At 33.9% G+C, this 72,089-nt stretch overlaps 1 protein-coding gene across 1 annotated transcript; it reads left to right on the plus strand.

Annotated features, from left to right (window-relative positions):
- Positions 1 to 22,994: 22,994 nt before the first annotated feature.
- LOC129216463 (uncharacterized) lies at positions 22,995 to 42,521 on the plus strand. The gene is made up of 2 exons (XM_054850677.1): positions 22,995 to 23,285; positions 40,526 to 42,521. The coding sequence occupies exons 1-2, from the start codon at positions 22,995 to 22,997 to the stop codon at positions 42,188 to 42,190; spliced, it is 1,956 nt and encodes a 651-aa protein (XP_054706652.1). The 3' UTR covers positions 42,191 to 42,521.
- Positions 42,522 to 72,089: the final 29,568 nt, after the last annotated feature.

Genomic DNA, 72,089 nt, shown 5'->3' on the forward strand with positions numbered 1-72,089 from the left:
CGAAATTTAGAGATGGAATGACAAAGTTCCTAATGCTTTTGCCTTTAGAAAGAAACTCTCTGGCTTTTAACACACTTTTAAACGCTAGTTCTCTTATGTGCCTAATTTCATCAAACACCATTGCCATTAATTAGATTGTCAGGTAAGTATCGACAGGTTTGAATTGTTCTGTAAACATGAATGGCACCGTCTGTGAAATTTTTGCGGTTCTTTATTTCAAACCAGACCGACATGTAACATCGCAAAATAAAAAGTCACTATGTGTTTTAACTCACCTGATAGGATCGATACACTTACGTACAGTCTAAGAACTCTATTTACACAAGTGAGCCATCTGGAATGTGAGAGTGGGCCGGGGTCACGATTTGACAAATCATTTGGTCCAAAGTTCCAATTTTTCCTATGCCATGTTTCCTCTGAAGATAGAGAAATCTTTGTTCAGAGATCAGTATTTTTTCAGATTTTTCACACGTACATTTCATGTAAATTGGACATTCACAAATGTCTAGGGTCTTTTTACAAGTGCAAATAACATTCTTTACGCACTTACAGGCAGAGACGTCAAAGAGTTTCCTTCTTCACTTTTAAATTTATCAATCCTTTCTTTAAACTTTAGTTTATCCTCGTCTCGGTTGAAAGATCTCATGAAATTGAGATATTTTTTGTAGAAGATATCAATGAGCTGAGCAAATCTTTTCAGGGAAACTGTAGGAATCGAAGTCTTATCAAAGATACATTTAACTTTTAGTTCTTAACAATGGAAAAACTCATTTTCGTGTTATTGACTTTTCTAGGTAACTCAAATCTCTCTTGAAAGCAACTTTGAAGTACATTTTCATAAGTAAGGAGCTTATTTGTTGGCAAATCTCTCGGGTGGCCAAATATAGGGCACTCAAGGGACTTTCTCGTAATTCTTTTCTGCAAAGATGGATTCATGTTTGAAACACGTTTAACAGAGCAAATAGACATCACACGCACATTAGAAACATTGAGAAATACTGATGCCAGCACGACTGCTTTATTCATTTAAGTAAGATACCTATAGACACAAACCAACGGAAAAGTTCATAAATTCAAGATCGTGAGGCGCTAATGGAGCGTATTAGATGCATACACTGTACTGAGCGGCATAAGCAAATATGAGTCACGCGGGATTAAAGGGCCATGTGAACAATTTCAAGACAGGCTAGTACTAAAATATCACATTTATTTTATAAACAAACGTACTTTCATTAGTATTTCATACCGAACTTATGAGGATCGTTAAACTAAAAGAAAAAAAAAGCTGAAAAAGGGCTTAAAGTTTACATTTTTTTAAATATGTAGGTTCGTTGCGCGATCGGAAGATATTGTTTTATTTCAAAAAGATTTTTTTTTTTTTTTTGCTTTGAAGTCTTCACTAAACGTAACTTCTCCGTTCTGTAGCCTGAAAAAGTACATTGAACCAAAAATGTTAAAAATTCGGAAAAAAACCTGAAATTCTCAACTTCTTCGATTTTTTAGGCTTGTTTCTGGATCAGAAGGTATTATTCGATTTCAATTTGTTTTTTTTATTTCTGAAGGCTTTACCAATCATAACATTTCCGTCTCAGAGCCTTAAAAAGAAACATTAAAACAAAATTTTTGAAAAATCACTAAGAAAACACGAAATTTTCCATTTTTTCGAATATTCAGGCTCGTTGCGGGATCGGAAGATATTATCCGATTTTAAAAATTTTTGTTTTGTTTTGTAAGTCTTCACCTATCGCAACTTTTCCGCACTATTACGATTCGAAAGTAAAAACTTTGTTTTTTTCGATCCACCCTAATATTCATTCGTCCTAGATTTTGTTTTTTCAGGTCATTTTTTTTCTTTTATTTTCTATTTTGCTAAAAGTCTCAGAACCGAGCTTTGAGAAACTACGATAAAATAAAATTAGTATCGGAACTGGAAAATAGGAAAACAAAAGCTAAAGCAAGGGCTAAAATTCTGGGCGGGAGGGCACGATCCCTGCCTGGGAGAGCGGGCGATACTCCCGTTTGCGAATGATTCAGAAAAAATTCTGTTTAATTAGTTGACTTCGTGGAAATTAGAATCCGTTTTCAAAAACTGAAAGTAATAGGATCACAAGAAGTTTAAAAGAGGTGGGTAGCAAATCCCGCCTCTCCCCTTGTTGGGTATGTCTTATTGCACATGATCGACAGGGTGAACTGAGAAGTTACAGAACGATACAAACGCTATTCGGTCGGTTAAAATAAAATACATCAAGGCCCTTTCTTTTTATATAACTACGAAAATACCGCGGCACACCGGGTTACTTGTCGCGGCACACCGGTTGCGAAGCCCTGGTATAGATAATGGGGCACTTGTGAGCACAACATCTGGAGGAGAAGTAAGCTGTTCTATCTGCATTTCCATAACATTAATATGCTGTATGACCAAAAATATTGGGACACTTTGAAAAATTCATATTTTTATGGATTTCCAGACAGATAAAAGAGCAATTGTTCTGTGATTTTTTTTTCACTTAAAAGCTATACTCCAGCTGTTATTTTCCAAACAAAATTAAATCTACTATTCATTTAGAGGACCAGCAACAAATTGAGAAAACAAAAATAGGTTTTTGACCATCCTTCATTGCAAATAGCTGGGAATAAGCTATAAATATCAGAAATAAGATAAAGAACTATCCAAAATTTAATTTTATAATTTCGTGAAATTATCTGTTATGCCCACAGAAATGTAAGCATTTCTTTAAAAAATACAAATTTTATTTGAAATTTTTTGGCTCATAACGCGCAGAGTTTTCTGTCAAACGTCACTAAATTACTTGACGGTATACAAGAAAAACCTTATAATAAAATTTAAAATGAAAACATCAAAAACTAAAGAAATATGAACGTTTAAAGCAATTAATTTTTCAATGCGCATGCGCGAAAAATAGAAACTTATAACCATCGTAATCCAAAGCTCAGACAGATTCTGCAACTTACGAAAAAATTCCATCTTGATATCTTTAAAATTTAAAAAGTTATCAGCGATCTAATGAGCCAAATTTCAATAATACTTGGATAGGCGCCGAATCGTGAGGGATCGTTAAATAAATCTTATAAACGAAAAGTGTATTTATTTAATAAATGGATTTTCACATTTTTAAATTGATTTAAATAAGAAACGCGAGTAATAAGAAAATCATACATAAAAAGGTACTTGGTAATTTAAAGCAGGTGCAACACTACAGGGGGCGAGGGGGCGATCCGCTACAAGGGACATCTATGAGGGGAATGACACTCAAAGTGGATTCTAAGAGTTTATAGAGAAAATATGAATACTTCAATTCTGAAAACTCCCTCCAATGTATCCTAAATTGTGTTTAATCTATCGAATTTCAACGAGAACATAGCACATTATTATGGGGAGGAGGCGGTTACGTATGCGTCTAAAGCAAATTTTACATAAAATACATTCGAAATTTCTAGTTTTCGTTTGATTTCAAATTTCATCGCACCGAAAAAATAAAAATGAGTTGCTTCCGAAGATTATACGATTTTCATGTTTGCATAAAACATTTGAATTTTTTTGTTTGTTTTCTCGGGGGAGGGCACCGCAAATTATCGTCCCGGATCACACCCGTGCTAGGAACGACATTTTCCAAAGTAACAACAATTGAAAACAGCGCTATGATTTTAAAAAAGTGCTATTTATCAATTCAATTATTGTCCGTTTTTCACGAGAAGGAACTTCGCCACACCTCCTTGAACGCAGAGTTCCATTTTAAGCGGTGGTGATCGGTGTGCAATCCACACACTTCTAAAGAAGACGACCAGGCAGATTTAACTTGGGCATGCATTTTAATGTGCAAAAACGTCTTAGTGTCCTTTACATCACTTGCTTGTTGTCATTTTAGTTATTCTTACACGTTATAAAACTGCTTCTTTTACAACAAAATGCTATGATCCAAATATATTTTCTGCCGAAAACAGCGAAATAGAATAATCGGATACCACATGAAGAGGGAGGAGTCAAGTGCCTTCTTGTGAAAAACGGACAATACCTGAATTTGATTGCATTGAAAATAACAAAAACTGAGCAAATATCGGAATAACTATTAAAGGAAATCCTACTTACTAAATTACTTCCCTTTGTCTTGCTTTGATGCTTTGATTGACCTTAAAAAAGGCTTTTTAGTTACAGCAACAGATCTAAGGCCAACATCGATGAAGACTAAAAAATAGTACTAATCTTTATCTTTACTAATAATAAAGCTGAAAGTCTTTTTTTCGAAAATTCGATGTGGTTCTTTTTCTATTCCAATTTTAAGAACAAAATTATCATAAGATGGACGAGTAAATTACGAAATTATCATAACGTGGAACCGTAACACGGGCACTAGCCAATTGGCAAGATACGAAATTATCATAACGTGGAACCGTAACATGGGTACAAGCCAACTAGCGAGAAAATTCACCATACATTATTTGTAAATATACAGGCGAACCAAAACACCTTTTAATTTTTCTATTACGGGCAAAGCCATGCGGGTACCACTAGTGAGTAAATAAATAAATAAAATGCACACGTATCAATTTACGTTAGCTCGTAAAAGTATATAGCTAAGTGGAAATAAATATTTCTTAGTCTCAGACAAACGTGACATTTTCAACCTCGACTAAAGTAAGATTCGCATAAGACGAAAATCTTTTCCCTTAGCGAATACATTTTTGACCCTGTTAGGAAATGAAATAATTAAACTTGAATACAAGAAACTTTCTTGTATAAAATATGAGAAAACACATTCCCACTTCCGAAAATATAACAAAAACTAAATTTGAACTTTCAAGGAAGCTGATTCGCTTTTTACGTTTTTCATTTATAGGCACATTTAATTCGAATACCGTTTATAAAATTTTGCTACATCACAATGGAGGTTCGAAACAGAACTTCATTCGAATAATAGGTGTTCTGTCAGGTTGTACTCCCTCCTATATTATTTTTAAAAGCTACGCAATGGGCAATGTGTGAGTCCCAAATAAACAAAACAGAAAATATCCACGTGACTCTGTGCTCATATAATAAAAGTTAATGCGAAAATTTTCACCTTTCAAAGAACGTTTTTGATCTTAATATAATAAGAAGTAGTCACTATATCAACAATATCATGTCAATGCATTAATTGTAGAAGAATCAATAAAAATTAATTTTCATGACAGCCTTCATTTTTGAAATGTGTTAACAGAATATATTTATTTAAGTTTGTACTGTGTGTTAAAAATAAGAAATACATTAGTATTGGGTCTTTTTCAATTGAGGCTCTAGTTAAGAAAAAGTATGATGTTACCATCACAAAACCTAACCATTTCTCATGTAACTGCTGACCTTTCATGATCTTATTAATTATTTAACAGGGATATTACATGCAATTGACTGTTTTTTGCCCTTTACATTAACATTTTTTATGAAGAACAAATGAGGTCAAGAAAAGGTATGAGATCTAAGTTAGACCGTTCCTTATCCTTTAAAAAAAAATAATCATCGAAATAGATTCAATCTGTGGGACACGGATCTGGCAAAAAAAGAAAAAAACATACATACGGTATGAATTGATAACCGCCTCCTTTTTTAATTTGATTAATAAATCACACAGGTTTTAGTAGAAGTCATGTAACAAGAGTTAAATATAAAATTCGAATTACATTAAATGAATCACGTTTTAGGAATTAAAATCAAGAAGTTTATAAGAGAGTAAAGAAATTTATATCCTTCATAAACTTCTTGTATGTATCTTTGAAACATTACGAAAAAAAAAACAGATTCAAAAGTCCGTTATTGAGAAACAAAACTAAACTCTGCCCGCATAAAATAAGTATCGAGTTAAACAAATTCTTTTAAGAATACTGAATTCTGTTCTGTTTCTCCTCCCAGTCCTTGTTTCCTTTTTCTATTTTTGGTTTCCGCAAAAATGTGAATTTCGCGATGTACTTTTCTTTTCATTCTTTGATCAATTTCTCTGCTCAAGATATCAGGTTCATCCGGGTTTGTAAAATTCGAACTTTTCTTCTGAAAAAAACATGGACAAAATTTTACAAAAAAAGTTAAATTCAAATGGAAGTTATTTCATGTTTCAAGAGTACACATAAAATTGAATAAAAAGCATATGATTTTATACCAACTAATAATACAAATGCATCATTTACAGGCGTATTTTCTTTTTTTTTCAATATTTTGGTTCGAAGCAATAGCTCTTTTTGGGAAAATTTCTCAAATCAATTCTGTAAAGATATTAAGTTGATTTTCTGATGCACATAAGGGTTTAATTTGTACGGGAGCTCACTGGAGCTCACCGGAGCTCACAGCTCCTCCACTTCTTTTCAAGCGCAAGCAAATGTTTACAAGCTAGATCGAATTCATGCTATTTGCGCATGAAAATTAATTTTGAGGACCTTAGGCTCCTTCATTTCTTTTGTTAGAAATTTAGCTTTAACTTAATTTCTAACAAAACAAATTAAGATAAAGCTTTACTTCTCAATATAATTTACACCTATATTGCAAAGTAAACGCCGTAAGAAAGGAAAACGTGCAACAAAAAGTTGGAATCGATTTAAGATAAACACACCGGTAGTGGCCAGTGCTTCACTACTCAAATTTGAAAAAATAGGATTTCAGGGTCTCGCAATAGATTCCAAAATGCATAAAAAGTGCAAGAGATATTACTTCCTGCAAGTTTGATTCCATTGAAAAACTTGGAATCCTATGTTTTCAATTATAAAGCTTGAAGTGGCCACAACTGAAGCACTCTGAAGCAATCTGAAACACTGGCCACTACCAGGATGTTAACCTTATTTAGCATTAATTTATTTTTAGCAACTTAGTCCTTACAAAATGAATTAATGAACTTAAAAAATGCTGTATAACTACTATTTTGTTAACTACAAGAAGTTGAGATGTGTTATTCCACTCTCTTTCCTTCCCATTAAAAATAAATTTTACATTGTACTAGCAAGGCTTGTGAACCATTTAATGCAATTTTTTTTACGGTTAGGAGTCTACTTCAAACGTTCTCTATCTTATCTAGCTTATGAATGTATAAAATTTTGAATGCATTGATTTTAAGTTACATTTCTGTTTAAAAACAGAAATTAAATTGATGTGATTATAAACAATATTCATGTTAACCCTAAATAGTAAAGAATAATCAAATTAAAGAATTAATCGAATAATAATTTGACGATCAATGCTGCTTTCGTGTTCTACTGTTCCAAAAAGACACGTGTTCACTTCTATGCGGTGCCATAAAAGTAGTTTATTTAGTTAAATTTATTTCAAAAGTACCTACATTCTGTAACCACTGAACAGAGTCATTACAATTTCAAAACATGTTAAAACCATCCTTTAATAAAACCATTATCATCGTTTTATACCATCGTGTTTTTGGAGATAATATGTTAATTGAAACATACAGCTATATTATCCTTATATATTATTTCTTTATCCTTTTATATTATTTTTTGTTTTATTTTCACCTGTGACTATGCTACTCTTATAGATATGATATTTCCATTTAAAATTAGTGCACTGTTCCACGTAAGTTCAATTTTGCAAATTTTACGCCGTAACAAACAGTTATTTTTTATGTAGTAAAATTTGATAACTTAATTTTGTAACGTGCTGAAATTTAACCTGCGATTTTTGGAATGGAAAACATATCTTACCATTTGGCAACTGAGAAATATCTTACCAAATGAACTTTAATTGCTTTTTACTTCTAAACCTGAATAAAGTTTTTTTTATTCATTTTTCATAGCCATATTTTCCAACTTTTAGTTGATTTAGTTATTTTTTCTTTAAAAAATATTGCTGACCTAATGAAACATTTCCAATGTACGTATGTCGTGCAGAGAGATCACTTTTAGCTTTTTAAATGAACGAGTTAAATGAACGGATCAAAAGAATGAACGGTCCTCTGATGAACGGATCGTTAAAAAGTACGACATTGCCCACCTCTAGTTGCAATCATTGCTTTGTGGAACGAATAGGTGATAAAAGAAAGTAAAACAACGTAAATGTTCGCAAATTTGCAGAATTGACATAGAAGTGTTTCGGGGTACAAAGAACATTTTTTCAATGCAAAAGAAGTGATCTAATGGATGCAAATGCATCCGACAAAATCAGCGAGACGGAACAAAAGGCAGTTTAAAAAGTAAAAATAGTAGTATATTCGAATAACAATTGAAAAAATAACAAACCATTAAAGAACCAATAGGAATGCAAATCAAATTGTAATTTGCTGTTTTGTTCTTATCAAGTTTTCTATCCAAAGTTTAGTAATTTTTAAATATTAATTTTTTAGTAATAATAACAGATAGGTGGAACTAAAAGCATAGGAAATATTTCACCATTTCACTTTGCCCCGCTACGAGTATTTCACTTTGCCCCATGTTCCCCTACTTAAAAAGTGAATCTTGGTGATGAGCTGTAAAATTTTGCTGGACTTTTTCTACACAGAGCTGTAAAAAAATTTATGTTAAGATATCTTCTTTTTGCTCTTAATTTGTTTGTTAAGAAAATCTTTCCATGTTAAAAATTATGGCACCAATAAAGATATTTTAAATCTAACAATATAACATCCTTCTTTGTATACATTATTTATTTATTTATTTATTTATTTATTATTTGTTTAGTTATTTTTCTTTATTTCTGTTCATAAAAAAAATTTTGCCTGAGAATCGTTTGATAGAGCATAGTTTAATTTATGTTTTGACATTGCCCTGTGTCCAAAATGTTTTTCGAGAAAAGGTAAGCAAGAAAAAAATTAACAGTGGGAAATGTAACAATAAAGTCGTGTCAAAGCACTTTAAAGTTATGTCATATTTGTCCTTCATTTGCAAGTAGATATTTTCTGGCTTGTTTTTAATTCTTATAAGAACAGTTTTTACTTCGTAATAATTTAAATGTTTAAATATCTCAGTAAAAAACACAAATTTATGGGATTTAATGTCTGAATTAGCACATGTAAGGAATTATATGTTGAGAACGGGTAATCCTCTATAGTTTACTTAATTGAGATACATGTTTGGACAAGAGATATGAAGTGCTACACTTAAAAGTAAGAGCATAGTATACTATCTATATTCTGAACACTCATGGGACCAAAAAAAAAAAAAAAGTCTTCAGATTATGGGGGTGTTCACTATAGAGGGAGAAGGAATTAATGCATATGAGGCTGTGAGAAACAAAGGGATGTAAGTGGACATTCTCAAGTTTTAAAAGTAAAACGCATTTAAAGATAACATCCTAGGTAGGCTTTCATTGAATTTTTTTTCTAAATCATGCTGTATAACAGCACCTAACAGGGCATTTAGTACTTTTTCTTGCCCCAAGACCGGGTAGAGGTTCACCTACCATTTGTACTGGTTATCTTCAAATTTTTGATTTTGCCTCTTTCATCCTTTGCTTCTCACTGCCTCAAATGTAACTGTTTGTGCCTGTTTTTTTTTCCTTGGCTTAATTCCAAAGATGCATTTATCACATAGAAATTTTGCGAATACATAAATTTATTAGCATTTTACTTATTCAGTAATGCCGTACAACTTTTAAAACAGCAGGAGCATGCATTTTTAAGTAGCGATTAAATACTTTTGGCTGAAACTTTGAATATCCACAGAAATGCTTATTAAGGCAACTTTTAACAAGAAGTATGATTTTTTCAGACCTTTTAATATATATATATATATATATATATATATATATATATATATATATATATATATATATATATATATATATGAGACTGTGAGAAGCAAAGGGATGTAAGTGGACATTTTCAAGTTTTAGTAAAACGCGCTTAAAGATAACATCCTAGGTAGGCTTTCATTGAAAAGTTTTTCTTAATCATGCTGTAAAACAGCACCTACCAGGGCAACTAGTACTATTTCCTGTCCCAAGACAGGATAGAGGTTCACCTACCATTTGTACTGGATATCTTCAAATTTTTGATTTTGCCTCTTACATTCTTTGCTTCTCGCTGCTTCAAATGTAATTGTTGTGTACGTGGGTTTTTTTTTTTTTTTGGAGGGGGGGGGGGGAGGGGTAATTCCAAAGATGCATTTATTATATAGAAATTTCGCGAACATACATAAATTTATCTACCAAGAGAGTATTGCAAGGCAGAATTTTTAATTTACGAAGTCTCCTATGGAAAACCTAGTAAAGACCAATAAAGTATCTTTTAAATCAAATTATAATAGGAATTAATTCATGGTTGTAAAAAGAATTTTTTTAAACGGAATTTTACTTATTCTTTTCAGTGTGTTTACTTAGCTAGATTTACGATAGAATGCTGGTTATAAAATTTATATCGTTGAGGAGGGAATAATAAAGTCTTACCCATAAAATATAGCAGAGGAAGATTTTAATCTCGAGAGAGTATGATGATTTATGAAGGGAAAATATTAACATTTAATTTTTAAGAGAGGAAAATAACCCATAAAAAAGAGAGCAGCAACAAAACGAAATTTATAAGATAAATAATAGCTTATGTAAGAGGTAGCAGTGACGCCGATTAATAATGCGAATAAGGGTTTTTGTTTATTTTTATTGCTAGAACTGAAGTCATTATTTTTTTTAATTCTTTTTTTTCCCTTATTTTTTTATTTTTTAAGACTTCAATTCATTAAAGCGATGTTAAGAATCTAAGCAGATGCTTCAGATCAGCAATTAACATGTATATAAATAAAAAAAGAAAGTATTCTTTGAAACAGATAGATTAGTTTTAATTGTTGTGCGTCATCCCCACCCCCGGACAACAAGCGAAAGCTTTATTCTTGCTGCAGCCCATCATTCGAGTGTATTGTGTATTCCTTATCCCTTTCAGACGTGGCATCCGGTATACCGGACATGAACTTTAAACAGCTGCTAATCATTTATTAATTGAATAAATTACTCGGATTTTTTCGTAGTTGACTCTTTACAGTCTGCTAATTATTATCAGTACAAGAATTTTTCATTTTGGGACTGACAACATAAAGAAATAGGGGTTGGGAGAATGGGACTGCCTCATTTTCTGGGACTGACTGCAGCGCATCATTCGAGTGTATTGTGTATTCCTTATATAAACGATCGTGTTTAGACCAAGAGAGTGAGCACGCGTCTAAATGAACCATATCAAACTATTGATACGTTGTTAGTAACATTTTTATATGCCAGCAGTCCCCGATTATGCCAAAGTGGTGGCCATCTCCAAGTAAAATTAAGTACCTTTCTCAGTATAAAACCTGCACATTTTTAAAGAAGTTGTTTGAAAAAAAAAAGCGCAGAAATAAATTTTAAAAATGTGAATTTTTGGCATCTTGATTTCAAATAATGTTTTTCCGCAATCACGAGTGTATGTGTATGTGGATAAGCGGGCGTGTATGTGCAGGCGTGTGTCTGTGTAAGCGTGCATGTATAGGCGTATGCAGGTGCGTGCACAGGGGGACGAAGGGACATTTGTTGGCCCGGGCCCGAGCCTGAAGGGGGCCCAACATTTTTGAATCGAGGAGTGAAGTGTAAGGTAAACAATATGGAGCCCCTCCATATGGCTTGTAATAGTCATTTGTGACGGGCCCCAAAATTTCTGTTCACGTCCCTGGGCGTGTATGTACGCTGTGTAGGTGTATGTGTAAGTTTGTTTGTGTGGGAAATGTGTGTGTATGTGTGAGTAGGCGTATTTATGGCGCATATGTGCGTGTGTGTGTGTAGTCGCATGTAAGTTTATGTGTGTAGGGCATAGACGCCACCGCACAGGAGGGGTTCCGCTCGCGGAGGCCGGTAGACAAGAGTTCGCAGAGTTAAGTTTTATGCTTAAGCTAAGCTTTCAATGAACGCAAACGATTTGTAACCATATTGACGAAAATTTTTGCTCTTAATAAATCCTAAAACAACGAGCTAAACTTATTCTGGTTGTCATGGTAATCTGAAAAATCAGAGTAACATATTCTTTGCTCAAGTGAGGATAATAAGCAATTCGTGATTAGTCAATAAATTTACCCTATTTTGGTTCTCTTAAAATTGTGCCCCCCCCCCCTCCAACACACACAGGATCACAGACCCACAGGACAGTGCGTGAAACAGGCCCAGGAAGACAGTCATCAGTTACTTTGGTAGCACGTGTGCGACATTGTCTTGATCTTGATCTACGTCCTGTTTCGTGGAATCAGTCCAACACTCCTAGCTATTCGAAAAGTCGTTTACCTCCTTTATGTTCGTCCGGTTTCGATCTCCCGATTTTTCAGCAAATCATGTTTTCGTGTATGGCCGTCATGTAGAATTAAGACTCCATGATGCCGATGAGTCACGTTGATGGGCCAATTTTTAAAATACCCCCTCCCCCTTTAAAAGAAATTTCTAAACAGTTCATATTATAAATGAGATAGAAGCTACAGCGAGATCGCTATCAAAGATCTCTGAACGTCTTCCTTTCCCCTGGCTTTTGAAATCAAAAACGCAAGTTTGGAAACAAAGTTTCCTACGTTTCCTGTAACCTTACAAATCTATCGTTTTAAGCTATTTTTTAACCGTTAACAAAATTATTTCTAGCCAGAATAAGGGCGTAACTGTCAGTTACGTGAAAAATAAGTCATGAACTCTTAGAGTAGGCCTGCTATACGGTTTGCCCTCAAACTTTTTCTGTGCTTCCCTGTTAGCTATGTATCGCACATAGAAGTGTATTTGTCGACGAATTGATAATTTTGACGAATGAATAATTTTGCTCAATTAGACAACCTTCAATACATAAATTTATAAGAACCTCTAAAAAAAACTCTTACTCTTCAATTTCCTATTTTAACTGCTAACTTTTATAAATGTCAGAATGGTAAGAAAATATATACAGTTGACTTCAGATTTTACAAACTTCTTGGTCCCACGAAAAATGTTCGTAAAAAAGAGAGCATGTACATAAAACCGAAGCGCATTAAAAACTATGAGCTACTTATGCACAGATATTTCATTTTTCAACAATTTCTATTCAATACTTATAGATATTTTATTCTTGATTTTGTGAAAATTAGAAAAAGTGTCTAGACACAGAAATTTAGTTCGGAAAATCAAGGTTTGCTAACCACTTTTAAGTTAATTTATTTTTTTATAAAAAGAAACGCAAAGACGGAGGAAGATGAAATTACAATTTAAATGAAAGGGATCATCTAGATGTTCTAAACCTGAAACTGGAATTCTTCGGAAAGAGCTACTTTGACCTATCTTCGAGTTCGTAAAAAAAAAGAAATTTTTTCATTCATAAAAAGAGTAAAATTAAATTGTTTAAATGAAACGCTATTCTAGACATTCTCAAAAGCGTGAATGTTCGTAAAATCTAGCGTCAACTGTACCTCCTAAGGATGTAAGATAGAGCACTTTTAGAGTTCTAACTATTTTTTTCATTATTCTTGTTATTTGCAAATTGTTTAAGGTTTAAAGAAAAGGTAATAAAGAAATTTTGACTCAAATATTTCAAACTATTCATTTTCTTTCTTAAACTATATGTTAGTTAAGAAGTGCAAATTTGTTTATTATATATTTATGTTATTCTAATGCCCTTGCTGCTCCCTGTAATTCATGTTATAACAGTACTTAATAAATGAATAATAAATACATTTTTCAATTATTTATAGCAATTATGATGAGAAATACGTTTTGAAAATGTAAATGAATCCAGCATGAATAATTTTAAATAAGCTCAAGGGACATAATAAAGTGGAATAAAACAGAAATCTCGATTTTTTTTTTATTATTTACTACAAATATGTGAAACATGTTTTTCAGGCAAAGCAAAGTGAGAATTATTGAGAGAATTTCCTCAAAACAACAATTAACATAATTAAAATATTTTACTCTGCGTCCCTTAGATCTTAGAAAATTCAAAAATGTACATATTTTCAGTCATTTTCTGTTCTCAATCTTCTATTGCGACTATAGAAATGGACAGCTACCATAGTACTTTCTTAAAAGACTAAAATTTGATTAAATTTCCCTCGGTTGTATGAATAGACAGCCACTTTATGTTTTTAAAGATATAGCAGCTTCCTCTACTCAAATTTATAAGATTGCTTTTAACATTTGTGCGCGAACTCAAACTTTCACCTCTATTTTCATTTTTAACATTTCTCTGAATAATTTCATCCATTTTGATATTGCTTCAAAAGGATTCAGCCTTTTCAATTTTAAATTTTTGGAAACATGATTGGCAGCATTCTATTGAATTTACCACTCTTATCTATGTATGTAGCATTGTCTGGAGGAGTTTTGATTGATAAAAGATCTACAAAGTATTGGTAATGTCTTACTCTAATAAATAAAACTAGTCGACCCGTGCGGAACTCCGAACTGTGATTCGAATCGTTTCATGTGGCTTTCCACTCTTTAAAAATTTCAAAAAAAGAACATTATGAAGAAGTAAACGGAAAAAAGTAAACGCACAAAAAAAGGCATGTAATTTGAAGACATCAGTAACAAAACCTCGTTAAATACAATGTTGGTAGTAATACTGTGACCATCGCTCCATTTTTTTTTTTTTTTGTACGTATTTTCAATGCAAACATAAATATTATCAAAAGTTTATATTCGTGAAAAAGAAGTAATTTTGCATGTGAAATAATGGGTTGTGGCAAATACAATCCTGCCTATGTGAGCCTCTGACTGAAAGTATATCACTAAATTATTAATTTATTATTGGCACGGATTCGGACTGACGCCATTCTGATTATTCGCACGACACTCCAACCAACCGAGCAAACGTGTCTTCATTCTCGAATGCAATTCATAGAACAATGCGTAATAAAAAGCAGCAAAAAAGCCTTTTGCCAAAAAAATAAAAAAAAGAAGACCATGCGTCTATTTTTTGTAATTTGCCAGCATGATACGGTTTAAAATTATTCGTAAAACATGGAATTTGATTAAGGAATGACGAAGATCACGCGTAATGATTGAAACAAACATTCTTGAAAAATAATAAATTAGATTGAAAATAAGTGTTTTTTGTTTTTGAAAATCAATTTTGCATAGCTTTAACCGTTACGGCTTGACCGCCAGCACATGTTTTTCTATTTCATTTCACACTTAAAATTCAAAACCAAAACCAGTTGAACTGAGTCCGTTTTTAGGTGTAATTTTACGAAATTAGGCAAAATGCTATTGCTTTTTTTCCTTTTTTTTTCGCCGAAAGCAGAGGAGAAAAATTATTTCTTACTTATGAAGTTGATAGTAATTTTAATGTTTTGCTTCGTATTCGAATAAATTGTTAAAGGTTTACTGGGTGAAACGCGTAATTTCAATTTGGGGTAGTATTTTTTTATTTATACAAAAGGTCGAACACTGTTATTAAAAAAATCTACATTTCAGCATACAATGAAAAAGATTTTCTGCACAAAAAGTACTCCCTTGAGGTCTGAATTTTTAAATCTAATAATTTTTTTTATGCTTACATTATGCTTAGTTATCTGAACGGAGTCAAAGCTCTTAAAAAATGAAACAACACCCTTCGATTTATAGTCAACTTATCCGAATAATAACTGTAGCGGAGTTAAGGCTTAACTGTAGCCTGTTAAAGAAGTCGAAACGCCAAGGAGCATTTCCGTTGCATTTATTTATTGCCTTAAGTGTATTATCTGTTGTATGTTATGAGTGCATATAATGCGTAATATTAATCTAATTCGCTATAATGGCGGGCAGCCCGGGCGGGCCCGAAAATCAGCTAGTTTATAGCCGAACGCTCTACTGAAAAAAACTTATCAATTTAACCGAACAACTAAGTCCAGTGCTTTTAAGCTTTATTTGAAAACAAAACAAAACAAAAAAAAAAAAAAAAAAACGACACAAAAAAAAAAAAAAAAAAAAAAAAAGGAAAATTGTAATAGAATTTCGCTTTAAAAATTATGCATAAGAACTACAGGCTGCAGGCTGAATAAGGTTTTGCAACAGCAAGGGGCGTTTCCGAAAAATTGATTTTTAAACCGTAGTTCTTTTTTTCGTCAAAAGCTGGTCCAATAAGCTTTTAAAATGAGGGGACAATTTCTTGAAAAAATAAGAAAGATCCCGCGTACCGAAAGAAAAATAATTCACAGAAATAATATATAAGATACGATACTGAAGAAAAGTATTTTTATTTTTGAATATTTATACAATTTGTTATCGCAGGCTGCTTGAACCATTATGGCTTAGATGGCAGCACGTGTTCATCATTCAACCGAACGGTTAAAATAAAGAGTCAGTTAAACCAAGTTCGTTTTTAGCCTACTTTCCCAGTAAAAGTAAGAAAAAGAAGAAAAAAGCATGAAAGAAGGCTTAATGCATCTTTAAAATATCGCGAAAAACAAAAAAAGTCAAAACTAATTAAAATAATTAAATAAATATCGAAAAATTAGAAATTGGAAAGTAGGGTATTGAGATGGGAAAAAATGTCTGTCGGTCTGTCTGTCGGTCTGTGTCTGCCCCACCCTAATAACTTTTGAATGAATAGTCCGATTCGAACAAACTTTTTTTTGTTCGAAAGGTCTCGGCGAGGACACCTCATTCCCATATTTATCTTTTTGATTTGAACTATTTTTTGTTCAATTTTGAACAGTTCACAAAAACCTAACATTAGCGCCTACGGGGAAATTCAAGGCAATTCCGAACTGTGAGGCGAATTTGCTTCAAACAAACTTTATAGGAAAAAACTTTTAATGAAGAACTTGTATATAAAATATCTTTTTGATTTGAACAATTTTCCGTTCAATTTTGAACAGTTAAAATCCCTTAACATTAACGCCTACGAAGAAACTGAAAGTCAATGTAGATTCCGTACTTGAAAGCGGATTTTTTCAAACAAATTGTGTAGGAAATAGCTCTTGACTCCAAACTCCAGACTCTGCCTTCAAGAATTTAGGGGCACCTGACTCCAAATCTGACTCCTGTGCCCGACAATTAATCGGACTCCGACTTCGACTCTGACTTCGTAGCTTTGGCAACAATTTATACACGGGGGACAAATGACCGACTCCGATTCTTGGATATTCGTCTCCGACTCCTTTATCCCAAAATGAGATTGACTCCGACTCCGACTCCGCAGCTATGGTTTTAACTGTGAAATAATTATTGTTGATATGACTTGCTTTTATTTTCACGTTAAAGTTTTAATTTAGATATTCAGTTTTCGGCGAATTAACTCGAAGTCATTTATGTTTCTACATAAAGATATGCGCAGACGATTTTTTTTTCTTTTTTTTTTTTTGACAATGAAAAGTATTTCCTAAAGTTGAGATTTTATTGTTTTTATTTATTTTGGTAAGTGCATTAGTTCACTTAAAAAAATTTTTTTGGCAACAGGGGAAAAAGAACGTTTTTTTTTCTTTTGATATGATGTACTTATTTTAATGAGATTATTAATTTTAATTATTATTTTTTCGTTCTGAAAGCTGTTAAAGAATTTTTTTTAATGGAAAAAAAGTTATTAGCTGCTTTGTTTGAAAGGTGCGGCTATTTTAGTTGTTAGTTTTTTCTTTTTTTTCTTTTTTTTTATTTTAATTTTTACTTATTTATTTACTTATTTTTACGCATCTAATTTTACGCATCTTTTTAGATGAGTGAGGAATATTTTATTCGTAGACAGTAGCTTAAAATATTTTAAAAATATGTTTGAAACAATTTGCGATTTTAGCTATTTTTGAGAATATTGACAGGTACTAGAAAGTAGTATGGGTATACGGGAAAGTAGGCTCGTATAGTGCTAGACGGAACTTCTTGTTGAATGTAGCTTTTCGAATGTAGTAAAAATGTGACTGGCTATTTTTTTTTTTTTTTGCCGAAATAAGAAAATAATAATAATAATAATAATAATAATAATAATTTACCCATCAAGCCGTTAGTAGTTTTAATGTTTTACTTCGTATTCTAATAAATATTCATAGGTAAAGTAAATGAAAAGCGTAATTTCAATTTGGGTAAGGAATTTTGTATTTGTGCAAAGGTCAAAAACTGTCATTAGAAGAATCTACATTTCAGTACATGATTTTTTTTTTTTTTTTTTCTGAACAAAAAGTTGTTCCATTTTAGTCCGAAATCTTAAACCTGATACGTATATTTTCGCTTACATCATGCTTTAGTTTTCTGATCGGGGTCAAAACTTTAAAAAAAAGCAACAACATTCAATTAAAAATCAATTTAGCTGCAGGTTGCATCAACTTTTCGCACCAGCAAGGAGCGTTTCCATCACATTTATTTTATTACATCTCTAGTTTTATTTATTGTTTTTAAGTGTTCTGTAATGAGGGTTATTTGTCTAATTTTTTGCTGCAGATCATCCGGGCCGAACCCGAACACTCGTTCATCTGGTTACCATTCAAACGCTCTGCCGATCAAGCTACTCAGCTCTGTCGGTCACATTGCAAGTTAAACTTATAAATTTAACCGAAAACCTCAGTCCGGTGATTTAAAACAGGTTTTTTGAGGACAGAAAAAAATTTTTAGACCGTGGGTCTATTTTTCGTCATTAGCCTGCACGATAAACTTTAAAATGAGGTGTAAATCAAAGAAATCGATCAGTAATTGAGGAAGATCTCGCGTAGGAACGAAAAACAGGCTACAGAAATAATATACAAGGGTATTCATTAAAAAAAAAACCTTCAGATTTAAATATAGTTTCCTTTATTTTATGTTAATACACTTCTACGTACACACATTTTGTAGTTCTGAGAAGATTTAGTGGATTAGCACTTCCTATTTCCTATTCAGAGTCACAACTGACTACAACTGTATTTATGTCGAGGACTGCATACTAAGTGCCTTGCCTCCATTATTTTATATACCGATAGATGGCAGCACCATCACCGGATCGAACAGTTAATGAGAATTTAGAACTAGTCCAGGAGCTAATAGCTACCTAGTGCTAGCACCCCCAGAGGTATCGTTTGACTTGGAGGACATTGAGACCACGAGCATATTTAACATCGCCCAGTCCCCTTTAATGACGACGGTGGGTCTTCGACCATCGAGGTTCGAACCCAGGACCCTCCGGCCCCGAATCCGACACTCTACCGATCGGGCTACCACGGCCGATTAGCACTTCGTGCTCCGAATTTACATTTTGAAGGAGGGAGGGTTTGCCATAACAGTCGTATTATGGATATAAACTATCATTTAAAAGTGAGGCAGTGAGATGCAAAGGGATGTAAATTAACTTTTTAAGGTTTTGAGTAAAACGCGTTTAAAGTTAAGATTCTAGGTAGGTTTTCATCGAATTTTTTTATAAATCATGCTGTATAGCAGCACCCATTAGAGCTACTAGTACCATCTCTTGTCCCCAAGCAGAGGAGAAGTTCCTCTATTATTTGTAGCAGTTAACCCAATAATTTTAATTTTGCTATTTACATCCTTTCGTTTCTCACTGTCTCAGTTGGCAAAATGTGTAAAAATCAAGGGTTCTGTATAGTTGATTTTCAGCACCCCTCGTGGCGCCACTGGGAGTTTCTTAATTCATAGATGCCAAGATGCCATTTTCAGTTTTCCTACCACCATGTTAGTGCCACCTACATGCCGTTAGGAATATTGAACCAACTAGAAAATCGCCCGTCAATATATGACGGGTTAAATTTGCTTCTACATTGGAACGAAGCAATTGCCTGTTTGGTGATATTTTTATAGTTGCTTTTTCAACCTTAACTCCAGTGGATGAGCCCTAAACTCCAGCAGGTAACGTTTATTTTTGACAATTCTTTCATTTCTTCATTCCCCTGAAATGACTCGAGTCTTACCAGTAAAACAGATAAGTCACCGGTTCCACTTCAGCAGTGTCACAACCAAGCATTCCTTGCATGTTAAACAATACCAAAACATGTTATCAAATTATCACGCTGTGGCTGGAGTTTCATTGTTGATGACATTGGGAGCGTTGCTCGATCATTGATTATTATATATATGAGAATGGGGGGGGGGGGGGACTTGATGAGATAGGGATCGCAATAAGAAAAAAATTGCATAAATTCTGAAAAGATTTTTTTTTTTTGTATTTATTAGCGCACTCTTTATAAATACCCCGCACAATTATCTGAATAAGAGGAAAATAATTATTGCGGTAAATAAGGAGTATTATTTCGGTAAATAAGGAGTCTATTACAACAAAAAAAATCGAACATAGCCTTCCTTTTCTATCAAAACATGGATGTGACACGAGATTTAGCTAGCAGTTTTTCGCACTTGATAATTTGTATGTGATAAAAAATTTGTTCCATGCAGTACACATCACGCATTATACCACGAACACACAAAAACAATAACAAAACCGTGACAGGATTGTGACAGAAACATATTGTGTCCTTTGGAAATTTCCATATGGAAATTGTGCGACGAAATCAAGGACTTTTTTTTTGCAAAAGTTATACCTGCAGCGTCCTACTTTTCAATCTTCAACATGCTATGTGGAGGTTATTCAAAAGGTGCATTGTTTTTGTCTCTTTGGCGCTAAAGAAATATCTTTTCTAAAAGTAATGGCAGGACTCAAAAGTGGAGCCTGAAACCAACTCGAGACCCTTCTTAAATACTGCAAACGGAGAATATCATGAACATTAGTGTGCAAAATTAAAATACTTCTACGTTTACTAAATAACAAGAAATCTATAACAGTATTTCAAAGCAAATTACTATTAAGTAATGAGACTTAAGAAATGTATTTAGTACATACATCTTTTATGTTGAAAACTATAGTCATATTTGTATATTTGTAAGGGTCTTGGAAATTAAGTTTCCGTTATTTTTGAAAACAAGTCACAACTAGTAGATTTATGTTTCCCAACTCATGAATGTTTTGTTTGATGAGCTGTACTGTATGTTTTAGGTTGGGACTGAAGTGTTATTTCAGTGATTATTAAAAACTGTTGTTCATAATTGCGACTCGACCAAAAGATCAATCTAGCTGAAAGTGAAAAAAATAAACCTTTTTCCTTTGTATCGATGACAAATGATAATTTCGAGAAAAATCAGCGTCCGTCGGCTTTGAAAAACATCTATTTGACTATCTAGGGCAGATAGAGTACACCTAGACAATGGCAAATCACATAGCAATGCATGGTCGGAAACGCTTTCCTGACGCGATAGTGACGATACAAAGCACAAGAAAGACAGGACACAAATATGAAAAGAAAACATGTTTATCATCCTTAGCGCAGCAAAAACCGAAAAAAAAAAGAACATTAAGAAGCCAACGATTGTCATCAAAGTATGTGTTCGAAATTACTACCACCCCGAGCCGTGATGCGTGCCATCGTCTCCAGCGCATTGAATATCGAACGTTAACGTAAATACTAGGCGTGTTCCGGGCTTCCTGGTGTAACAAAGACCGCGTGTGCGCATGCACCGTCATCTGATGCTTCGGTTTACGTAACGACATCTATCATGTACACCAGACAAAACCAGTATTTTTGCTGTTGTAAAAATAATAAACATGTTTTCTCTTCTTAATCTTCTGTTTTCTGTCCTGTCTTTCTTGAACTTTGTGTCGTCAATATCGCGTCAGGAAAGCGTTTCCGATCATGCATAGCTATGTGATTTCCCATTTTCTATAGGCGCACTCTATATGCATTGAAAGTCTATAAACGCTGTGCTGATACACCCTGTATAAAGGTTTGCTTCGTAGATCATTTGTAAAGGGGAAAATGGCATTTATGTTTGAATTCTATGATTTTGAGCCAGTGATCCAACGCTGCTGGAAAGTAACGCAATTAGTTTACTGCGAAAAACGTTCTCGCGATTTAACGCCTCTGGATTATATTCTTTAACGATATTTTAAGTTACATGTTTACGACACTGATAAATCATAAACAATTGAGCTAGCACTCGACACGCTATTGCCCACATACTGCCGAAGAGGGTGTCAAAGTTGGACCTCCTTTAAGTGCCACCATCATTCAGGTGCGGATGTCAATGGCAAAGCGTATTTTGACGCCCAGTTTCCACCAGATGGAGGCACCTGGGATTTTTCACCAGGATTTTAATTTTACAGTGAACATTCAGAGTCAAACGAATACCCCAAGGAATCTTTTTCATGCCGCACAATCGTACGACATGGGGGATGACGATTTTCTGCATCTCGAAAATCCTCCGACTGATCACCGCGGGTGAAAACCCAGGATCAAGGCGTAAAGGACCAACGCCTTACTCCTAGCCTACCCAGCAGAATTACTGTCATAACGTTGTCTGTGAAATAAAATCAATTTCATGAATAAGAAAAACATTTTCTGTATGTCAATTCAACTTATAGTACCTATACCTGCTCAAATGTTAAAAAATATACTTTGCTTCAGGTAAAATACCAATGTGTTGTATAGTTCTCCAAAATTAAGAAATAATACCCTGATTAAAAATAATCCTGCCATTTAGGTTTACTTTGATCTACATCAAAAATGGGATGCAAAGCCAATTATTTTAATTGAAGTAGTGCAACTCTAAAGGAAGAAAATCAAGTTTCTGAATGTATAAAAAACTTTTCCTTCCAACTTCACAACATCACAAGATTTCTTTCATTGATAATATTGCGTAGAATATTTGAATATAAGAAGAGCCTTTTAAATAACTTTAAAATAAACTTCCGAATAACAGCTTCAGAATTATTAAATAAGGCAATAACTGTGCACAGTATTTTTAACTTTTTTTTTTTTTAATCAAAAGAAGAGTTGAAATCTTCTTCATAATCTTGACATGAGTATCACTGAGACTTTTTTTTTTAACAGTAAAATATACAAAAAATCTTGAACTGGTGCAAATGTTAACCAACACGGTGAAAAGTAACCCTAAAAGAATTCATTTTTGAAAACTTTATTTGAAAGTTCTACAGTTGATTTTTCTTGGAATGAAACTTTTCTCCACCAGGGAAAATATTCTTCCAGAAAGTGCCTTGGGGAATAGTTTTTAACGTAATCTGAGGAAAATTGAAGTATTAATAGTAATCGCACCTAGATTCCCTTATCTGCCCAGAGACAAAAGACGGTGAATTCCGGGAAACTGACCAGCCGAGATGTCGGTCGGAAGCCTTTTTTCGGCGGTGGCCAGCACGGGCTTGTCAATCGGAAAAGGGCGCGCCGAAATGAGAGAAGGCCTCGCGCGAAGCTGGGACGGAGGCACGGAGGTCGCGGCCAAGAAGCGCCGGAACCCGTGGGGCGACAGCTCCTACGCCGACCTCATCACGCAGGCGATCGAGGCGTCCCCCGAACAGAGGCTCACCCTGTCCCAGATCTACGACTGGATCGTCCGGAATGTCCCCTACTTCCGGGACCAGGGAGACACCAGCAGTTCGGCAGGATGGAAGGTGAGTTCTTCCGGAGGTTTTCAATTTTTCACCCTTTGGGGTCCAATTTGATGTTTCTCATTCATGGTAATCTGGTCAGGAAAATTTGTTTTTGTTTTGCATCAATTTATTGTTTTATTGAGTCGCTTCAGCAAGAAGAATCTGAACCCGTTGAACGATGCAGTGTTATCTTACAAATCCAACCATTATTCATGTGCAATAAACTTATTCTTAAATTTAAAAACTCGACGTTGAATTTACTATCGAAAAAAAGTGATGTGAAGTTAAACCTGGAGTGTTCACGGCATATCCCACTAAACACGCAACCCACTCATAGCAATTGCTACTAGCCCCCCCCCCCCCTCGTCTCCCCAAGAACGAGATCGCGTAAAATAAGATGAAAATCTCATAAAATTAAAATCCTAAAAATTTCACTGGCTGAGTTTGCGCCAAGGGGAGTCTGAACTCTTTTCGAAGACAACACTGGTTAAACTCCATGTTGAGCCGTAAAGAACCTCGCTCCTTTTATGGGTTTGCTTTTTAAATTTTGAAAAGGATAAAAACAGTTATTAAAATTATTTTTAGCCATAAAGACACATCATAATTAATCGAAATTCATTGACTACAATTTGCAAAACTGAACACAGGTTGTGTTACAATTCCACCGAGGTAAGGAAGATTTGAAGGGCTGGGAGCAATAACATGGTAGCCCACTCCTCATGCAAAATCAAAAGGTAGAAACTTTGTTAAAAACAGTGCTGTTGGGTTACCGCCTTTTGATATCGCATGAAGTCCTGGGTTACCATGTTATTGCTCCCAGCCCTTCAAATTTGCAGTGATCCCAGGGGCGGCTCTAGAGCCAGACAAACCGGACCTCTGTCCGGGGCGGCAAATTTTTGGAGTGGCATTTTGGTTCGAATGTCTGAAACACATTTCTCATTAGGAAGAAACTTGTACAGAAGTATTTTGCAAACATAATTATTTTTTTGTAGCTTTTGCGAATCCGAATAGTACTTGAACGTTGAGGGTCTTTTTTGTTCTGCTACGCTTATTGTACCTAAAGCCCCTTTGTACCGTAGTTGCTGTTGCCAACGTCAGACGGTCATGTGTCTAGTTGCAAAGCGAGACAGAATGGGTGGGGTCCGATTCCCATCAGAATCCTCCGCTTGATTCTGGGTCCTAGGCCATGTGCTTTTTTACAGCTCTATTGTCCATGCCGCTCTCTTCTTGTCAATTGTTTCGTGTACTGTTCAGGGCCTTAGGGTACTGTATGATTAAACAAAGAGGGGAAAAGCCTATATGAGCAATCTTTTGGCGTTGTTTTGGAAGGGTTGTATTTTTCTTTCGTAGCAATAAAAAAGAGAAAAAGAAACTTGTGCCACTGTCGCCGCCATCCCTTCCATTCTTCCATAACATGGTATTTTCTTTTTGAATTGATTGTGTTCTCCAAAAAATTAACCAGACACACCAGCAGAGAATTTTCAACCAATAAAATGATTTTTGAAAGCCCGCTCTGTATCTTTATAGCCGAAGAACTGAATATGATTTGTTACTATTGCAATTTACCTCAAATATCGTTGCCATCAGCGTCATTAAGCAAAGGAAAAATTTATAGAGAATATAAATATATATTTCACAGGAAATGAATCTTAGTGAAGTAAGTTTTATGTTTTTAAGTAATTATTCGTTTTTGCTTTTTTGTGTTGTATTCATGAGGTTGAATAATATTATAATTATTATACTCGTACGTCCAGAAGCTCCAACTGATATATGGTCCTGCGTACATAAGTTCCACGGATAGAAGGTCCCAATTCTGTACAGCTAGAACATGAGGTCAAGTTGTCGTCTGAACAGGCTGGACATAAGGTCCGGATTTTGAAGTTAGATCTTTGTTTCAAACTAATTTTGTCAAATATTAAATTGATTTAAAATTAATTCAGTAGTTCGACAGGCAATATCTCCCAAAATGTGTGCCTCCCCGGACAGCCATATTTCATGTACAGGGGCGCCGTGAAAAATTACAATAGCAGGAATACCCCCCCCCCCAAAAGCAAGGACGCACCCACCTAAATATCGCGAAGACTCCTCACCAAAAGCAACCCCCCCCCCCCAAAAAAAAGAAAAATACCCTCCAAAACAGCGCCCGGGAAAAATCTAAATCTGCACCATGCCCCCCTCCCCGTTGGGTACCCCTAGCAATAGCGTAAAAAGTAAGAATTATTTACGACGTTTTAATTAATTATACATTTTTGGTGGTCCAGTTTTTGTCATTCTACAGTCTGGACTTGGATCGCGCAGGGCTCGCTCTACCCGCCCCCCCCCCCCCCCCAGAGCTAAGTATAGTATTTTTTCAAAAATATTCCATATTATTAAATAGAAGAAACGAACGCTTTTTGGGAATACGAAGTATAATTTTAACAGGGAAAAAATATAGAATGTTGTGAAAAATTTTAATTTTTTTTAAAAAGAGCCTTAAAATTATTTTGTTCGATGTTTACAGATTATTGCTCAGTTAGTCACGTCCCAAACCTCACATTTCTTTCAACCTTACCTCTTCTTTTTCTTAGACGTTAGACAGTTCAAAAATAAGAAAATCCTTAAAATGCTACGATTCGAAAGCCTTCTCCCTCAGCCAAAATCATCGAAGGACATCTCAAATCTCGTTTCCAAGGATTTAATTTTGCTACATTTCCAGGAGAAGAATTACTCAGCACTTCGCCTTCTAAAAACATGGAAAATCGTTTAAGACTGCGTTTTTGAAGCTACAAGTTTGAAAAATTGCAGACCCCCTAACGTTACCAAATATAGTGTACAATTGTGTTTTTTAAGGTTTCCAATTTGAAAACCTCCGAATACAGGCCTCGCGCCTCATACCCCTCCTTCTAATATCAATCAAATCGTCAAAAAAATGAATTTTTAAAAATGAAAATTTGTTGAGATGCTTAGCACGCAGTCCTCTTTTATTAGAGGGAGAAGATGCTCTCATATGAAATCTGAAAATGAAAAAACTATAATTTAAAAAAAAAATAAGATGAGACCTTTAAACTCTCACCCTAGTCCCTGAATATCGCTTAAAAATCTGCTTTTTAGGACTTCTATTTCAAGTTTTTTGGATGGAGAACGAAAGAGCCCTCCCCCCCCCCCCTTTCTTTAATCATCAAAGTTTGTTGATAACTGCGTTTTGGAACTTCAATATCCAAAAATTGGAATGAGAGGTGATCGATTTCACTCTGTTTTCAAAAAAAAAAAAAGATTGAAGACAGCACTGAAGTTCTATCCCTTACTCTAACGATAACACATATCGCTTCTAATCGCATTTTTAAGACTTCAGTTTCTTAAAATTTCCGCAGAGGGTCCTCTGAAACTTTCCATCGTCTAAAACTGCAATCTTAGGACTACGATTTTAAAATTTTCTCCGGGGGGGGGGGGAGAGCTTCCAGACCCCTCCTAGTGCAGGAAATTTTAAGCATACCCCCCCCCCCCCCTCCTTAAAATATCTTCTTGTTGTGCCACGTCGTACAGTGTAGAAAGCTGTGACCGTGCTTAGGACCGATAAATTGATGGATAGGTGAAGACAACGGCGAACCAACTGCTTTCAATCATAACGATTTTAGGGGGTGCAGGGAGGGGGGGAAAGGTTTTATTTTTGGAAGAATGTTTCATACTAAAAAGATAGAATTACTAAATGGAAGGGAAATTAACTATATTTGTAACGAAAAATAAAAACAAGTAACGTTTGAACCTTTTTTTAAAAAATTATTTTATTTACTGTGGAGAGAGGCGGGCACTTTGCAGATTTGTCCGGGGCGGCAAAACTGCTAGAGCCGGCCCGGAGTGATCCTAAAAGGTGATAACCCAATAGTACTGTTTTTAACAACGTTTCTATCTTTTGATTTTGCATGAAGTGTGGGTTACCATGTTATTGCTTCCAGCTCTACATTTATTAGAACAAACGTAGTATCAACACAGCTACAACGTTGACTTTACTGGAGAAAGAAACATTTCAAGTTTTTACATGAAATACACCGCCAGCTCAGTCATTCCAGCCGAGGACTGCAATTTCGTGCTTATTACCACTCATCAGCCCGGCATAAGAAATGACTGAGCTGGAGGTGGAAAACCTCTTAACCCATTCATGCCGGTTGGTACAAAAATATACCAACCGGGAAAAAAATTATAATATATAGACATAAAATAAATAAATACTAATAAAATTATCACAGTTTATTGTTTTTTTCGAAACCGGCATTAATGGGTTAAGGAAGCCAAGAGTGCCAAACAAACTGGTAGCTAATATAGAATTAGCACTGACCAAACGAGTGACCGAAGCAATGGTTCGGTTCAACTCGAAGCATGAAGGCAAGACAGTGGTAGTTTCAGTATGTTACCACCCTATAGCCAGGACTAAGGCAGAAATACATGAAATACACAGCCAGCTCAGTCGTTTCAGCCGAGGACTACAGTTCCATGCTTATTAGCACTCATCAGCTCGGCATAGGAAATGACTTGCCTTGCCTTCAACATTTGAAGTCAAATTCTAGTTTTATTTGGTGTAACACATTACGATCAATGGTAGAGAATGCGTTTGTAATTCTGTGGTGTAAATATTGTAAATCACGTAGGGTGCACAAACACAAGGTCTTCGGTGTAACCTAAAAAATCGCATGGAGTTTGATCTGGAGATCGCGATGGCCACGAAAAAAGGATGTTGTCGTTGTCAGAGCCTTGTCCAATTCTACGACCACGAAGCTTGTAATTGAGGAAAATAGCGGACGACTGTCAGATAGTGACGTTGGATGGAGTATCCTTTATTGTTGGAAAATGAACGACCATCGATTGTGACATATTGCAGCGAGTGAGATGTGAATTAGACTTTAGACTTGATACTCGTATCTGCCGCGTCACAAAATGTTCAAAAATCGAGCATTTGTGGAAAACAATTTGTAATGTTTCTTTTCTCAAAAAAAAAAAATCAACGCTGTTACTTAATTGGCAACATTTGTTTTAATAAGCCTTTTAAACTCTAGAGGAAATTGGGACGCACCTCGTATGAAGTTTTGAATGTCTTTTTTATAGCCTTGAAAAAAATTTCATTCAAATATTACGCTTATTTCTTATGATTGAATCTTGTGTTTTTTGACAGTTTATGATATAGGGACAGGGAGGCAAAGTGAAATACGGGCCAAAGTGAAATGATGAAATATTTACTCCGCTTTTAGTGCCACCTATCTGATAATAATTTATTTACGTAGTAACACTTGCAGTTTATTCTAGTTAAGATAAAGTTTCCATGGAAAATCAAAGAATATGATAATAAAAGCAATTTCCAAAATTTGAAACACACATTGTAATATTTTTTTGAAAGTCAAAATTGATTTTTGTCATTATTAAATGATAAAGTTCTTGTTATTAACGTTTTAAATATGAATTGAGATCTACTGATTTTCGGTGCAGTATTTATTTGTTTAATATTAGACTTATTTGCGTTTAAAATAATTTGTACAACTATTCAAGTGCACAAAGTGGATGGGACAAAGTGCAATAGTTCGTTTTGCTTGCTTATTCAATACTTTATCAAATCACTTGCATAATTATTTATTACTTATTTCTCATTTGCATTCTTTCATTTAATAATTATCTTATTTATTAATTTATTCACTATTTTATTCACTCATTTATTTTTCACTTTGCTTTATGAAAAAAAGAAGTAAACAATTTCCACCATTTTTGGAGGTACCAAGTTACTGCCAAAAATAATAAACAATGTTTCAGTGCAAGCTTCATTAAAAAATGTATTGTTCCTTCTTTATGAATGCAAATATTAGAACAAAACTCCAATTTGTTCATATTGAAAAATATAACTCATCTTAACCATTTCACTGTGCCCCACATTCTCCTACATTGACCAGCAAACACTACAGAATTCGCCGAAAACCGATTTCCGGTCTTCTGGAATTAGAACGACTTGCGACTTTTTCCTAATTGCACCTGTGACCAGTAGATTTTACGAAACAGTAACATAAAAAGTGCTCAAAAGATTTTGATACCCATTAAGTCATTTTGTATTTATAGTAGGGTACATTCGGTCGGAAGAGCTACCGCATCCGGGATAGAAGCCATACACCTTGTATATTGTAAAATTTCTGATAGAAAGGAGTCAGCATAGATACTGATGAATGAGAATTCTTTAACCAATGTATGGTTTTACTCCCAATTCCACTTTCACCTGTACAACTTTTATTTTGCGTTAAGTGCATTTTTTTTTTTTGTCGAAACTTTTAAAAACCCTTATGCAAAAATAGTTTTAATTGTAGGACCTGTTACGTGATAATGAGGAAAATAAGCCTTCGTGGAACTTTTCTCTCAAATCCAAATGAGATTTACTCTCCCTAATGACATTTTGAAAACAATTTCATTAAAGTTTAGAGTTTTGAAAAAATTTTCACTGATTCCCCATATATTTAATTAGAAAAATAATTACAAAAATACTATTTTTTTTTTAAATTAAAATTTAATTTGTTTTTTCAAAGAAGGGGGTTGCTTTAAATTACTAAAACTTGAAATATTCTTGATCAATTTTCAAATTTTATTTTAAAAAATTATGCGCAAATATCTAAGCTTTGAATTTTATTCGGCGATTTGAAAAAAAATAATTCAATAAAAAATTGAAACTCTTTGAAGAAAAATTTCGAAAAATTCAAAGATACTTTTTTTAAAAAAATCATATTTTTTGCAGAAAACTTTTTTTTCAAATTTGCCGAATACAAATTAAAGTAAACTGCGTGAAAAAGATATGTTCCAAATTTCATTATTTTATCTCTATCAGTTCTTGACTTATAAGAGTTAGAATGCAAAAAATCGGGAAAAATTGCATCATGGAGAAAAATGTGTTTCAAGTTTTAAAGTTAAGTATAATATTAGTTAAATGCATGCAACAAAAATAATTATATCTTTCGTTCTAATTAAGATAGAAACAAGATTCAATCGGTCTTTTAAGCGAAAAAAAAACGGATTTTTTTAAAAAATTGCAAAATTTGATGATTTTTGTGTCCAGGACCCCCTTAACCTAAAATATTTAACAACAGTTACAGGAACGTTACCGACTAGTCCCGAATGTTAATCATACGGCAATGATGCAGTCCAGGGTAAAAAAAAGGTGGGTGATGTTAACAGATACAAACTAATAAATAATCAAAAATACATCTTGAATTCAAATCGGGGGGCACGGCAGTGCCCCTGCCAAGTCGAGCGCGAAACAAACACTGCCGTACCATCCTTTACTGGAACCATTTCGCCGCATTTTCAGGCCCCTATTTGAGAACCTTCTGATGAGACCAGAACACAGAAATTTTATCCAGTAAGCTATAATCACATACTTAAAATCCGAAATTTCAAGTCTGTAGGTCATTTAGTTCCGAAGTTAAGCGAAAGCAAAGTTTCGCATTTATGACACTCTCTCACTCACTCACTCATGATCATCAAAATAGAACTAGTACTTCCCATAAACTCAGAGAGGTGAAATTTGGTACAGAGTTAGGGTTTAATAGCCACATAAAGGGAAAATTATAAAAACTAGGATAATCGAAGATCTGGAGTGACCCTGATTAGAAAACACAAGAGCCCAACCAAACTATTAGAGATCGACATACCGCCTTTACAAAAAATATTCAACATGGTTGGCCGCTTCATTTGATGTCAAAAATCGAAAGTCTGAAGTATCTAATGAAGAACCCTCAGCTGGTCTCAGCTGTATTAGAGATATGGTAATGCCCCCTTCTACTATTTGGTACACAAAAAAATCGACTCTCATTGCAAAAGTCCAGCGTAGTGGGACACATCTTCTAATTTAATTTAGCCTAACGTTAGTCTACTCGAATATTACACAAATTAAATGTTTCTACAAAAAAGTGAAATCCCACCAAAAACATTCTGTAAAAAACTAGCCAAGTCTCAAAGGAGCTGTTTGTTTATCTCTAAAAAGTAATGAAATCTAGACAAAGTCATGACAAGTCGAAGGTTCCTTACTGCGATTTCTTTATTGTTATAGTTAATGTTGTGTGACTTGGCCGTTAAAGGGTACACAAGGGTACAAAACCAGGTGCTCCATGACACGATTGCACCAATCTGTCGCCAGAACCGCTACCCATTGACGATGGAAAATTGCCACTTGGAAAACGTGTAAACAAAATTGACTTGTACCCACTAACGTATAAAGAATGTTTAACGGCCAAGTTACACAACATTAACTATAACAATAAAGAAATCGCAGTAAGGAACCTTCGACTTGTCATGACTTTGTCTAGATTTCATTACTTTTTAGAGATAAACAAACAGCTCCTTTGAGACTTGGCTAGTTTTTTGCAGAATGTTTTTGGTGGGATTTATGTTTTCGGCAATCATGAGCTGCGATAGGACACTACTCATTGGGCTTTGGGCTTCTAGTTTTTACAAATTGCTCCCATCACAATCATAATTGCGAAAAACATAATTTAAATTCAAGATGTCAAACTTCTAATTAATGCCTGAGACTTGATGCTGGATACTGTTTTTGTCTAGAGAGGATGGTGTCAAGTCGAGAGGGTCGGGTATAAATGAAATTAATGACGAGCGGGGGGGGGGGGGATATGTTCGAGGACAAGGAGTCCCCGTCACCTCCCCTCTCCACCGCCCAAGAAGAGCAACCGCGCGGAGGCCGATGAACCTCAAAATGGATAAGACATCAACTACGGTCAAGTAAAAACAATGAGCAATCGTGATTGCTCATAAAACGGAGGGGGAAAAGCTTGTGCTATTTTTTTTTTTAAATTGGAGAATGCAATCACAAAAACAAAATGCAAAAGGCCTATTGCTTTGTAAAAATATCGCTAACAAACATATTCAAACATATATTTATAATTAAAAACATATTTCGGAAAAATGGAGAATTGAGTTACTGAGTTTTGAAGTAAGGAAAATTATGCCATTCTGTCATCCCCCCCCCCCCTCCGGAATAGCTTTTCATTTAAGAGTCCGATTTGAGCGAAATAGATTTTGTTACAAAAATCTTGATTGAATACCTTTTTCCCCCTCTTATTTTAGAACCCTGTTTTTTTTTTTTTTTTGTTTGTTTTTTTCAATTTCTAGCAAATCAAAAAATTATGTATATTGGCGAGGAATAAACATATTAATGGTGTCGCTTTTGTTGCAAATAACTGTTATTATTACTCAAAATTTTTATTTTCGCTATAATGTTTTCAATTTTTGTCTTCCATTTTTTATTTTGGGTCACGATAAAAATTTAGAGCAAAACATAAAGCAAAAGTATTTTAAATTCAAAATATTGCTATAAAATTACATTAATTGTTAGAACTTACTGAAACGGCATGCTTAAAAAGGGAATTAATTATTTTAGGGAGTTTTATCCTAAACAATTTAATCAGGAAATTTTTTTAAATTAGTGCCTGCGAGAAAATATAAAGCAAATATTGATCTCAAGCTTGCAGACGTATTTGTTTCCATCAAAATAGGTTGGATAAAACTCTAGACAGATAAAACTCAAAACCGGACGTTCAAAATTAACAATTCAAAAGAAAGTTAAATAATTGCGCCTACGTGTAAATTTTAAAAATTTAAACTCCAAACTTGAAACAAAGTGTTGGAACAGGTTTTTGACAAAAATCATGTCTCTAAACGAAGGTTCAAAATAAGCAGTTGAAAAATTTAAGATTGAAACTCCTGCGGAAAAACTTAAAGCAAATGTAGGTTTCAAACTTATAGATGGCTTTTCGTCATGCAATTATTGTTGGAAAAGGTTTTGACGAAGAATATGTTTAACATCCAACAATCAAATCAAAATGAACTACAGTGGTGGACATAGTTATAAGATACCTATCGAATTTTACGAATAGTACAACGAAAAATGTTTTTTCGAATTAGTCAAAAACATAAATTTATTCTGTTATCACACGTAATTGATTTACAAAAATGACATTTTAAGAGTTCAATAAAAAATAAATAAAAATACCATGGGCAAAATTAGAAGACACCCTAACATTTTAATTAAAACATCATTTAACCACAAACTTATAGACGGATTTTCTTCATGCAAACATTGTTGGAAAAGGTTTTGACAAAGAATATGTTTAACATCCAACAATCAAATCAAAATGAACTACAGTGGTGGACATAGTTATAAGACACCTATCGAATTTGACGAATAGAAAAAGAAAAGATTCAGAGCTTAAAAATGTTTTTCAAATAAGTCAAAAACGTAAATTTATTCTGTTATTACACGTAATGGTTTTACAGAAATGATATTTTAATAGAGTTCAATAAAAAATAAATTAAAATACCATGGACAGAATTAGAAGACACCCTAAAATTTTAATTAAAACACCTGTTTTTTTTTTGAAAATAATGTGCAATATTCAAATTTTCTGCACGTTGTTATGACGTCAGCTGTTAACTAGAGAAAACGATAAACGAATTACAAACATGTCACGAGGAACAGAGTTAAAAGAAAGTGAAATTCGAGAAATTCAGAGATTAAATGGAACCGGTGCTTGAAATAAGTTATTATTAATATTCTTTATTTTTATTGTGTTCTGAAGTGGTAAATCCATTGTTGGTCATATGAGACAAACAGTTTTAGTTACTCTTCTTGTAGATACACGAAGAAGAAGATTCAAACTTCAAATGATGTTTGTGAAAATAATCGTTTTATGAGCGGCAAAAGCTGGAAAATACTTGAATGGGAAAAAAAAATGTGGGATTGGGATCCCGCGGGATCAATTCCGCTAAATAACTGCGAGATTCGGGATCGGGATCGGAAACCCTAGTTGTAATCAAGAAATTATTTACACTTATTTTATTCCATACTTTTTAGAGAGAAGCAACCTTATAGAAATAGTCTTAATAAAGAAAGAAAGAAAAAAAAAACAGATTATTTCATCGGATCTTTTGGATTCGTGCTTTCTCGCCAGACCTTATTTCAATTAGCCGATCACCCTCAAAAGTTTCCACCTGAACTACGGGCCTTGACTTACTAAATTGTTACGTTCCTTTTACTATTTTATAACTGAGATCGAACAAAACACTATATTTCTATTTTTATTTGAAAGTGATTACTTGAAAATGTTAGGCAACAAAACTGTTTGCTGACAGTTGCTATTAGTTAATTAAAAAGGCAAGCAAACTAGGGGACGGCTACAGAAAGTTCGGTTAGCACTCAAGCTAGCTGATTGCCATAATGGCAGTTATTTTCTGATTAGTAGCTTTTTATGCATGTTCTGCTGCCTAATATTTCAATTGGTAGTCAGTTTTTAAAAAATGCAAGGAGAGTCAGTGAATATGAAAGAAAAAAAGAAGCCCGGAGTTGGAGTCGGCAGACTTTCTAACGACTCTACTCCTTTAGCCCAAAATCAGTCCGACTCCGACTCTTCGACTCCGAATCCGACTCCACAGCTCTGGCCGCGACATTCCTTTATGCCAGGGCCGATTTCTTTAACCAATTCGCCACTGGTACCGTTGGGGAAAATGCGAGCCCTAAAAATAACTCCAGTTCAGAAACTGTTAACTCAAAGTTTTCGTGAATAACATCATATTGGGAATCTTTAAGGATCCCATATTAAGTAATTATTTCGTTTTGTTTCAAATAACTGACACAGTAAAAAGGGAAAAATGCACTAATACTGTATCTTCGGGGAAAATGCGAGTCCTAGAAATAAATTTCACTAAGTATTTGTAAACTTAAAGCTTTTGTAACTATCCTTCTAATGTAAATAATTTAGGGTCTGATATTAAGTTTTTTTTTTTTTTTCGTTCCAAATAACTTACACAATAAAAAGGGGGGAAGTTCACTAATACTGTACCGTCGTTAAAATGCAAGCCCTGAAATTAAGTCCGAGGAAGAATTTGTTAACTCAAAGTTTTCGTGACTAACATCCATCATTAACGATCTGATAGATTTCTTTTTGTTCCTAATAATTGATACAGTAAAAAGGGTAAAAAAGCACTCATACTTTACCGCATGCCTGTCGGGAAAAATGCAAGCATTAAAAGGAAGTTCCACTAAGATTCTGTGGTTTCGACTCGGTGTTTTTGTAATTACCATTCAGTTGTGAATCAACAAGGATCTTATATTTAGTGAGTATTGATTTTTGTCTAAATAACTGGCACAAAAAAAAGAAAGAATTCACTCATAATATATCACATTCTTGTCGTGAAAAATACAAGCCCTAAAAATAAGTTCCTCTAAGAAACTGTTAACTCAAAGTTTTCGTGACTAACATCCTACTGTGAATCATTAAAGATCTGATATTTAGTAATTATTTCTTTTTGTTCCAAATAACTGACACAATAAAAAAAGAAAAAATGCACTAATACTGTACCGTCGGGAAAAATGCGAGCCCTAAAAATAAGTGCCAGCGAACGGAAATCGCTCCCAGTCAATTTCTGTGAAAAAGGAGGCACCCTTCTATATCTTGCGTTCGATTTCCTTTTCCAATCTTTTGATAACGAAGGGAAGGTTTTGAAAATAAAATGTTTACATTTATATGGTTTTTGTGTCTAAGAGATAAAAATAACTTCTTGAACACACGAGAGCAGAAAGTTCTCCCGCTATGCATAATATTTATTTTAAGCTTCCCGAAAAAACTGATTGTACCGTTGCGAAGTTTGAGGTATTGGGGAGAAAATGCGGTGCATTGGAAGATAATTGAATCATGAGAAATAAAAGCGAAGATTTCAGATAAGTCATAGGACTATAGGTATCATGGCTTTTAAGTTTTCATAAAATAATGACGTAAAATATTTTTGCAATGCTCCTTTTTCGTTGAACCATTTTTGTTTAACTTTTTTGGTTTTTTGGTTTTTATCTTTAAAAACTGAATTTCTTTTATCAAATGTTTCATAAAATTAATGTTGAATTGATATGAAAAAAATATTTAATAGTAAAAAAAGTTTAACTGAAAAATGGGCCATTAAAATTAATGCATTTACATTGAGTTATTGCATAATTTCCACGGCTTTTTTTAGAACACGCCTCCCCCTCCCCCAGTAAAAGGAAACTAATTTGATTTTAACTCATATTTATTGCCTCTATTTTTTTCTCCTTGATGTAATTTTTCGAAATCAATGTAATTTTTATTTTCTTTTAAATGTTGCACATGAGATGAAATAGAAATGCTCGGGATTTTAAAGCAAAATAAGAATAACAAACTTTTTTTTTTTTTGGAAGAAAATGTGAAAAAAAGATCAATTTTAATTTAGAGCTGAAAATGTTTGCTTAAGGCAGGGTTTTTCAAAGTTTTTTTCACCTAAGCCCCATTTATTCATATAGAAATTATTCTGCAGTCCCCCCCCCTCCACCCCTTCAATTTTTGTAACAATCTAACTTCAGTAATCCCTTCCTGAAATTAAATTGGAAAACGATACCGTAAATTACATAAAATAGATTTTTTGCAACAAAGCATATTTTTTATTACTACGTTTTAATATAAACTTTGATAGTTTTACTAAATTTCATAACTTTTAAAAAATTATAGAAAAATAGATGCTTAAAGTACAGCATTAGTTAAATGTCAAGATAAAATTAGTGCATCGGGTGGGCTTGCTTTGCGTGGAAAAATTTCTCAAACCGTGGTGTCATGGAATATCTGAATGGACTGTGTGTTCTTTCTTGTAGCAGAAGCTAATGAAATTCATCCAGGGGCTTTATATTATAAAATAGGGCGTATAAAATAGTTAGGCACAACTGATTGGTTTGGATTCCTCTACTTGTCGAGGTTCAACAAACACAGAGTTATTCCTTCTGCTGCAATATTAAATTTTTTATTCTCTAATTTAACAAAAATATATGAAAACAGACAAGTCGGTTCTTTTCAAAAGACCAAAGTCCTTCCTCACCGTGAAAAATTAGAATTTTTCCGTTTTGCATTTAAAAAAAAATAGAAACAAGTCTGTGTGCTTTCAAAACAGAACAACCGTGAAACAAATTTTTAGTTACAACAAGCAAAACTGTTAAACAAAGGAAGCTGATCGGCTGTAAAAAAGATTACTAGTTGGGTCTAATACCAGTCGGCAAAAATAGGTTTTTATTTCAATTTAAGGTTTTAGCACCTTGTTGTTATTTCATCATCAAACCCGTCAAATCATTTTGGGTTTTCAATCACTTTCGACTACTACATTTCTATCACTTTGGATACAGCATGCCTCTACTCGACAAATCTATAAAACACAGTAACGTCTCCTTATATCGCGCTTGTCGGGAGACAAAAGTGCGATAGATCCGAAAACGCGCTACAATGTAGATCACAAAAAGTAAAGATTCAATTATCGTAAAAATTGATGATCTGCACCTACAAAATTATTATTTGATTGTCATATTAATGCGATTTTCTTAATAGAAACAAAAGAAAGTAGGCTCACCAATTTTTCTCTAAAAAATGATTCTGTTATGTTATGGAGGATTACGAATCGGAAAATTGTAGCTTAAACTGCAAGGAATTAAGATTTATAGCCCTTTCAGACGTGGCGTCCAGTATACCGGACATGAACTTGAAACAGCTGCTTATCATTTATTGATTGAATAAATTACTCGATTTTTTTTTCGTAGTTGATTCTTTACAGTCTGCTTATTATTATCTGTGCAAGAACTTTTCATTTTGGGATTGACAATAAAGAAATAGGGGTTGGGAGAATGGGACTGGCTCATTTTCCCAACCACGGATTCTTGTAGCAAAAGCGAGTTTTCTTTTTTATGATTTTTTAAAACATATATAATTTTATATTAATCATTCCAAATGCTTATATTATGTTTTATTATTGTTTAAAGAATATTTTACAAAGAAATTTGTTTGATGTTTCATCGTTTTATTATCTGAAATATGTATTTCAAAAATACACTCTGTCGCAAAAAAAATATAGCACCTAGAAGAATTAGAGCCACAATCATGAAACTTGGCACAAATGCAGTTTGGTAGCCGATATGCAAATGATTAAAATTTCAGCCATAATGAAACAAGGCTAAGCGCGCTATAAGCATGTGAGTTGCACAGGTGGGAGAGTTTAAAAGCATGAGTACTTGTGTTGTAGGGCTACTCAATCGAATCTGTTGACTTCGGTAGACTGTATTGTGACTTAAGATGTCTGTACGACGTAATCGGCGGCAGTACGAACAGCTGACGGAGTTTGATTGGGGCTGTATAATAGGCCTCAAAGAAGCAGGTTGGTCAAACAAGAGTATTGGCCGCCATCTCGGTCGGAGTGACATGGTAGTTGCTCGGTGTTGGCAACAGTGGATCACGGAAGGGAGAGTCTACCGTCGCGGAGGGTCAGGGCGCCCCAGGAACACAAATGAACGCGAGGATCGCGCAATCAGAAGAGTGGCCACGTCGACACCGACAACGTCGCTAGCATCGATTCAACGCCACTTACCTCCTTCCAGGCATCCGGTGTTATAAAGGGAAACCATTAGGAGACGACTGACCGAAGTTAGCTTAAGGAGCCGACGTTCATTAAGACGCTTGCCACTGACCCCACATCACAAGCAGTGTCAACTGGATTTTTGCCGACCTCGGGCAGCTTGGAGTGTAACAGACTGGAGGCGCGTGATCTTCAGATGTGAATCCCGATTCAGTCTCAGTACTGATGATCACCGTACACGTGTGTGGAGGCGCACCGGTCAGAGTTCCGAACCGGCATTTGTTGTCGAGAGGCATACAGCCATTTCATAAGGTGTAACAGTGTGGGGAACGATTTCTTGTGACACACGACCACCTCTAGTTGTTCTCCAAGACACTTTGACAGCTCGCAGATACGTGGACAGCATTTTAACGACGATTGTTCTTCCCATGCTATAAAGTCGCCCAGGTGCCATTTATCAGCAGGACAATGCTCGTCCACATACTGCGCGATTCTGTTAACATTGTCTTCAGAGATATGATGTACTTCCATGGCCTGCCAGGTCACCAGACCTTTCGCCAATAGAGCATGTTTGTGAAGTGCTGGGAAGGCAACTGCAGCCATCCCGGGATACAGGGGAATTAACGACGCAGTTGCAAAGATTATGGCACGATCGTCCGCAGGGGTCATAAATGACCTAATTGATTCGATGCCACGTCGTGTTTCAGCTTGTATAGCTTCCAGAGATGGCTTTACTACTTACTGATTCGTAACCTTTTGCATGCTGTAACTGCTTATTAAAATTATCATTTATTCTGAATTTTTAATCATCTTCTTATCTCCTTGGCATGCACTACATGCCTGCCAAGTTTCGTGAGTGTAGCTCAATTTCTTCTGGGTGCATATATTTTTTTGCGACAGAGTGTATATGTCCGGATTATTGGACGCGTCATAAATCTTTCAATTTCTCACCTATAAACTTGAAATTTTGTCCATAAGATATTCTTTACCATAGTACACTGTCTAGTAAATAAAAAGACTTTTGGTTAAGTATTTCAAAATTCCGTCTGAAAGGGATAGAAAACATACCAGTTTGGTTCATCGTTCATTCTCTTTGAGAGAGAAGAAAATACTCTTTCAGAGAAGTATAACATTTTTTTTTCCTCCTTTGTGAAGCAATATGTTTTTTTTTTCAATATTATTTTTCGGAAGACAAACGGAAAGCACGATGCATCCGAATGAGTGATATAACGAGGACTTTGCTGTATTTAAAGTTTTAGCGTAATGTTTATCTTGTATGATGTCAACTTTTCTGTCAATTGATTTTGCTTCTTTAAATGTATGCGAATTTACTTAAAAGTGTGGGGTTGGGTCTGCTGCTTTGTACAAAGAAACCTGGCAGAAACATTTGTTGGATACTTTTCAGAATTATCTTTCTGATTTTCTCGTTTAAACGTTTCCAATATAATTCCTGGGTTTTTGTATTTTTTTTCTAGATAACCGATCACCTACAGTAATAAAAAGAAATTGTAAAAAATATTCTTTCTTTCAAAAATCATTTAAAACTAATGAACTCTTGAGAACTTTCTATTTTTTTTTTATCGCCATGTTAGGCAGCATAGGTCACATTTTTTAAAAGTTTATTTTCTTAATCAGCAATAAACTTAAGAAATAAGTAATAAACTTTAAAATGTTCATTTACTTATTGCTGGTGTTTTAAGAGAAAGGTTTTTCTGTTGCTGTAGATCGGTTTACATCATTATTGGAAATCATTAATTATTAATTGTTTATGTTTAGAATTTATTGTTTTATCCTTCATGTCTTCATTTAACAATTTGAGATTGAAGCAATAGCTTTAATATACGTTTTTTCTCTTTCAGAATTCTATCAGACATAATCTGTCACTATACACGAAATTTAAAGCTATCAAAAACGAACCAAACAGAAGTTCATGGTGGATTATCAGTGACAATGCAAGCGAATCCAGAACAACGAGACGAAAGAAAAGATCGAAATCGAAAGTGAAGAAAAAGCAAAACTTTTTTGGAAGGCTTCCATCTACCCTCAACGCACCTTCTGATAGAAGAACGGAAATTTCTCCTCCAAAAAATCTATATCCGATCACAAATGTTGACCGCAGCAAACGAAACACAGGTTTCTTCGAGACAACTTGTCACATAGATTTATATAAATCGGACGTTGGAATGCCTATGGAAGAATACAACACTGATAATAGATGGTTTTCCAAAAGCCTTTTCAAAAGTCCACACCATTTAAGTTTCAGTTACGTAACAACAGAAATCGAAGCAAACATGCTACAAGACAATATCTCCGCTGGAGGAAAAGAAACTTTTAATAGATTCGAAATGTCTTCCTTTACGAAAGGGTTGGAAGGGTTTAGTTCTTTTGCCTATAAATTACCGATGCAAACAGTCTCCGAAACTTATAATCAAAATCAATTGGCAGCAGATCATCGGAACTATGGTAGTACACAGGTACAAAGAGGTTCATTGAGAGAACTTATTGACGAGTTAATGAAGGAATTGAACGAAATTACTAACGATGAAAGCCAAAGTTCTTCAACGGAATTCAATGATAATCTATGCACGTTGAAGAGCACAACGAGCTCTGATGTGCGGCCTCCTAACACCCTTCCTCATGCCGACAACGAACTTCTTCACTTTAATTCGGACTTCGTGCAGATGACTACACCCTTCGACGATAATTCTGCTAAAGAATTAGATAGACTGAATTCTAACAATGAATGTTCAACTGAAAAAGCGTATCATGAAGACGTTTATGTTTCTCAAAGTTCAAACTTTGCCTCTACAGAATCGACAAACCTAGCAAGGATGAGACATAATGAACAAGATGATGAAAATGTGGACTATACAAGTGTCTACTTAGAAAAGGGGAATAATGAATGTCTACTGGATGGTCAACAAGAAATGGGTTCTCCTGCATTAAATGTGAACAGTGCTTCCTATTTTTTTAAAATGTGTGGCTTAAGAAGCGTACATGACTACAATGAACGTCAAAGTAACTCAGATGAGTCGAGTTCCGATCCAAACATTTTACAAACAGAAAGGGAATCTTTCTGCAAATATGACTGCAATGTAAATCAATCTAACCCAGATGAGTCAAGTTCCGAATCGTTTACTTTTAAAACAGAAAATACTATAACATCTTTTAAGGCTCTACAATCTGAAAGAGAAAGTAAAACTGATGAGTCTTTCAGAATTCGAAGCATGAAATTTGAAAATGAAACTGACGAATCGCTTCGGAGCCAACATCAAGACCATGAGGATAAAGCTGACATAAGTTTTTTTGAAGTAAGCTCACTTCAACCCGTTAATTTAACGATAAACAGTAATTTAAAACTAGAGTTCAAGAAAGACTGTACCTCTAGCTCCGATGTAGAACATCTCTCGCTCGAATTCATGAACTTAAAGGAAATTGATGATGATTCACTTTCAAACTATCTCGATTGCGTAAGCGGTTTTGAAAATTACGACTCAGATTTTGACGTTTATCTCCAATCATAAATTTTCACTTCAATAGCAAAAAATGGCACTGAGAAGCAAAATATTTCAAAACGTGGTATTTTGCATGATCTGGAACCGTTGTTTGCGGTGGATAATAAAGATCATAACCAATGTTAATCATCCTTCAGCAAGCTTTTATAGTGAGAGAAAAAAAATAAGAAACTAAAAACAAAAATTTCTCTGTTTACAAGTTGTGTTTGATTGGACTGTTTTAAAAATTGTTTTGTATCTATTGTGATAAAAAGCTTATTCAGAAAACTTTGATGTATAACAGGTGTTAATTTTTGGATAAAATATGTTTCTGAACTGTATTAGGAATGAATAGCATTGAAAAATAATTTCCACACTTTCTTCACAAGTAATTTTGTTTATTCTAATAAATCAAGAGGAACAACTTTGTTAAATTTTTAGAAATTGATACACATAATTTGCTTTTAAAATGTTCTAATTTTGTAATGCTTTTACTTTGTAATTTTCAATCTTTTCTTGTAAAGTACAACACATAAACTTTGAGTTAATGAAAAGAAAATCTTTTCGCTTAACTATATCTTTTAATCCCCATCAGAATTGGACAATAGCTTCAAAAAATCCCATTTAAAAAGTTCTTTAAAAGTCTCCATTAGAATAATGATGTCACTCCCCTTAAAATCCACATCAGCATCAACCATTCAGAAACAAAATTAACAGGAAATCTAAAAATCTCGATTAGCTGAAAGTCAATAGTAAAAGTTTCCATTTACACTACTATAGTCTTTGCTTATCTTCTGTAGGCCGGGCCGTTCAAAAAAGAAATATTGAAATAATAATGTATCGCAAAAAAGATATCGTACAAGCATTTATTTTGGCGGGACTTTGACTTTCGCGATTTTTTTAGAGCTCATCGTAAATGCTTTAACTGTTTTACTGGTAAGATTCATTTCAGGAGAATGAAGAAACGAAAAAGTACTCAACAATGAACGCTATCTAATACTGGAGTTTAGGGTTCATCCATTACAGTTAGGGTTAAAATTTCAAGTGTCAAAATATCACCAAACAGGCAATTGTTCCCTTCAACTGTAGAAGCAATTTTCACCCGTCATACCTTGACGGGCAATTTTCTAGTATTTAAACATTATCTTTTATTCCCTTAAAAATTTCCTGCATTTATTTGACTTTGATTGTATGTTACATGCGTACACATTCTTTAAGAAGACAACGCTTGATTTTCCCAACAAAGAACAATTCTTAACTTCGAAATGTTCTGATTGTATTTCCAAAGGAATAAAACACTCTTATTTGCATATGGCTTTTGCGCTCGAGATCACGTCACTTGTTTGTAGTTAATGCAGAATTCCTTTTTCTTCACTGAGTACTGAAATTCTTTACTAAAAGAGCGGCAGGAAAAATAAGATTTCTTTTCCATGTCTAAGTGACTCGAAAGATTTTCTATTCGAAAAGGAAATATCTAAAGAAAAAAGGGGGAAAAAACTTCCACGAAGCTACAAAGTCGAATATAGCAGATAAGGATTTAAACTTTTATAAGGAAAATCTACAAATTCAGTATAGTCCCCAAATCTTCCCTAGCCTAATGTAGAAGATTGTGCAGGTTACTGGTGACAGGTCTTCCCATTTATTTTCTCGTGTCCTTCTACTTCTAAAAGGTCCTTTGGAATAGAAAAAGAATGGTGCATGCGACTAAAAATATGCGATTGAATAAATGGCTGTGGGAACTGTTACATTCAACTCATATTTCAGAAGAGAAGCAAGGACTGATTTTATAATGCAGTGTAATAGTGTTTTCAAAGTTCAAGATATATCCTTTTTACCTTGCTTAAACTATCCACAATTAATAACAAAATTAAATTTCATGGTTAATGGATTTTTGTTAGGCAAAAAAAAAAACAGGTTTTGATTATTTTGCCAGTTTTAATTTCAAAGCCAGATATTTATTTTTTGCAAAAGAAGATTTGAAATTAATTTGCATTAAATTTGTAATAATTTTACAATTACGAGGCAAATGGCTTGAAATCCAAGGTTCCACTTCAACTGCAGTACTGCTGGCGACTGGCGAGTATTAAAAAGAGACTTTTCGTGTCTGACCGTCTAATATGTGATATTTTTATGAATGTTGCAGAAATTGTGTTTGTGTGTAAATTTCTTTTTATGGCTAAAACTCAACAAAAAAAAAAAAATAATTCGATTTTAAACTAAATCACATGTACTAACGTACACATACACACACACACACACACACCCCTGAACAAACTTACGGTTGACAGTTTAAAAAATAGTTCGACGAAACCTGTCCCCAGAAGAAGATATCGATTAGCTGTGTTAATATCAGGGCTGCGGATTTTGTGGAAAAATGACCACCTCTGGCTCCGACTCCGACTCCAAAAATTTAAGAGTCTTCGACTCCGACTCTAATTCCAACTCTTTTACCCTAAAACCAGTTCCACTCCGACTCTACTCAGCAAGCACTGGAAGAGTTGCGGGCTGTTAAAAAAAAGGACCGACTCCGAATCTTGAAATTTCAAACCTTCGACTCCCGATTCCGATTACTTTGCCCCAAAATCAGTACAACTCCGACTCTTCGATTCCGACTCCGCAGCCCTGGTTAATAGGGATTTGAACGTTAATCTCACAAAAATTTTGGATCGTTTTAAATGCCACCAAGAAAGCACCGTAAACGAGAGCTCACTTAAAAAGCATATGGTAGGCATTTCTTACATTCGCCCGAAATGTTACTGCCCTAAATTAGATAATTTATTTCTTCAATATAGATACCAAACAAATGCTACAAGGGTTTACAAGTCCCGTTATGTGAGCAATGAAGGATGAAAGTTTAATAATTTAAGTAATCAAAATAAAACTTTTTTAGGAAAAATAATTTTTAATAATCAGTAAAATCTAACAAAAGATTTATAATTGAAGCCTAGCTTACTGTGGTAATTTTTGCATTTATTTTTGAAAAAAAATTTTTTTTAGCCTGTTTGTAGATCTTATAGAAGTTAGAAAAGAAAAATAATAAATACAGAAGAAAACTTCTCCAAAAAGTATTTTCCTTTCGAAAGAATTTAGTAATTTAAAATTGTGCACCTGTAAAACTCGCTTTCGACAGGAATTCTTTATAAAGATTTCGGACCGCGAAAGGTACATTTTAGTATTCTTTTGAGGTCCCTTTTTAACCGAGAAAGTTTTACAATCTTCGATTTAGGGATCATCATTAAAGGTAAATCATTAGCTCAAAACAAAATACAAAAATATATGCTTTGATTAAGTGGTAAAAATCAACGCTGTTAGGAGAAATAGTTTTCAGTAGTGAATAGTTCAGGAAAGAATTGTTAACAGTAAAATCTAACAAAAGATTTATATTCTAAGTCTAGATTACCGTGATAACTTTTGAATTTATTTTTGAAAAAAAAAAAAAACTTTTTTAGCTTGTTTGTAGATCTTATAGAAGTTAGAAAAGAAAAAGATAAACGCAGAAGAAAATTTCTCCAAAAAATATTTCTCTTTCGAAAGAATTCAGTAATGGAAAAGTGTGCACCTGTAAAACTCGCTTCAGGAATTACAGTTACTTTGGATAGGAATTCTTTGAAAAGATTTTGAACCGCGAAGGGTACACTTTAGTATTCTATTGAGGTCTCTTCATTTTATGCACGGTGAAGCGGTTTGCTCGAAACGAAGATAGAAAGGCCTCTACAAGTCTTTCCATATTTTATTTATGTAAGAGAAAATCAAATACAGTTGACAGCTTGGTTCTGCAGATTTAAGAATAGAGAGAATGTTTCTGGATATATTATTTTTTCCCTTCAGATTTGTCTCGTAAATATAAGAGTATTCATATACACGACTTCGGTGTTAATATTTTATCACATGAATGATAATAATTTATGGTTTTCGCAATAAAATTCAATTTCATGTTTTAATAACAGTGTAATATCTGTTTTATAGTAGTTAAATTGTTATTTATCATTTAAAACATTCTTTAGCCACAAAAAAAAAGAAAGAAATTAATAAAACCGTTCCTCAATCATTTTCCAGACTTTATGATGCAAGTACCTATTAGCTACAATGCTCTGAAAATTTTTCTGATTTATAGCGTACAATAAATACTTAAATAGGATAGAGGGGAAAAAAAGTCGATTCTTGGAGTATGTTAAATGATCACATTTTGTCATGGTTATGAGTTTTTTTAACTTCGCAGACCTAGTGCGATGCCAGAAAAACATCCAATTTTTCATACGACACCAGTATCGGCGAATACCAATAAGACGATAATTTTGTCAATCAGTTTCCCCTATAGATGGAGACACTTAAGTTATCTCCGAAGCGGTACTGCACTTGGAATTTAATGTTGCCTGATGCATTCAAAGCTAAACGAGTACTCGAATCATCTTTTACTTTTCGCATAATCATGCACTCTGACGATTTTCTGCATCGTAAAAATTCACCGACTGGCGCCAGGTTTGAACCTGCGCCTTTAGGCGTAAGAGGTCAACGTCTAACTACTACACCCCTCTGCCGGCAATTGATTTCAACCAGAAAAAATGTTAAATTAAAGTTTAAAAGTAAAAAATACAACTAGTGTTTAATGAAAGACACTGAACCGTTCACAGCGAGGACTCCTAAATTTTGTTACTGTTTGCAGTGAAATTTTTTTAACTACCATAACAAACCTCCGTAAACACTGAAACATCTGTAAAAAGTTTTAACCACAATAGGATATGAAGCAACAAATTATTTAAAATTTTACTTTTCAATTGAATCGGGTTATGTTTTATCACTGTTATTTATCTGATTGTAGTTTTTACTCGTAAAGCTTTTACTTTTAGCATGCGAAAATTACCTCAACACATATTCCTTAAATTCAACAGCACGTCATGTGGAAAGTTTTAAACAAGCGAAAAAGCGACATAAGTTTCAATTAATTATATTTGGACATTTATGCCAAGACTTAACGCTGGTACTATTCCTTTCTACTAGGCAAAAACATTCGTTTTACTCAATTCCTAAAGGTAAACAGGTTAGATGGATAACAACTTATTAACCTTTCAAGAAGTAATGTCTCTCTTTGAACAACAGCTTAATCTTTTTCTGTTTTCTGCTTCTCAGAAAAGAAGTTAAAATATTATGTTCATGCAGTGTGCATCACTTAGGGAAATCAAGAAGCTGTCTCATCTTTAATTATGCAAATAACGCGTCTTTTTTCAAATTCTTCAGTAGAACTTTTGGTCGTAACAAATGACTGTGTTGTTTTGCTAAAAAGAGGAAATAAATATATTTAAAAAAAATGTTTTCTCTAACATAAAAAGTTATTTTTCAATACATTAACTATCGCCTCTTTTTCATAATTAACGGTTTATTTAGGTGTATGTTTAGTCATTATAAACTTTGAACTGTAATAATGTTTTCAAAAATCAGGCCACCTTTTATAGATGTGTGCAGATACAAATTTCGTAAAAAGCAATTATATTTATGTTTATATACTAAGTTAGTTGCAACCACACTAAATTTGACCCTTTTTCCGTTAATGTTCGCTCAAAATTACCGCAGTTCTTGAAACTTTAACTGTACGGTGACTTTGCCTGCTATGCACCATTTAACCTTGCACTTTTTGAATTGGCAAGAAGAGACAAGATCAAGTTGGAATCATTTTTGGCGACTAATTTTTATCACCAATTTTGGCAAAAAATTGCCAAATGTCACCAAGCTTGGCTACATTTTGAACATTAGCATGTATTTTATTTATTTATTTATTTATTTATTTGAATTTCTAATGGCAAGATTGTGAAACAACAACAACAACAACAGATCAGCAACTGGAATAAGGAAATAAACAAATATACAAAGATACGAGAAATAAGAAAAGGATCTGTAGCAAGTCTATGCTGCCGTGGGCACGTAAAGGGCAAAAATTGCATTTTTTCTCTTTTTTTTTGCATTATTGTCATCTGTTGTACGTTAGCTTTATTGTACAAGCTTTATCTTTTGGTTTCCTCTGAAAAAACGAGCTGATGTGTGCATCACATGACTTCCTTTTAATCCAAATCAATGTCATTTACCCATTATTGGCAATTTTAATGTGATTCAATAGATTACTCTCTAAATATCACCAACAGTGGCCAAATTGAAACCAGATTTAAAAAATAAAAAAAATATCGCCAAATTTGTCTTCAAGTTGGCGACAAAACTTTGTGACGAAAAGACTGGCGATAAATCGCCAAGTGTCCGAAAGTGTAACAACAATTATGTTTACGTCGAAATTAACTACCTCCCAAAAAGATGCAAAAGACCCCTTTAGAAACACCCGAATGACACCAAAAGAGGAGGTGCACAAATAGATCACACTAGGAGTCTACGTACCAAATTTCAGCTTTCTAGGACATACCGTTCTTGAGTTATACGACATACAAACGCACATAATAATAGATTACAGACAACTCAAAGTTGAAATAATATATTGCGAAGAGGCTCGAGAACGACTAAGAATGACTGCTTTGAAAAAATCAGTCAAGTGGCAAGTAAACTGTGAAAGAATAATTTTAGTCATCAGCAGTTCCCAATCAAATGTTGTTGTATGAGCACCAGCTGGGTATGCAAAGCAAAATCAAGTAAGAATCTAAGGGAATCAGCGTAAAGGCTCTGGATAAAGAGTGCTTATGGTCTCTAAAGAGATGATCCTTGCAGTCTCCGCATCTGTGTCTCTCTTTAAAACTTCCTGGAAGTGGCCAAGACACACTCTAAAATCAAGCTCATTAGCATGTAAATAGTATATCCAACCTGATGTAACTTAATGGATAGCAACGTGTTACATCTAGAATCCTCATATAATAATAGCGAATTCACTGATCGAGTAAGGCTGACGTCATCAACAATGAAACTCGCGCCACAGCATGATGATTTGATAATATTTTTTGGTATAGTTTGACATGCAGGGAAATGCTTTATTTTGACAAGGCTGAACTGGATCCGGTAAGTTAACTGTTTTACAGGTAAGAATGATTTTAGGAGAGTCCCTAGGTATAGGTTTTAAGGAATGGCCTCATTTTCTCAAATGATTGACAAATGTCATGAATGGACTTATAACAATTATAACTATGCAATGATGGTATCCCTGTTTTATTACGTAAGCTGCATTTCAACATATAAAGGGGCTTAGCGCAAAGTATGAGTGGCTAATGTAAATGTTTCAGATTTAAAAGATCAATTATGTAGTAAATGAGATAAATTATTTAACGATTAAAATAAAAAGATGAAATTAAGTTTCCCAAATAACATTCCGTGAAGGCTTTCCAAGACAAGTTTTCTTGCATGATCCCTGGATTAGGAGATACTTTTGAAACAATGTGAGAACAAATTTCGAAACAATGGCAGATGCCTACTTTCCCAAAGCATCTCAGAAGGAAAGATGATCCAAGCAACGTTATTCATCAATTTTCCGATATGTTTTCCTTCCTGTTGAGCTCAGAGGTGTTTCTGCGAGAGAGGAGATCTTGTTGACAGAAACGATCTTTCTTCCACTTTTTCTTACAAATTGGAGAACTAAACGGAATTGTCTTGTTTTCACCAGAAGATTAATGATGTAAAATGAATTTTAAAGCTTGTGACAGAATTTTTTTAAAAAAAGGGGTATTAGTTCCTTGCCGTAAAGTGTGTAATTGTTACGTTTTTCCGTTGAGATTTTTTTCACCATTTGTAATAGTTATCTCCTTTTCTCATTATCATTTGAGAAAACGAGACCATTCCTTAAAATGGGTAGAGGGACCTATACGTAGGGACTCTCCTAAAATGAGTCCTACCAGTAAAACAGTTAACTCAAGGGATCCAGTTTAGCCTTGTCAAAATAAAGCACTTCCCTGCATGTCAAACATTACAAAAAAATATTATCAAATCATCATGCTGTGGCGCGAGTTTCATTGTTAGTGTCGTCAGCGTTACTCGATCAGTGATCTCCAAATTTTTAATTTTGGCACTTGCATGCCTTTGCTTCTCACTGCCTCAGTCGCGTTTATATTTTCTTAGAATGCTGTTCTATTGAGAATCAGTTAAATGATGGAGAAAAAATCTTAATTTTACTTAACACTTTCTTTTTTTCAGTTTTTAAATTTTACTAGAGGGCTAGACTTCGAAAATGTATGTGTTTACGAAAAAGAAACCATTTTTTGCGTTTGTTTTAAATCATACTCTCCGGCAGATATCTTTTTTAATAGCCAAAGAACGTTAAAATTGCATTTTTGATATAGTTTCTTACAATTTGGCGTTTGGTTATCTTACAGATATACAGAGTTTCCAGGAAGTAATGTTATACTTCTGTAGTAATCTTTTGTGAATACACATGGAAAACTGTTTTAATGCCTGAAGCTAAAAATACTTTGCAAAGTTTCTTTTTCTCTTTAATTTTTGTTTTACAGAAAATTTCTTGGTCAAGTCTGTCTTATTATTCTTTCAACTAACAAACGAGATGGTTCAAAATGAATTAATTGGATTTATTTATGACACATAACAGATACATTACATAAGCAGAAACATGTATTACAAGAGTGTCTGCTTGACGTAACTTGAATGTACCTAACTCATATCTTTTACTTATAATGTACGAGCACGCTGCAGCGTTAACGTTCATGAAGAACTTCCACTAATCATGAAGAACTAACTAATCTTATTGCCATTGAAATTCTTGGCATACTGGCATAACCACTTGGCACACTGGCATAACCACTTGCACACTGGCACTTGGCATAAACTGAAAGCAACGCAAATTGCTCGAGCTCATAGTGAAACGTTGTTGCTAAATTCCAAACACTTAAGGTAAAAATATTTCGGAAAGTCTCCTGGGTGGAATTTAGGTAAGGCGTTGGAATTATACCCCTTTAATCCCGGGATCTGACCCATGTACCAAGCGACCAGTCGGTGGATTTTCGAGATGCAGAGAATTGTCAGCACCCATGTCGTATGCGGCATGTAAGATGTCCCTTGGGTATTCGATTGGCTTATATCCATAGTGCAGTTTAACGTCGAAGAGAGCCGTGGTGCCTCCATCTTGTATGAAACTGGGAGTGAAAATTATCTGTGCCACTGACATTTGTACCTTGATGGTGGAACATGAAAGAATATATGCAATATCGGGGGATCACACTGGGTCTTCAAAAAGAAAGCCTCTAATGCAGCCCCATTACAAAGCAAAAAAAGAATATTTCAAACAGTATATAAATTATGCTCCAAAAATATTTTAAACAAACTGAATTTCAAACTTGGTACCTTTCAACTTACCAGCCACTAATCTCAATTATAATCAATGCACAATAATAAACTTTGCAAGGTTATTCGCTTCCAAAATACACAACACACTTAGAACAAAAATTCCTATTTTTCCATTTTACATTTCATTCATCATGTAGCAATCTCTTACTTCTACTACGAAAGGATAAAAAGGGACGCATGGGATCAACATCTAACTCAGATAGACTTTCCAGGGCTCTGAACTCTGAAATATCAAGCAGTGAAGAGTAAAATTAAAGATACCAGCGTCTAAGTTCCGCTGCTGGAGAAATTTAGGGTAAGAGAAAATATTTTGGCAGCATTATCTAGAGAAGAAAGCAGCTGTCTTTGGATCAACAACTCCGTATGCAGTTGCGGAAGAGAAGTTTACTTTTGAGGTGAATTTCTGGGGGATTTGAGGCGTTCACGGTTGCTAGGCAACGGTTTTGACTCAATGAATGTTTTTAACACATTTCTGAGCCGATTTAAGAGTTGTTTCAAGCATGTTTATTTTAAAAGTAAAACGTAGATGGTGTTGTGGGCCATTTTTGGTTTAAATGAAAGTACATCAGAACTATATAGTTGCAGTTCTAGTTCGATTAAATTCTAAAAAAAAAATTTTAAAAAATGAACATTTACTTTTAATTTTTAGTGAAAAAATAACTTTTTCTTAAATTATAATTTTTTCCTTATTAGTATTTAAACTGTTCTTATAAAAATAACTACTATACTTTGAACTAAGAGTAAAGATATTATTTTAGCTCAGTTTTATTTGTTTCGGTTTATTGAAATGACAGTTTTTATAAAACGAAAAGCTGAATAATTTATTCTTACCCTTTATAAAACATCCTCATATTTGTGACAATATTTTTGGAATTCTGTAAGTTAAATTTTTAATGGGTTTTATTCTCTTTCAGTTTTATTTTTGACTTTGAATATATTTCTAAATTATTGGTTTGTAGCACCATGAACCTAATGATCATGTTTTTTTTTTAAGAGACAAATTCCTTTTAGGGGTATTTTGGAATATTACGTATGCTGTTTTTTTTATTTTTTTATTTATTTATTTATTTATTTTACTTAAGTTAGGCTCCAGAAACACGAACTATTAAAAAAATGAAAACAAAACCGGAATTACATCCTAAAATGTATGTCACATCATCTTATGTTTTGTTTAGTTGCAGAACACTTCAGTATACAGCAATGCCTTAATGCCATTCTAGGATGAACTCGATTCAAAAATTTTTGTAACATAATTCACAAGCAGCGGTAACAGATATTGGTTGATTTTCACTCGAAACCTAGACTATCCAGTTTCATATTTATAAAGCGAGCAGCACAAAGTTTTCTCAATTTTGAACTTAGAATCAAGTGATCTATCTCCAAAGGTAAAACATTTCAAATTCTTAGAAAAAAAATATATGCGTAAGTTGAAAAAAAAAATAAATAAATGAAAATTATTTTGTTGTACATAAATTTGTAATTGCTTTTCAATGCACAGCTTTCTAAATGAGTTTTTATAAACAATTTTCGTCCTCTGTACGGTGCAAAAAATAAACGGAGTGTAACGTTTAAAGTTAAGGAAATTCAACGTTTTGTTCGTGTCCGAAATTAAAATGCATCAGAACAGCAGTTCTAGTTCGATTAATGATTAATTTGTCTTTCTGATATATGTTTGATGTTCAAAAAAAAAAGAAAATTCACTTTTAATGTTCAGTGAAAAAATAACTTTTTCTGAACTTATTATTTTTTTCCTTATTAGTATTTCAACTGTTCTCATAACACTTGCAAAAGCAAAGTGGGAAGTGTTTAAGGAACAAGAACTATGATAGTATTGGACCGAAGAACAGGGACCATGAAAACTTCTTAGGGCGTCACTTATTTCATTTTCATTGCACGAGCACACAATTTTTCATTTTGCTCAGCAACATTGCCTGGAATCTATATTTTTGGTTTTGAAATTTGTGGTAGAACTTTTTAGCTTCTTTCAAAACTATTTATTCAGTAATGAAATAAATAACTAACTAGATGGTGAAACTCATGTCTTTATTTTCTGGTCTTTATTTCTTTTTATTTTACAGTGCTGCGAGACATACACGTCATAAAAATACTCTTTGGACATTTCGTGTCCTCAATGGCCCACTTCTGTCACATGCAACGACACTAAAAGGTGTTAAAAGACACATGAATGACATTAGGGATGAGGAATGAAGTATGAAATAATCTCATTGGAATGTCGTCTGGTGATGTCAAGGACAACGGTAGAAATAAATCGTTGTATTTAAATTGAGGATTTTTGGTAGGTCACATTAAATAATTTATGGTGAAATATGCCGTTGTTTCTGCTTTTGATGAACCACAGACAACTTTTCTTTGTTCCTCTGGCATAAATACATGATACATTCATTTTCCAGGATGATGATTTATTAGGCTCACAGCTTTTAGTGTAATTGTTACGTATTACGGTAGTAGAAAGTCGAGAGGAGTTGGGCAGATTTCGCAGCGTTTGCTTCATTTCCCTAATTGGACTCAGCAGCAGTGATGCACACACAAACTTAATAGCATATTATATAAGCTATGTAAAAATTAAAAAAAAAATGTAAACACAGCAAAATACAGGGTGACAAGACATAATTGGACATACATAATACATTATAATTTAAATGCTTAGGTTAAATTATGACCAAACTTCAAAATAAATATGAATAAATCATTTCGTCTAATATATTTATAAATTTTCAAAAGTAACTACCTTTAGCCTTAATACAGAGTGTTTAACATGTCACAAAATATTCGTGCATGGACCGCAACTTACTCACTGATATTTTATCTCATTCCTTGCATAAGGATTTCTTTAGGGACGCCTACGTTTTAGATGGTTTAGCTCACACCCTTGTCCCCAAGATGGACCAAATAAAATAATCCATTCGGTTCCAATCTGGGAAAAACGGTGACCATTCTTTAACTCCAATGAAGTCGAGAAAATGTGTCTTGCCTTTTGCTCTATGCGCAGGTGCAGAATCCTGTTTGAATGTCCATCTTTTGTTTCCAAAGACCTTTTGTGCCCAAGGTAAGATAACATCTTCCAAAATGAGTTTGCGATATGTTTCTTGATTGGTATTTACCCCTTCATCAACAAAAGCAAGTGGTGCTCTCCCCTAGCACATGTCCCACCCAAATCATTGCAGATTGGGGGTCGTTGACACCGTTCAACAATGCAAGAAGGCCTTAGAGACCATTCATTTTGAAGTTGGTCGTAATATTTTCATTAACATTAAAATCCAAGTCATTTCTTATCACCCTATACAAATAACGTCGTGAAAAAAGTTTTTGATATAAGGATCAAAATATGCAAAAGAATTATGTTGAAATCAGAAGTTTTTTTTTTTTTTTTTGATAAATTTTCTTTACCAGTGCAAGACTTAGACATGCCGTACTACTCTCATGTTTCACAAGTATTTACTGTCTCAAGTGCGTCAAACCTAAAAACGAGGGTTTCTAGCTCATATCAGTGCATCGAAGCTTGGTAGTTTTTCGCTTGTTGTCTCTCAATTGTATTATCTATAGTATAACTGACATATAGTGCATGATTTTTTCGTTTTTAAAAGTTAATTTTAAGGCTGTAACTAATAATAAAAACATTAATTATTTGATAATATTTATACTATTACTATGAACTCTTCAACTAAGGTCATAGTTGTAAGTATGTACGCAACTGTTGGAAAATTAAAAATTCTGACAAAACATCTGAAAAAAAAATGCGCTTCAATATTCTAAGAATAATAAGCAAAACATTTTAAAGTGCGGCCTATTTACAATATAAATATATATGAAATATATGTTTTCAATGCAAAAATCTTTTTGAAGAATGAGGGGAAAAGAAAAGAATGCAACACGACAAACACCATAATCATACAAATCAAGAGAAGCATCGGAGTTATGTACTACGCAAGGAAAAATATACTCGATCGATAAAAGGAAGACAGAATGTACGGTCTAGACAGGATATTTTCCGCTGGAACAAGTTAAAAAGAAAATAAAGCTGTTTTTGTTTCAGCAATCTACAGAGAATTTTAATCTGATATTATTTGAAGAAGCAGTACAGTAGAAAAACAAAAATAAACTTATTCCCAAACTTTAATTGCATTTACTAATAAAGGCAGTTTATTAAATAAATGGTGAAGCAAAATTTCTTATAAAAATAATTTTTTTTTCATTTATTGTTCCATTTTTTCAATATTGCAGTTTATAATAACATTTGTCCAATATCCGAGAATTTAAATAAAACAAAGAGGTAAGAAATAAATTTAAAAACACTTGTGACTTAAACTTTAGTTACAGATGAATGATACTTAGTTATTATTAAATTATAAAAACAGTTCACATCACATATTAAGGAATCCATGAAAATATAATGCAACTCAGTTCATGAGTACATTCTACAGAAGTTGCTATAGAATGTACGATCAAAGTTAATACAATTTTTTTTTGCTTTCTAGCTGTAAGCCTCATGTTGTTCAAGGAAAGAGCCTGTTTCGGCTTCCTTGGATTCATAACCGTTTCTAGGGTTTGTCTCATTTGGCTCTTGACCAGTAATAGGAGGATAATTTTGGCAGTCTAAAAAGGAGAGCCAATATACTACACTGTAAAAACTGAGGTGTAATAATTCTCCGAGTTTGGTGTTAAACACTTCCAAAAATTGTGCAAATCAATGCTTTATTTCAAGTTAAACCATATCGAGCTCACACATACATTAAAAGTGTAATTGAAACCAAACACAAATAGTGGTGAATTCTTACACTAACGTCACATTGTAAACACCATGTGAGGAATATTTTCGACTCCGTTAACACCAACTTTAGCGTACGATCGGAAATCGGCCGGTGGCAACAAAACATTAGTCAAGCTCAAGCGCGTTGCAAACGTGGTCAGCAAATAATCTTCATGTGCATGGGACTGAAGTTTTCAAAAGGTTTGTTAAATTTTATTTGTAATGAAATGTCAATTACCGTAAACCAAGGCTACTTTGAACCATTGTTGGAAAATTCTTTAGTCCATCCAAAAGATAAACTAATGAATATATTCTTTTATCAATGATCGTTGCAACTTCAGCAGCCATTTTCAACATTGCTGCAACGGTTTACGGTACATCAATTCATACCTAAATAACTTGTTTGTGTGTGTGTGGCGCGCTTCCCAGGAAAACGGTAAGGCCTAATAAACACTTCTTTTTTGAATATAAAATTTCTTGGGGGAGCGAGAAACTTCATCGTTATCGCATCGTGATTTTTGAAATTTTTATTTTCCAATGTTTTTATGTGTAATTTGTGTCTATATACCGACTTTCAAGATTGATTAAGAAAGCTTCTTGAAAAAATTTGATTAAAATCTTAAATTGTTACATTTTTTTAAGTGTTAATTTCATTGTTCTTTCATACATATAATTTTAGTTTCCTTAAGTATTTTAAAAGTTACTTTTTTGAACAATTTATAGGCATAAATGTCCATTCCTCGTATTAAAAATAAACAGTTAAATCCTCATATAGAAAATAATTATACATATTTTTGTTGCTAATTATCAATTGGGAAATTAAAACTTGTACAATATGTTCACTGTAAAAAAAAAAGTTTATCTCAACACCAAAAATGGTGGCAACTACTTTACACCAAGTGTCGTGTAGTGAAACACCACAGATAACTCTTAGCGTTATCAAACACCAAGACGACTTTTTGGTGTTATCAGACACCAAGAATTCTTCTTGGTGTTTGATAACACCAAGAATTATCTGTAGTGTTTCACTGCACGACACTTGGTGTAAAGTATAGTTGTCACCATTTTTGGTGTTGAGATACACTACATTTTTTTTACAGTGTAGGAGTTCTTATGGGATCTGCTTCCATACACTAGCGCAAGAACTTGTCTCCTTCATCCCCAACATACGTTGTCAATATAAAAAGTGCATTTGGAATTTGAAACTGAAGTTGGTTAGGATTGCTGAAACTACATCGTTGAATATATGAAAACTGAGATGATAATTTTGAACTCAAATTTTAATATTACGACACTTAACTTTATTTTGAACGCATTATGATTAGAATACACGAAATCATGTAACAGTAAATTTATATATAAACCAATTTGAGGCACATAAGTGCGATTGGTATGTAGTACAACTCACTATCACACAACCAATATCAACTTTTTTTTTTCAATATCTAACTCGATGATTTGACTTTATGTATGCGAGTCTTGAAAATACAAACGCAGTATGTGTGGCTAAAAACTAATCTAAAAACCTCAACAAAAAAATTTCGTTAATGCCGAAACGATTCACTAGGGACTACAAAATTGAGTATGTTATAGTTAGTTACCAGACAGTCCGGATATCACATCCTGAGACTGCAGTTTCTTTCTTATTAGAACTCCTCAGTCAGGAATAGTGAATAACCGAACTGGAGGCAGATATCATCTCATTGAAGCTGCGAGTGCCAACAAACTGGTAGATAAAGTGAATTTTTCTCCCCGGCGAGTTTCCGCAGCATGATGCGGTTCGGCTCGTGAAGGCAAAGCTTGTGTATTTAGCAGTAAGTTACTGTCCCTACATGCAAAATACCAGACAGCCTGATTATCCCATCCTGAGACTGCAGTTTCGTTCTTATTAGAACTCCTCAGTCAGGAATAGTGAATAACCAAGTTGTAGACATGTCATCTAGATATTGAAAAAAAAAACATTGGTGTTGTGATAGTGATTTGTACCACATACTAATCGTAATTATATACCTAAATTGGTTTATATTTAGTTCTACTATTCCATGATTTCATGTATTCTAATTAGAATATGTTCAAAATTAAGTTGTGTAGTAATATAAAAATTTGTGTACGAAATTATCATCTCAGTTTCCATATATTCAGCTATATATCGCTTATTATTAGATATATCAGCGATATATTTCAGATCCAACTTCAGTTTCAAATTCCGAGTACATTACTTGTATAGACCATACCGCATGTAGTTCAGACTTAGCTCTGATTTAGGGGCGGTAACTTACTGCTAAATACCCAAGATTTGCCTTCAATTCACGAGTCGAACCGCAGCATACTGCGGTAAATTCACTTTATCTACTAGTTTGTTGGCACTCTCAGCTTCAACGAGATGACATCTGCCTCCACAGCTCGGTTATTCACCATTCCTGATTTAAACGAGCTGATGTGTGTATCACATGACTTCCTTTTACTCCAATTTAACGTCATTTTCCTATTATTGATTATGTTAATGTGATTCAATACTTTACTCTCTAAATATCACTAACAGTGGCCAAATTGAAACCAGATTTTTTAAAAAAAATCGCCAAATTTGTCGCCAAGTTGGCGACCAAAAGTCTGAAGATATATCGCCAAGTGTCCGCCAAATTGTAACACCACTTGAGTATACATCGAAATTAACAATGATTCCCCACCCCTAAAAAGGAGCAAAAGACCCCTTTAGAAACACCCGAATTCAACCAAAAGAGGAGGTGCACAACTAGACCCCACTAGGAATCTACGTACCAAATTTCAACTTTTTAGGACAATCCGTTCTTGAGTTATGCGACATAAATACGCACATATATACGTACATAGAGGCGTCACGAGAAAACTCGTTGTTTTTTTCTCAGGAATCGTCAAAATGGTTATTTCGCGTGTCTATACGTTCTTAGGCACTTATCCACGTGTGGTGGAGTCGAAAAAAAAAAAAACTCAACATTCATTCGGGTGAGAGCAAAATGGAAATTAAGGTCGATTTTTGAGTGAAAATGTTTTTGCGAATACAATACTTCCTTTTTTGTAAAAGGGAGTAAAAAAAGGAGTTCTAATAATTCCTCATCCAAGTTTTCAGGGACTGTGCTGCCCGCATATTTTCAGCTGTACGAAAAAGAGATTGAAAGTCATGCAGCACTAAAATAAGAATTCACAACTGTTGGGCTCTGGTAGTTACGTTATGTGTTTTGCGTCAATGTTCGACCGCCACTGCTCATTCTTACCGTTATGAATCAACTTTAGTCTGTCGCATGTCATATGATGGACATTAGTTTTCTCTTGAATAAAAAGCGTAAATAAGAATAGGAATGACATTAATGCGCTTAAATTTTCAAATTTCCAACTATTTAAAAAAAATTTCCTGTTAGCGCAATCGAAAATCAAACACAACTTGTTGAAGAATAATAACGAGAAATTCTTCTATGAAGAAAATGTCAGAAAACAAATCGATATTCATGAAAGATTAGTTATTCACAAACTCATGTGCATTTATTTGTTTCCATGCTTCTAATTAGATATCATAAGACAATTTTATTTTTTAAAAGTTTGTTTGAAAAGTATGTTTGCTTTACGGGCAAGCTTAAAAGAAAAATATTTTGATGCTGATGAAATGAAAAGGTTTAAAGAATGAGAAAAAGGAATGGTAAAATGTAGAAAAAATAAGCAAACATATTCATTCGTTATTTGTGTTCATTGAAATGAAAAAGATGTTTTCCTAATGATGCTATGCAACAGCAGAAGTTTATGAAATGATGTGACTTTTATTTGAGTAAGTTTGTTAATGAAGATAGGAAGTAAAATTTTTAATTGCTGTTGCAAATAATTTTAGTAATTATTCTTGTGAATAAAAGAAAATTTTAATTGATATTGCTTTTCTTGTTATAATTTATGCAGCATTTAAAAAAATTAACTTTAATTTGTATTTTCAGTTATAGCAGCTTTCTAAAAAGTTATGACATGAACTGGAGCTGTAGCACATACCCCTCCCCTCCCCTCATTATCTTTATCAATAGTTTTTTTTTCTTAATGCAACTGCTACAATATAATACGACATGTTATTTCACTTTAAGTACCCAACATAATGTGTAAACGAATCTATTGAAAGAAAACTATATCATACAAGTACTTCTCAAACTATTTCAAGGAAAGTGCGTAATTTATTTCGATGTAATAAGGAAAAGCGTTAAAATTCAAATGTGAACTTTTTTTACGCATATTTAAAAAGAAAAGAGAATTGAAGAAAAATCTTTACAGAATGAAAATTTTTCTGCTTAAAAAATAAATAATTACATTTGAAAACTAATTGCTTCAAAATTTTATAAATCCAAGCTTGTTTAGCTGACACATTTTGCCCTTATAGACTAACATATTTCTTAAGATGCACGGCAAACTTTCTAGGAAGCATATGGTTAATAAATTACTTTCACTTTGTTGAAAATTCTTGCTTTGCCTTTCTCGTTCCTTGTTCGCTCTAACTTTCTTTTATATTCTTTTTCCCCCCAATTACTCGACTTTAAACTACTTTTTTTATTTATGCGTTTATCTGCTTTTATTATTTTATAATGGAGACATTTGCTTAATGGCAAAGCAGATTTTGAAAGTGGTAGCCTCATTTCTTCTGTATAAAATCTCATAAATATATATGTCTACAACTTTAAAATGCAGAAAGGCGTAAAAAATCTTTTGGAAAAAAATTCTTTAGTTAAACGCTTATGCTTTTAAGCATTCAAAATAATTGGTTTCCGTAGAGATAAAGTGGAATCGAGTTGCGAAAAATGAAGACAAACTAGTGGCGATCCTAGCAGGAGTGTCATCGGGGTTATAACTTGTGGCGTTTCCCCCTCCCCTCGCCACTAACATCTTTTAAGTAGGGGAAACCCTGCTAAAGTGGATACCCCGGGCAAAGCGAATTTTTCCTATAATTCCCAAATAATTAGTTGGCCATTAGCCGTGTTGTCATAGCAACGGTCGCCTGTTGCTGCTCCGTATGCGGCATACACGCCGGGACGAGTTCGCGTCACGCGACGCCAGTCACCGAACAAAGTATGTTTTGGGGAAAACAATATTAGTTTACAGAGGTTAGTGTTTCATCTATAACTTTAATACTACTTGTGACATGTTCTTTGTTATGAGTGGGATTTGATGTACGATTATATAGCTTTCAACAATCCGTAGACGACGAGTTTAGATGCTCTGATTTTTTAGTAGTTTTTAGTAACCTCAAAAATGTACTTGAAGGGCAAAGCGGATTGGGCAAAGTGGATACCATAATCACTATGCCCGGTCATGACAAGTAACTTCATCCGAACCCAGAGGTCCTTCAATTTTAAGATCTCAAGACAATGCTACCATTGAAGACCGTCCTTATACTCCCATGGGACCTGAAACAACATAATAAGTCCAAAGCAACGATGTTCCCTCCGCTTCACCCAAACCTGGATGTGCTAAAAACTACTACAGTCCTTCAGTTTAACGGCCTATTTCTCACCCTACTAAACCAATAACAGCACGTAAGCTAAAACTACAGAGTTCTACAATCCTGACAAGTACTTCAGTAAAGGACAATCAGAAACAAAAAATTGAAAAATCAAAAAAGACTGTCATGAAGTAACTAGATGATGCTTCGACTAAAGCTTCTCAAAAGACTTTTAAAAAGACCACTACCAAAAAGACCTCTGGTACAAAACATAGGACTGCATAAGAGAATGATAAGAAGAAGGGAGTAATGAAATTTGATGATGTAAGATGCATTTTCTGTGATGAAATGTTCATTGAAGAAGATGATCGGCCAACGGAAACAAAGTGTACTTGTACTCAGTGGTGTCATTAAAGGTGCTCAGCATTCTAAAATAGTAATGATTTTTTTGTGATAACTGCAATAATTAGTATTGTAGCAGAAAAATGTTTTTTTTTTAATATGCTCCTAAATTTTGGATGTTGACTTTTTTTAGTTTAATTTCTCTGTTTGTTTTAATAATTAGTATTGTAACTTTTTTTTTTAATATGAGCCTTTAATTTTCGATGCTTGTTTTCTTTTTAAGTTCTATTTCTTTGTTTGTAATAACTACAATAATTAGCATTGTTGCAAAAAAATATTTTTTAATATGCTCCTTTAATTTTCGACGTTTATTTTATTTTTAAATTCAATTTCTTTGTTTGTAATGACTACAATAATTAGCATTGTAGCAAAAAAATGTTTTTCGGATATGTTCCTTTAGTTTTCGATGGTTATTTTATTTTTAATGTTTAGTTTTATGGCAAATAATGTTGGTGTTCGCTTTGCCCTGGTACCGAATCCACTTTACCCGGGGTATTGGGCAAAGTAAATATTTATGCCATTGTGGAAAACTGGCCTTATATCTAATAGTGTAATTAATATTAAGGACAACTGTTACTGCATTACGTAAGTTCATTAAATGAAGAATGATTATAAACAGTTGCTTCAATTTCCAAAGTAATAACTAAACGATAATAATCAAGAAAAGCTTAAGGTATTCACGTTGCCCGGGTTTCCCCTATTTTCTGCAGATATGAAGTTCGTACAATTTTCAGAAACGAATCATTTTTCTTTTTGTGGCGCGCCGAATGTTTAAATTAAATTTAAAGCATAATTACTGATACATTTTATGTCTAATTCGTCCTAGATGCATATGTAACCCCTCTCCCGCTACGCAATATTGTGCACTACTTCGGCTGAAATTATATAGATTAAACATGATTTAAGATATACAGTGGCTCCCAACAGTGTTCGTACACCCACGACTTTAATTAAATACGACCCTATCCATTGGTTAGAATTAGTATTTCGGAATAGGTATTTTATTATAAGATCTATGATCAATTTTCGACAAAAATACGTGATTTTTTTTTTTTTATATATTAAACCTTATTTTTTTAAAAATCAAAAACCAAAAAATGCCGGACATTTTATCTCACAAAAGTCTTTGTACACTTTAAAAAATGTCTATATATCTTTGATTAATCTAATTTTTATTAAGTTATTATTTAGTAGAATATCATGCAGTATCAACATTCAACAACACCTTTCAAACGTCTGGGAATAGTTTTCATTCTTTTTTCTTCGTTTTTTTTTTTTTTTTTTTTTTTTTTTTTTTTTTTTTTGCGTGATTTCTGAGTAAGTGTTCAACCACACTTCGAGTTTTACTGTTTCTAGCGCTATTTTCGTTTCAAAGTCGTATTTTCATAATCTAGCCTCCAGATATCTCTAAATACGTTACATTAAGTTCAAATCTGGAGATTGAAGGGTATTTTGTAAACTTTTTAGGACAATTTTTGAGGCACTCGACGCAAACGTTGAAAACCGTGTGCTGCTTATCGTTATCTTGATTAAAAAAAACAATAACCAAATTTTTGGCTAAGAGTTTAAATCTGGTTTTAAAAATATTTAAACGAACAGCATGATTCATTATTTTATCAAAAAATTACAAACTACCAAGTCCTGCTACTGATATGCACCCTCACACAAGAACACCTTCACCGTTCTGATTAATTGGTCCAACTAAGTTCTTAAGATTAAAAGTTCCTATTTTTTCTTCTATTTACAACTATACAACAGTTTAACTAAAATGTTAATTTCATTTTCATCTGTAAGTAAGACGTAATTCCGAAATGTTTTGAGCTTATTTATCATTTATTTTGCAACGAAAAGCGTAAGCTTTCTGTTTTTTGCAATGCAAAGAAAATTTCCGCGGGAAGAGGTCCCATTTAATCCAGCTAATCAGAGAACTTGGCGAACAATTTAACGGAAAATTAAATGTAAAAATTTTCATTTAACTCTGCAGAAACTTTTACAGCATTCAAATGTGCATTTTTCATAAATTTTTTAACTGTAAATCTCCGATCACGCTTTGTCAACTTTGCCGGTTGACCTTTTCTTGCCTTGTTTTCGGTCCGATTATTTTCTTTAAAGCATTTTATCAAGCTCTTTACTATGGAATGGAATAAATTAACTAGTTTAGAGACATTTCAAACCACTTTACCACTACTGTGAGGAAAAAATTCAAATTTGAATGGTGTTTGTGGTTTTTTACGAATACCAGCCATTTTAAAGTAATAAGCACAATATTAATTAATAAATAAACAAAAAATTAAAGCCAATTGCTTTTTAAGGGTCAAAACAATGCGAAAATAATAAAAAAAACTACGTATGATAATTTTAATCATGAATTTAATCAAAAATATCTGAGCGTACGATGACTTTTGGGGCGTGCTATTTATCTGTCTTTTCGTTTTTTGATCCATTTCAAAAAGAAGACCCGTCAATATTTTGAAAAAAATTGCAGGGTTTTATTTAGAATGACATAGGAATGATGTGAAAAGATATTGGACTTCATATTCGAATTCAGTTTAGTGTTATTTTGGTTTTACAAAAAAATGTTAAAGTGTACGAATACTTTTGGGAGCCACTGTAATAGTGAAAGTTGTAAGAATTAACGTTTTATTTTTTTATAAACTCTTAAATGCACTGGGGGGGGGGACCACCGCCCCTCCAAATGACGCATCTGAAATAAATACCTTCTTTTCTTGTAAAAGAGCCTAACAACAACTGCTTACAAAGATGACTGCTACGGTATAAATTTAACATTTTATAAGAAGTTAAAAAAAATTAAAAAATGTACAGGATTAAGTAATAATGAAAAAAAAAATTAAATTAGTTGCATTTCAAAGATCATGGTAAAACATGTTTCAAAAATTATTTCATTAAACTATATGTTCTCGTAATTAAATATGCCTTAAAGTCTACCGAAATTTTAACAAAAGTCGCTAATTTTCGCGAGTTTCGGTGAGTAATCAGAGACATCTTTCACAAGCTTTGCAGATGGATGTCCTATCGCATGTAGATGGTAAAATACTCGACAAGAAATTGGTATCTTCAAATTCTTGACAAGTATTAAATTTTAGCGCTTGTCTTAACATTTCGGCAGAGTTTAATACCGTAATCCTGGATTCCGGAGGTACGAGGGTAAATACTTTTTGCGTCAAAAAACTGTCTCAATATGTTCAGTAAATTACCGCCCATTAGCCAGGGCTAAAGCAGAAATACATGAAATACACCGCCAGCTCAGTCATTTCCAGCCGAGGACTGCAGTTTCGTGCTTATTAGCACTCATCAGCCCGGCATAGGAAAGTGACTGAGCTGGAGATGGAAAACCTCTTATGGAAGCCAAGAGGGCCAAACAAACTGGTAGCTAATGTAGAATTAGCACAGACCAGCCGAGTGACCGAAGCAATGGTTTGGTTCAACTCGAAAAGTTATGGCAAAGCATGGTATATTCAGTAAATTACCGCCCATTAGCCAGGGCTAATGGGCGGTACGCTACCAGTTTGTTTGGCCCTCTTGGCTTCCGTAAGAGATTTTCCATCTCCAGCACAGTCACTTTCCTATGCCGGGCTGATGAGTGCTAATAAGCACGAAACTGCAGTCCTCGGCTGGAAATGACTGAGCTGGCGGTGTATTTCATGTGTCTCAATATGCTCTCTCTTTTGCTACCTATTTCAACTTTCTTCATTACTATAAAATCACCCGTCATATTATGACGGGTGAAAATTACTTCTACATTTGAATGAAGCATATGCCTTTTCGGTGATATACGATAGTTGAAATGGTAACCATAACTCCAGTGGATTAACCCTAAGCTCCAGAAGGTTGCGTTTATTGTTGACCATGTTTTCGTTTATTTATTCCCCTGAATGACCAGTAAAACAGTTAAGTTATCGGATCGAGTTCAGCCTTTTCACAATAAAGTTTCCCTGCATGTTAAACATTACCAAAACATGTTATCATCCTGTGGCGCAAGTTTCATTGTTGAAACACTCGGGTTACTCGATCATCGGCTATTATTTATATGAGGATGAGGATTATACTGTTCGTGCGGTTCCCTGGTCAGTAGTTCTATGAAAGGTATCAAATTAGAGAACACCTTGAATGTTGATATAGAAAAATAGGAGAGAAAATTCTACTTAGTTTTTGGTATGGCAAAGTGGTTATCATTTAAGTTTTAACTTTAATTATCTATAAACAATAGATAAAAACTCATTTGTGGTGTTTTTTAAAAATAATTTAAAGCTAATTTCATTTTAGTAAGGAGGATCTTATTTTTTTTACTCTGTTTTACATTTTCCCTTCAAAAAATCATTTAAAATACTTACAAATGATTCTCAAGGGCTTATGATTGATTTTCATGATTCACCTTCTGACGCATCTCTTGTGCTACTCGCACATCGTTGTCATAGCAACTTAGAATAAAATATGCAAACATTTATAGATCAAAGGTAAAAAGCGAGAATTTTCAGTAAAACAGAGTTTAGGGATTAAATAATTAGCAAAATGTAGAAATGTTTTGGTAGAATGAAGATCTAAACAACAGCATTGTCGAAAGCGGGAGCTTTTCCCATAGCAGAAATTCTTTATAGAAATGCGTTTATTTCGTACTAGTTCTTACTAGTCCTGTTTACTGGTGTTCATAATAGTACACGTCCACATTACAAATTTCTATCCACCTATGTTTTTTGAACCAAACACAATTTTTATACATAACTATCATTAAAACCATCGGTTTCTATCGGGTTGCTAATCAAAAGATTGCCGCAAGTAGGGGGAACTTGTGCCACCATCTAGAATTTTAAGTGCGTTTTTAGCTTAGAGGAGGGGTTAAAATTGAGGGAGCAAGTCTAATCATTGGCTTAGCAAAAGCTGACCCCCCCCCCAAGTCACGTGACTCAACGAAGACGAATTATTGGCACGTTTTGCGTGAAACAAGCACAAGAACCCTGATTTCTTCCAATGCTTTACTTTAAAATCTGTTAAAAGAAATGAAAGTCTTCACTGCCTCCATTTTATCTCCTTTCAATGGTTTTTAGCTTTCATTTCATACCTTAAATAGGTTAGTTTGCGAGTGAAACCATTATTGAAAAATTGAAGAGCATAAAATTTCCCCCGTGGCGCGTAGTACCCTCTTATACGAACTTTTAAACATACTCTTTGTTAGTAAAGTTTGGATTTCTTTATTTAGTTAAGCTACATTTTGAGCGCACGGTACAATATTAAAATAAAAGTTTTGGCTCAAAGATCTAAATTTTCCGATCTATTGATTACTGTAATTTTCTTTTTTATGAACTGTTCTGAATCCTACACTAATGTAGAAAGACCAAACAGACATCGAGAAGCATATGTTAAGTCTTTTTGCATGGAGAATTAACCCCACTCTCCTCTGTTTTTCTGTGAGCAGTTCAATTTGCTTAAAAATAAAATCATTCTTCATTGAGATTAACACTTTAATACAATTTTATGAGATGCGGCCAAAAAAGTCGACATTTGCTTTATACAGCCGAAATATATGTGGAAAAAATTTAGATTTCGAAATAGCTAAATGTAAAGGAATATTTTCAAAAGTGTTATTTATTTTTTTAAAGTTATTTATTTTTTAAAGAGTGTACATTATCTCTTTATACACTGAGGGACGAAATTAAGAGATGGAAGGCATTTTCACACATTTCTCGGAAAATAACACATTAAACCTCGACAGTTGGTTGCCATATAATGATACTATGGCGCTGGTGTCGCTGGTGAGCTACGTATTCTTTAAGGCAGCAGGAGGTATAAAAGTCTGCGGCCAGCTGCTTAACTCATAACACTCTTCAACACAGTAGCGATTTGTATTGTGTTTCTTGAATAATATTGTTTTTTTTTTTTTTTTTTTTTTTTGTTGGTTTTTAGTTGAAATGAGTAAACATCAATGTTTATACGAAGGTTTGAGGTGGAAAAAAAATGGATAGACTTGAGACAGGACTGTGATAAGCTCAGGTTGCTAGGGAATTGGGTGTAACTCTAAACGTCATTTCGAATTTGTAGAGTCAGTTTAAAAACAGTGGGACAGTGTCCAGAAGACCGGGACAAAGTCGTTTGCGAACAACAACGCTCAATAAAGACCAATATTTGTTACTTACAGCCAAGTGCTAAAATGCGTCAACAGCAACACAACTGTCTAGGGACCTCGCTGCTGCTACAGGAACATTAATTTCAAAGAAGACAGTTGCCAGTAGGCTCGGAGAAAGAAGTTTGTATGCCAGGAAGCCCGTCATTTGCATCCCACTCACTCACTCACACAAAAGAGAGCGTGTACAGTGGTGTAGACAGCATCAACACTGGACACAGCTACAAAGGGCGGATGTTCTTTTCACAGATGAGTCCAGATTCAGTCTACAGCCTGATTCTCGGCGAAGATTCATATGGAGGGAATCCGGGACTCGATACCATTGCAGTAACATCATGGAAAGGGACCAATATACTAGTGGAGGAGTGATGATTTGGACAGAGAGCATGCAAGATACCCGCACACCACTCCATGTAATTGACAATGGTTCCGTGAATGCCCATAGGTGCAGGCAGGAAATCCAACAACCCTATGCGCGTCTTTTCAGGGGTGTTGTTGACCCGGAATTCGTTTTTATGGACGCTCAATGCCCTCCACATATGGCTGTCCTGGTTGAGGTGTATCTGGAAATCGAAAATATTCATCGAATGAATTGGCCAGCCAAGTCGCCTGTCCTCAACTGCACTGAACATGCTTGGGATGCTCTTACGAGGGATTTTGCGATGCGCCAACCCCCACCAAGAACCATTCAGGAGTTAAAAAATTCTCTGGTAGGAGAGTGAGAGGATTTCCTGCAAGAACTCATTTACTCTCTTGTTAACAGCATGCATGCTCGTTGTGCATGTTGTCGATCTGTTAAAGGTGACCACACAAAATACTACAGGCAGCCACACATGATAAAAGCAACACTTTCATTGCCATCTTTCATCATGACGTTCAGTCCACATTGGACTGTTGGCAATAACTCTTGCCAACGAATGGCACTTAAATTTTTGCTTTGCACACATTATTGTCATACTATAAATTATATCCATACCAAATTTCATAAATTTTTATCCAGAATTTCTCGAGATATTGGGAAAAATGCATTCCATCTCTTGATTTTGTCCACCAGTGTAGGAAATAAAAGTAAGGTTTCAAAGAAACTCTGGAAGGAAGTCAGTGGCAGACGTGCGTCCAGGAGACCCCATAGCACCTACAGCCTTGAAATTTTGTTCAAAATTACTTCGAGCCCCGGGGGTGTGCACCTGGGGTTTTATTTTTTAAAATTCGAATTGTTTTTTTTTTTTTTTTTTTTTGTAATTAATATTTTAAGCTCAAATTTCGCGTAAATTGCTTATTATTGCCTATTAAAGGGGTGAAAAATTCTTGCACATATTAATATTATATATCGTAGGAAAGGGTACAATTTTCCGCGTTCTACGCAATTTGTTTCAATGCTCTTCCTTTAATACGACGAGAGTTATTTGCGTTTTTAGCTCGAAATTTTTTATGCTTAGCTAAAATTTAGGCACTACTTTCTTCATTAAATCTATCAGTAAAAAGCAAATGAATTGTCCTACAGTTTTCTTTTTTACACCACTGAAAAGAGAGGCTTTTTTTTTACTCCAGATCTAACTCGATCTATGGTCGAAAAACTGAGCTTCTATCTCCAAAGGGAAAAAAGTTGCAAGCCGTTAAATATCAAAATCGAACAATCCTCATCTCCATTAAAATTATTGATGTTTTATTTGGCGTTACCATAGTTACGTCTATTCGATTCGCATGTTTCTTCTTTCCCTTATTCACAAACTTTAAGGGTTTCGATTTTAACGGAAAATCTTAGGCTCAACTCGATTCAAGCCTCGAGCTAAACAGCATAGTTATATTACTGGGACCATGAATATACAAAACTGCAATTCGCCACTCCAATAAACTATAGGGGGTGCTGCAGCCAATGTCTAATTGCGGATGAAAAAGGTAAAACAAAAAAATGCTGTAACTTAGAACTTGCTTTGAAGATTAGTGAATGACAGTAATTTATCATAGTGTTTGTAAGAAGCTTTCTTTTTTATTGTTCTGAAATTATATTACACCATAAACTATCTCAATCCTGTAATTTACCCCAAAGAAAACACGTGGAATGAAATGTTTTACCTTTTTCGATAGTATAGGGAAGTTTTCGATTTTTCAATTTTATTTTTATATGATAGAGTAACATGTATGAACATCATAGGTGAAAAAAAATTTGCGATACGATAAGTAGTTCTTTTTTTTTAAATTAATTTTTAAAGTTCAAGCGCTTGTCACGTCAAATGGCATAGGAAGTGACGTCATGCGCTCTTCCGATAGGGGAGAAACCAAAGGACTCGCATTCGACTTCGAAGACGAAACGTAAAAGGCTTATCTCCTCGCATTTAACTCCTCGCGTTTCTGGAACATTAAACCTCTCATCCTCTCGGAAATATTCGAATATCATCGTTGATGTTACTTGAGGAAGATTATTTAGATTGTGCTTTAACGAATCTGGCCTCCATAGTGTGTTCAGAAGGATTATTGAATTTCTAAAAAACAAAAATATCAGCGCACTCAAAATATCCCTAGCGAAAACAAGGGATCTTCGGCGGAAGGCTGCCCATTAGTGCCCTGTGACGTTAATTTTAGGCTCATGAAATGTTTAGACCTTATTTGCAGAACCTTGTTCCAGCAGCGTAAATAGCAAAAAACTTCTGAGAAAAAAACTTTAACCATTAAGCTTTTTCGTCTCTAATTAAGGCAATTTTCAGTTCAATAAAATCTAAGAAATATTATCCATGTCTTAGAAAATAAACATTTCTTGGAAACCTGGAAAAGTAAAAAGGAGTTTTCAAAGGACAAAATTTTTAAAATGATAGTAAGAAAAGCGATGAGAAGAAAGAAAAAAAAAAGTTGTTTTTCTGGTATTAGCACACTTAACTTTTTAAATATAAAAAAAGAGTTCATTAAAGCATTTATGTTTTTTTCGCTAACTAGTTCTAAGAAATAAATGTTTTTTTGCACTGTTTTTTTTTTAACTGTTTAAACAATTTTCGTTGATTTAATATCTATCATCATTAAGGACTATTCAAATTGTTATTATGAGTACACATATCTAATTAAGTTGAATTTGATGGTATATAAATACAAAGAAATACAGTTGGACCCCAATTTAACAAGCCTCTATTTAACGAATTTTGCGTTCTAGCGAATGTTTCTTTTTTCCCCCGACTAAAATAAAGACAAAAGCCCCTATTTACCGAATAATAAACCCCGAACTAACAAATTATTTTAACACCAAAAAAAAAAAAATTTTTTTTTTTTTTTTTTTTTTTCGTTAATTTGAGTTAGAAAATATTGGATTGTTATCCAAATGGTATATCCATCTTGTTCGAATCAGAAAAAGACTTTTCCTGAAATCAGCAATGTTTGACGGAGAGTGGGCAACCAATGAATAGCCATTCTGTTGCAGAAAACGATGATGAAACTCTTATTAAATTTGTTACTTTTTCTAATACTTTACATAGTACGGAAACTAAAAACATAGCTCATGCAGCAGGCTGTAAATGACACAGTATTTCCTTCTCTCCATAAAGACGAAAGAGAACTATTTTGAGTCAAGTATCAAGAAAATAGTCAAAATCTATTACTTAGTACAACAAAATTTCAAATTAACTAGTGTGTAATAAGTCGCGGAATGCTGAATAAAAAGGGTACACTTTCTAAGTATGGATATTTTTGTGCAGTTGCTTTTTAGGGCTTTTAGATAAAGTAAGTTCATTTTTTTTTTTTTAATTTTGCACCCCGATATAACGAATAACCTCGATTTAACGTATAACAGTTTCGATCCCGATGAATTCGCTAAATCGGAGTCCGACCGTGATAACCTTTTTTTTTCGCATCATATTATTCCATTTACGGCACGTAATTTTCACCCCTCAAACACATAAAGAAATATTTGAACAATTAT

This window comes from Uloborus diversus, chromosome 2, assembly GCF_026930045.1.
Source record: "Uloborus diversus isolate 005 chromosome 2, Udiv.v.3.1, whole genome shotgun sequence".
Lineage (NCBI taxonomy): Eukaryota > Metazoa > Arthropoda > Arachnida > Araneae > Uloboridae > Uloborus > Uloborus diversus.

What these genes read in the sequence shown, in the direction of transcription:
- LOC129216463 (XM_054850677.1), top strand. Translation starts at nt 22,995, where the DNA reads ATGTCGGTCGGAAGCCTTTTTTCGGCGGTGGCCAGCACGGGCTTGTCA. An exon ending in GCAGTTCGGCAGGATGGAAG is followed by an intron (nt 23,286 to 40,525) that starts GTGAGTTCTTCC and finishes TTTCTCTTTCAG; the next exon opens with AATTCTATCAGACATAATCT.